Below are 72089 nucleotides of genomic sequence, written 5' to 3'. Positions count from 1 at the left end.
GATCCATCAAATGGACGTCAAGTTGTTGATATTATCCCTCCAGGGCCTGAACTTCTAGGGTGAATCCATCAAATTAGATCAACCATTAACGAGTAATCCCAATGTGGGTGGATTTGGTTAGGGAGATGCAGAAATAGTACTTCAAGATCCATTACGTGTCCAAGTTCTTTTGTTCTTCTTGGCATCTATTATTTTGGCACAAATCTTTTTGGTTCTTAAAAAGAAAGAGTTCGAAAAGGTTCAATTAGCCGAAATGAATTATTAGACTCACAGATTTATCGATATCAGGATCATAAAAAGAACAAAATTCTTCTTGTCAATTATCTATAAAAATAAATTACGAAAAACTTTTATTTACTTGCTCTTTTTTTACGAGCTTGGGGGAATCCGCATTCCTAGTCATATTTGAATAGGTAGATTTTTCTTTCAAGAAGACTATTTTATTTGCTTTATGAGTTTGTCTTTGTTAGGATTCCAATGTCCTAAAATGGATCAATTTTAGGACATTTGAAATCCAATTAAAGTGGGATAGATATCAGCATAAGTAAGCGGGTAATAGAACGAACTACAGATGTTGGGATCAAATAATTCAAAGAGATATTTTTTTGTCTTCGACAGAAGAAAAAGGATTTTATAAACCCCTTGTTCTTGTGTCAAGCAATGATTTTTGGTTCCTAGTCTGGGTTTCGGTTTTCGAGTTGTATCAGAACCTTTGTTCAATTTATTTCGGACAATGACAACAAGAAAATCAAGTGGTGTACAAACAAAAAAAAATAGAACTTATTCCATGAACTTCGAAAAAATCTCTACTTTTCTGATATACTAAATAAATTAAAAAAATATATAGTAAGAGTACAGAAAGTATTTATACGATATTGAATCTAGAGAAATTTATCGAATTTGTGTAATTGAGTGATTTCCTCCTTATTCAAACTTGGAAAGAACGCATACATACTCTCAAGATCAACGAAGAGATGTTCTGAATCAATCAATGAAGTTCATTTTTCAAAAGCATCATCAGAAAAAATGGAATGGAGTTTTGTGAAACAGCAGAAAATGAAACCAACTTTTTCATTTAGACAAAAAGGGACTCTGATTTTTAAGAACCCAATGGGCCCTTTCCCCTCAAATAAGACAAAGAAAGAAGGGAATCCCATTGAGGTCCTACGATTTCATGTCTACAACTCAATCCATCCGATTACTACAGGGATGAACCTAATCCGGAATATGAACCATAAAAGAAATACCTATTAAACCGATCACAAGAATACCAGTTACAATACCTATTATCCAAAGAGGAATCCTTCCAGTAGTATTGGCCATTTCGTCCACTTCCCCCCAATTTCATTAAGTGAGCATGCTAGAGACAGAAACAGACATGGATAATTATGATAGATAAATCAAAAAATTTCAATTGAAATTAGTTGTTCAATTTATATTTTTGTATATCCTCCTATGTAAAAAAAAGGGAAACTCACGTAAATCATTTACAAATCTATGTATAGAAATACCACATTTCAGTTAGCCCCATTTCATGCTTACTATAACTAATTATTTTGGTTTTCTACTAGTAGCTTTAACTATAACTTTAGTTCTATTTTATTGGTCTGAGCAAGATACACACTTATTTAAAATTTCTCTTTGAAACAAAGAATTGAGAAAGGAAATCCTTCTTTGAGATTCCGTATATTCTATATCAAGTCAATTTTCAGTTCTTGGTCATTGAAATTTACACCAATTCTGATTAATATTTAGGGTGTGCCCCCAAACTTGGGGTCGGAGAAACACACCCATATTTAATTCTTTGCATAGTAAAAACTCTAAATTTGAGGCGGCCACCATTTGGCCCGCAAACCTGCAGGTTGTACCTTTGTTTTTTTTGTCTTTTTTTTTAAAAAAAAATAATTAAAATATAATTTAATATTTATTATAATTATAGGGGAAAAAATATATAGAATATATATGTCATTTTATAGAGAATAATTTTTTTTATAATACAAATAATAAAAATTTAAATATATATATATGTTGGGTATAATATAAATTCATAATCAAATCGTACAATATAAATTTTATCAATTAAATTTAATACACATTTATATTATTTTATTCACTATCCATCAAATCAATACATATCAAAACTCTCCAACCCCAACCAAACCTATACACAAAAGAAATAACAAAATTCAAACCCATCCCAAAATTCAAATAAAAACCAAAACCCAAACTCAAATTTCCTCGAACCCTCCTAAAGAAACACACCCTTAGGTATAGATATTTCCTCTTTAAGGTCAATGCTATACAAGCGATTGAATCCACTTCAGTCTAATTTAATTTACCAAGAAAAAATCACGCTATGTAGGATTTGAACCTACTACATCGGGTTTTGGAGACCCACGTTGTACCGAACTGAACTAAGAGCGCTTTCTTATTAGAATTGTAAAGAAAAAAAGATTCTGTTTCCAACCCTAATCTGTTTCATTTTGTATGCATATATTCTATAGTTTTATAAAAAAAAATGATTCCGTGCAATTGGAATCGATCTTAATTGATTCCTTGTTACTGGTTAAAGGGGGCAGTAATTAGGTAGGGATGACAGGATTTGAACCCGTGACATTTTGTACCCAAAACAAACGCGCTACCAAGCTGCGCCACATCCCTTGAATCGTTCTCTACTTTGATTGTAGAGAATTTCTGTCTTGTTTTCTACATGCCTATTTCCTCCATTGAGAAACAACTTTTCGACCCATTTCGTCTTTTTTTTTCTAATTTAATTTATAATAATAAGAAATAGAAAACCTTATGGATCCTTTTTCAATTGGAATTAGGGATTCTGTGTACAACTCTAAGTGGCTCTTAACCACATATGCATTTGATCATATATGCATTATCTTTATGTATTTAAAAAAAAAAATGAGTTTTTTCAATGCGATATCTAAAAACATATCTCTCCATGGCTCCAGTACTAAGTACGCTATGGTTCGGGGCTTTAGCAGGTCTATTGATAAAGATCAATCGTTTTTTTCTGGATGCATTGACATTCCCCTTTTTTTTCATTCTAGTTATTTACATCGGAAGGAATGAACAAGATTAGAGATACAATCAACTATCTATGACTAATTTCTCCTCTCTTATTCTCTTTTTTCCCTCTTTTTGAATTTTTAAAATTAAGGGATGAAAGAGCAAGCATAAAAGTGAATTCAACGTTTGTGAGACTTGGGTCTAGAGCAAGAATACAAGATCTTTAACGAAAATATTGTTCTTCGGGTTGAAATAGAGTTTCAAAAACATTGTCTTACTTATTCTTATTATTTACTGTGGCTTTGCTTTGATTTATTAGAACTTTATTGATTTTTATCTTTTCAAGTTTGATTTAAAATTAGTAACTTCTATTATTTCCTTCTTTTTTTTTTCTTCGTGTCGAATCAAATATAGAAGAGTTGAGTAAATAAAAAATACAAAGGAGATTCATGGCCAAGAAGAAAGATGTGCGAGGAACGGTGATTTTGGAAAATAACGGTTGTATCCGAAACGGTGTTAAGAAGGTGTCAGCAGGCATTTCCAGATATATTACTCAAAAGAACCGACACAACAAGCCTAATCAATTAGAATTGAGAAACTTCTGTCCCTATTGTTACAAACATATGATTCATAGGGAAATAAAGAAATAGATCGAATCTTAGTTTTGAAATCTTAGTCTTGAAAGGGTAAAAATGACATTATATAGAACAACATAGAGCTCGAAATAGAACATATTTTACTAAAAAAAAATCCTATTGTGGGTGAAAATGACAATTAAGAAATAGGATTTTTAGGATAAGAAATAAACTAAACAAACACACCATGGCTAAATCTAAGTGACCTTTTCTGAAATCCAAGCGATCTTTTCGTAGGCGTTTGCCCCCAATTCAATCGGGGAATCCAATTGATTATAGAAACATGAATTTAATTAGTCGATTTATTAGTGAACAAGGAAAGGTATTATCTAGAGGAGTGAATAGATTGACCTTGAAACAACAAAGATTAATTACTATTGCTATAAAGCAAGCTCGTATTTTATCTTTGTTACCTTTTCTCAATAATGAGAAACAATTTGAAAGAACCGAGTCGACCGCTAGAACTACTGGTCTTAGAACTAGAAAAAAATAAGTTTATTCTTTGTTCACTGAATCAGAATTCCAATCCTAACTCAAACATGGATTGGTTTTTTGTTCGACACAAATTTGAGAAGCCAGATTTTATTATTGTGTCTGTCGTAAGAACAAAAAAATAAAATTAAAAAAAGATTTTTTTATTGAACGTGTTCATTCATTTTCACTACTTTAGCCTATTTTTTCATAGTCATTTCGACTCCACCTTCCCGGAGTTCATTCTCCGGGGAACTCCATTTAACTTATTATGGTGTATTCGTTCGAATCTTCTTCTTTTCTGATTTAATTGGAAATCATATAAAGACAATTTCTATTTGATATAGCTATTTGGGCTACTATTTTATGATTAAGAAGAAATTGTCTTTTGTATAGATCATGTACTAATTTACTATAACTATAGGATATTCCTCGTTCTCGAATTACTGCGTTTATTCGAGTGATCCACAAACAATGAAAATTTCTTTTTTGCTTAACCTTGTCCCGATGAGCCCAAACCAAAGCTCTTATTTTTTGTTGAGTAATAGTTCGAGTCAGTCTTGAATGAGCCCCTTGAAAGCTTGAGCCAAATAAACAAATTTTTGTTCTACGTCTCCGGTATAGCTTTTGCCATATTGTATCATCTCATAAATATAAGTCAGAAATATATGGATATATCTATTTCATGTCAAAATAGATTCTTTATTTGTATATTGAGTCCTTTAGCAAGTCGGATTATCCTTATCTTTGTTTATGTCTCGGGTTGGAACAAATTAGTCTAATGCGACCCCGTCTGCGAATTAGTCGACATTTTTCACAAATTTTACGAACAAAAGCTCTTATTTTCATATTTTTTATTCCTTATCTTAATTTGGAATTTAATTTTTGGTAGAAAAGAAGTTTCTTGAAATTTGAACATAGATTGTCTGTCGGGGCCCCATAGTGGCCCGGTCTTTTTATTTTGTTGGGGCCCCATCAACGATCCAACCCTTAGGTGGCAGCGATCCCTTTATCATATTAACGACCCGCCCCTAGGTGGTGATGTATATACCCCCAAGTCGTCTTCGCTTTTTCGGGAGGCCTTGGGTCTATCTAGCAATTTTAAGTCCTTTCATAACGTTCTTCCTAAGTTAGATTAGGTGACTTGTATTTTCTTTCAACCGGAGTTTGCATGAGGCATTTCTCAAAGCAATTATCTAATGTATGTATCATCTATGAGTGTTGGCGAAATGGAGAATAATAATATTATATTAATTACTAAGAATTGAATTCACGATTAAACTATTAAAATAGTAAAATTATAAGTTCTAGAAAGTAAATAGGATAGGTGGCTGAACACACGACTCCTATTACGAATGGTGCTAGCCGCACTGCGAAGCGACTTGAAGCTCTTACATGTTGAGTTCTTCGCATTTCAAAGTTGATGCAATGTGATAAATGAATAGTGGATGATACACATAACTAACACCGACCCCTATTTACAAGCGTTTACAAAGCTTCTAGAAGGTTAATGGTTATTGACAACCAACATTCACATGTTATTTTGATTTCAACTGTCCAATCTAGCAGATGCAAAAATGAAGAGTTGATCTTCCTTCTATATTGGATTATGGTAATTGACCTTTTGTAAGGAGTAGATAATGATCAGAATTAATTACAATTCAAGTACCATTTTTGCTAAACTTGATTGTACTTTCATTAAGAATATAATTTGACTGAAAATCTCTGAGTTCTACTTGAAAACTCACCGGACAAAGGTGTATAAATGTAAAATTTGAATCAAATAGATTGATCCACAACATTGAAATCACTTATTTAATAATTGACACAATCAAGCAACAACATTTCTCCCGTTTTATACAAAATTTCCATACCAACCTCAACGCTTTTCACAAAGTTAGAACACAGAAACATGAAGGTACTTGTGAAATCTTGAATATTTGATGTATGTATCTTAAATCAAATCTAGCACAATATATGTATGCATTCCTTTAAATCCAACAATTGAAGATTATCCCAAACACTTGAAAACCCTAATATGGAAAAGAAATTGAAATTACCAATCAAAACGATTATATTCTCTGTCGAACAATCAACAATAAATTCTTCTTCTTCATTATCATATAGCATCATCGCCATCATCCAGATCGCCTCTTTCATAAGCCCATTTGTTCTCTTTCTTCAAATCCTCTTCCTCTTCAGGTGTGAAATCATTCTTTATCTCAAAAACTTTTCTGACCCATTCTACGCTTTTACTTTTAATCATATCTGCCATCTTTTGGCAAGCCTCGTCAAAAATTACTTGGACACCTAGATAATTTGCAACCAAGCCAAAGTTGAGGACATCGAGGATTTTCCAATTGGCGAAGAAATCATTGTAGAATTTCTTCCTTTCCTTGACCCCGAGGTAGTTGAAGGATTTTTCTGTATGATTATTCATTAACTCAATTAGCTTCTCGAGAGTGGATCCATCAACTTCAGAGACAGGAATCACATCAGTATTGCTCTCTTCTTCCAAATCGAGTAAGTTCATGATGGTTGACGATTGTTGGGCGACAATTCTAAAGATCTTGAGTTCTTTTCCGTCGGAGCTTCTTAAGGTGAGAGGTGGATTTTTACTATGGTCTGCTTTATTGGTGTTTGAAGAAGACGTCGCCATTGAAAGAAACTTGAGTATCGAGAAAATTTAGATGAGGAAAACCATTATATAATGGGTGAAAGTGTGAGTTTTAGGGTTTGTTCACTTAATATTTTATTATTATTATTTAATTCTCATAATTTTTCTATAAAATTATTTTGATTTTTCTTAAATAATATTTTTTTTCAAACTACTGTTTAAATAAATAATTCACTAACCAAATACTCGACTACAAAATACTATATAAATATAGACACTAAAAATATATGTCTAAATTTAATTAAATATCATGTATTTTGGAAGAAAATAAAATTTCAATAAAATAAATATATGATATTTAATTATGCACATATGTTAATTTTTATACAATAAATATCAACTATTAATGCAAAAATCTACTGAAAATGGAAGATATAGTACAAATATTACATGCAAAAATAGAACCATAATAAATTTGAAAGCAAAATAAATAAATTTTGTCAATAAAGGAAGTGTTATAATCAATATCTTCCGAGAAAGGAAATGATATAAAGATCTTGGTGAGAAAGGAAATGATATAAAGATCTTGGCGAGAAAGGAAGACGCACAATCAAATCCTTCGAGAATGGAAAACAACATCTCATGAATAAATAGGACGCGCCACGTGGCACCATTAAAAAATGAAGCCGATGCCACCCCTCCCCTAAATATGAGCCATGACCAGTTCATTTGACACACCAAACTTACATCGAGGATTCAAGCAAAGTGGTCAGTCTCTTCTATCTATGTATTGTTCTTCATGTTTTTCGTGTCCTTCGTAGTGTTCTTCTTCGAAATTCACTGATTTGGACAAATGATGAAATATTGGTAGAAAAATCAATGGTGATAACGTTCTTCATCGTATGTCCAAGCCGGAGGAAGGATCGAAGCTCCCAAAGCCGTTGAAGGATCCATCAAAGCCAAGGAAGAGCCTCACAAGTTCATCCTAAAACTTCAAGGTGTTCGTCGCGCTCTTCGTCAAAAGCATCAACCAGACCCTCTTCGATCCAAAAGTCAAATAGACACGCGCGCCAAAAATATTATGGAGCACCAAATCCACCTCCTCAAATATCAAAGCCGCAGATCATTCAAAGAAGTCATCAAATCCAAAGTCAATGATCAAATCGCCCACATGGAGACCAAAACCCTCCGAAAGCCGAAAAAGTATTGCTTTTGGACTAGGTTCCACTTGCTCTGAACTTCTTCAATTGCCTCTGAACTAGATATATCGCTTACTCCGACTTGTTTCCATCGTACTCCTAGCCGGTCCACGGGGATCTGTCCCCAACAACCTTGAGTTACATGAAATCTTCGATTTTCCCCAAAAAGTACTCCGACTTGTTGGCTTGTTCCATGGAGCTTTTTGAATAAAGTATGAAAGTGCATAGGTCCTCCACTAATGTTCAGTGCGAAATTATTAACCCAGGACCAATGAAGGTAGTTATCATATGATCTGTGGAAGCTTATGCTTTCTATCTTATGGAGGCAACCTTCCTCTGCTTTATGGAAGCACCGCAGTCGAATGGAAGTATTTTTTTTCAACCCAATGGAGACATCAATTTCTGACCTTGTGGAAACATTGTTCCTGGATGGAGGCACCATAGTTCAAGGAGTTGCTGCCCTAAGGTCCACGGAGGCTGCTGCTTTCAGCCCTGTAGAAGCACTACAATCCAATGGAAGTTGTTGCCTTCGTCTCTGTGGAGGCAATAGTCTTTGACTACGAGGCTTGAAGCTCCATTGTTGTTGAGCGGCTCCATATGGCCAAGGAGCTCTGGCTCCACTTTTGTCTTTGAGCCTCCTTCACGATCGGGTGCTTTTAGACCCATGTCCAACACTAAGCAAAAACTTCTACAATCGATTCTAACTAATATTAATCAAAAATCATCATATCTTCATCGTCATTGGGATCGACTCCCTCATAAGCCCAATCATGCATATTCCTTATAGCTTGTTCCTCGTCGGGGGTAAAGTCATTATCTACTCCAAAAACTTTCCTCACCCATGCCACACTTTCATTTTTCATTGTATCAGCTGATCTCTGACAAGACACGTCTAGAACAATCTGAACTCCCATATAATTAGCAGCAAAGGCGAGGGTAAAAAAGTCATGGATCTTACAATTGACGAAGAAATCATCGCAGTGTTTTTTCTTTTATTCAGCGGTGAATCGCTTAAATAATTCTTCTGTATACATATTGAGGAAACCAATTATCTTGTCGAGGGTTAATCCATCAACTTCCGGGAGAGGAATTATGTCAAGAATTATGTTGATTCTGCTTCTAGATCAAGTAAATTTGCAATGAGGCATGACTGTAAAGCGATGGCTTTGGAGATCTTGAATTTTTTTCCGTAAGAGCTTTTTAGGATTTTGAATTCCTCTTTATCCATGGTAGTCAAAGAAGAAGCCGCCATTAGAGAGCTTGAGGGTTAAAATATTATTACTAAACCTCCCTGTACGAATGTATATATATATATATATAGAGAATTAGGAGATGATTTATTAAGTATATATAAAGAGTTAGTTAATATTAGATGATTTCAAATCATATCTTTGTCAAATTAGATTTATTTTTGGATGGATTTAATTTTTTTTTATAAAATAATTTTAAAAAGAAAAATGGTGAGTTTGGATAGGATTTAGATTTTGAGTTTGAGTTTTAACCTTGATATAATTTAAATGAATGTTATATTTGTATACACTTTAAATTTAAAATTAAATTGTAATATAATAAAAATTAAATTAAATTTATATATCTAGTTTGATACTTTTTATTAAAAAATTCATTAATAATATAAATTTTGTAAAAAGCTTCGAACAAGGTAAAAAAATAATTTTAATACAACCAATATTTATAATATTCTATACATAAGCTAAGTATGAACTTTATAATATTTTTATAAAATGTCTCATAATTTCAGATAAAATTAAAAAATAGTAATTTCAACACCTACTTTTATTAGATACGATATATTACAATTCAATTAATATATATTTTGTTTTTAACACATTATCTACACCTTTTGTTCTTGTATCAATTTTATTATTGTTATTCATCTCAAACTAATGTATATATTTTATATTATAATAAAAATAAACACTAATATAAAGGATTAGTTTGCTTTTTTTATTTTAAATAGAAAATTTTATTATTCGGGCCATAATATGATCTCAATAAAAATATATAAATAAATATCAATTTTTCTTAATTAAAATTTTGTAACTAGTGACGAAAAAAAAAACCTTAAAAATTAAAAATCAAACAAACTAAATTCTCCTAATCCTAATGATTGATTCTAACTAATATTAAGAAAACAATCATGCTTATTCCTTATAGTCTATTTCTCTGTGGGCATTAAGCATTCTCTACTGCAAAATATTTTCTCACTCATGCCACATTTTTATTTGTCATTATTACATCGTACGTCAATAATATCTTGGACGCCATTATAGCAACCACATCGAGAAACAAAAGTTTATTTTTGGATATCAATAAATCCATAACAAGTATAGCAAAGATAGGCGATGATAATGGGATTAAAGTAATTGGAAATGGAACTGTTGTTTTTGTAACAAAGTACACAAGCTGTTACACAACCTGGTGTATGTCTTGTATAGGTTTGGCTCAAATTCTTATTAGTAATTGATGCAGTTGGTATATTTAGTCACGTTAAAGGATAATTAAATGCATGATTTACGGAGATGAAAGAAAATGACGGCTAAATAGTATTTGAAAATTGGTAACAGACCTTGCAAAGCTCGTCGGTGAAAATCAATTTTATGAAGCTTGCATTATTGGAAAATTCCACCGAGATAAATTTTCTACAGAAGAGATCTTGGTGAACCACAAAGCTATTAATTTTGTTGTATGTTGAAATTTGCGGACTATTGCAAACACATTCACTAAGGGACAGTGACGAACCAATTAAACTTGATTAAAGAGGGGTTGATTTTTTAAATTAAAAAAATAATATAATCTATTTATAAATATAAAGGAATATATGTTTGTTTGTTGTCAGACAATTTTATTCTTCTAATTCACATATTTTATAAATATTGTAAAATAACGAACTACAACATCAAAAATGGTTATATATTCTAAAAATGTATATTTTTATATTGTTTTAAATCAATAAATATTATTAATTTATTTGATTGTAGTTTGAAATTAATTTGAAATAAAGTGTTGATTCGATTTGTTTGAATAGTATTTTCATATAATGTTTTTGTAGAAGATAAATAATATTGATTTCAATTTTTCAAGAAAATTCATACTTAGAATTTATCATCTTTTGTTTATTATTATTATTATTATACTCCAAGTGACGAGGAGGAAGGTCAGGGATCAAGCGAACAAATAATCGAGATTATCATAGAAGTTGCAACTAACTAAATGACGGTCTAACTCTATACTAGTATAATATTATTCATTCTAGGGCAAGTTCATGTGAATTTTTTTTTAGACTTTCTAAAAAAAAACATCATACTATTTGGAGTTAGATATTATCTTATAACCAATAATATCTTCATTTATCTTTTCGATGTGGAATTTGAATTTGTTCTTTTTCAACAATCATCTCAAACTAAGGACCAGAGAGCTTATGGCTTCGCTTAATGATATTCGATTTGATTTACCAAACATCTTGCTCTGTCTTTATCATCCAAATGACTATACTTTCGATAGAGGGCACCAAACACATATTTCAATTGCCAATCACATGGTCAACAAAGGTTTAGGGCTTCTGATGGATAACATTTGGTATGAATTTAAAAAATATGAATGATCGTGATAGCAAATTAAAAAAAGCATATTCAAACAATAATTTTGTTCTCATATTAATCGGTGAGTGTTGAGTTGATCATAGAAAATTTAATATTGAGGGAGAACTTATGAAGTAATAGTGGAGGGATGAGATGGATCACAAGTTATTAACATTATGGAATTATGATGTGCTGGAGGGATGGATTCCGGTGATGCTTTGCAAATCACGAATGAAGTTCGCGTGTGAAGTGAATTAGTGGTTAGTATAGTGATAAGTAAATACATGATGAAAAATGGGAAAAGTGCGAATGGGCTAAGAGAATGCCCAGAGTTTTGATTTTTTCTTTCGTTTCCTAATTGAAGAAATAATTAGAAAATAAAAATCAAGTACAAAAATAAGTAAGAAGACGCAATTCTTTTGATGAGAAATAAAAAGGAATATCAAAAATTTGAGTAGCTGAAGCTGATGCAGCTACTTTCAAAGTAACAGAAAGAACGTAAATGAGGTGCTCTAGTAACTGAGCTATAGCCCTTAATGCTTGTGATGCGTATTTTATTATGTATATAATTTCTTGTCAAGATGAATATTCTGTGATCCAATATCATATATTTTGGGAATTGCATTGCTTAGGTTATTATTGTTATTAAGAAATAAGCTATTTATAATCCATCGATGGGATGAGTTCCGTTTGGTTTTTTCGGCGAGATGATTTTACCTACTTAACTCAGTGGTTAGAGTATTGTTTTCATACGGCGTGAGTCATTGGTTCAAATCCAATAGTAGGTAGAACTTATTAGAGACCATTGACTCCGGTATCTAATAAACTTTTTGACCCATTCTTTTTCCTTTTTAGTGATTTTGTATTCTTATTGATTTCTATTTCATTTTGGAAATGCGTTATATCAAATTTGGACTCTGTCAAGTGAATCTAATCAAGTAGAATCCAGGGTTTCGAAACCAAACTTCTTTTGATTGCACCAACTGCTTATGAAACCACATTGACAGCCTCTACTCTTGTCCTAGCTCATTGGAGAGCTAGATTTGCTTCAATTTTTTGTCTCTTTCCTTCAGCTTTTCTCAAACTAGCTTATGCTATTTGAAGAGTTTGCTGAACTTCTTGCAGATCAATATCACTACCCTTTTCCGCATCATTCACTAAAATAGTGATTTCATTACTGCGTATTCTAGCAAAATCACCCATCAGAGCCATCGTGAACCATTGGTCCATAAGGAGTATTCTCAAAATTCCTATATCTACAGCTGTACCAATAGGAGCATGATTTGGTAATACACCAATTTGACCGCTATTCGTAGATAAAATGATTTCTTTCACTTCTGAATCCCAAACAATTTGATTAGGGGTCAGTACACAAAGATTTAAGGTCATTTCTTCAAATTGTTCTCCATTTCTAAGTTCATAGCCTTCCCGGCAGCTTTATCAATATTACCTACCAAATAAAAGGCCTGTTCAGGAAGACCATCTAATTCTCCAAAAAGGATCAATTGAAACCCTCTAATGGTTTCTGCTAAACCAATATATTTCCCAGGAGAACCGGTAAATACTTCGGCTACAAAAAAGGGTTGTGATAAGAAACGCTCAATTTTTCGCGCTCTTGCTACGGTTAAACGATCCTCTTCGGATAATTCGTCCAATCCCAGGATGGCTATAATGTCTTGAAGCTCTTTATAATGTTGTAAGGTTTGTTTAACTCTTTGCGCAGTTTCATAATGTTCCTCGCCAACGATCCGAGGTTGAAGCATGGTTGAAATTGAATCTAAAGGATCTACTGCCTGATAGATACCTTTGGCAGCTAATCCTCTTGTTAGTACGGTAGTAGCATCTAAATTTGCAAATGTCGTAGCAGAAGCAAGATCGGTAAAATCGTCTGCAGGTACATAAACTGCTTGAATCGAAGTGATTGAACCTTCTTTGGTAGAAGTAATTCTTTCTTGTAAAGAGCCCATTTCGGTACTCATGGTGGGTTGATAACCGACCGCAGAAGGCATTCTACCTAATAAGGCCGATACTTCGGATCGTGCTTGGACGAAACGGAAGATATTGTCGATAAATAGAAGTACTTCTTGTTCATTAACATCTCCGAAATATTCCACCATCATTAGGGCAGTCAAACCAACTCTCATACGAGCTTCCGGCGGTTCATTCTTCTGACCGTAAACCAGGGCTACTTTTGATTATGCAATATTTTCTTCATTAATAACTCCAAATTCTTTCATTTCTATGTAAAGATCATTTCCTTCACGAGTACGCTCACCCACTCCCCCAAATACGGATACACCCCCACGGGCTTTTGCAATATTGTTAATCAATTCCATAATGAGTACCGTTTTCCCAACCCCAGCTCCCCTAAATAGTCAAATTTTTTTCCCCACGTCGATAAGGGGCTAAAAGATCTACTACCTTAATTCCTGTTTCAAAAATAGCTATTTTGTATCCAATTGAATAAAGGCAGACGCAGATCGATGAATAGGAAATGTTGTACGAGTATCTACAGGACTCAAATTATTAACAGGCTCTCCAAGCACGTTGAAAATGCATCCCAGAGTCGCTCCACTAACCTGAACACTTAGAGGAGCTCCCGTATCAATCACTTCCATTCCTCTCATCAGACCATCTATAGCACTCATAGCTACAGCTCTAACTCGATTATTTCCTAATAATTGTTGTACCTCACAAGTCACATTAATTGGTTGACCAACAGTTTCCCGACCTTTAACTACCAAAGTGTTATAAATATTAGGCATTTTGCCCCGTGGAAAGGCTACATCTAGCACCGGACCGATGATTTGGACGATACATCCCAGGTTTTTTTTTTTCAACCGCGGAAACCCCAGTAGTAGGATTAATTCTCATAATAATAAATATGTGTCAAAGTTTTTGAAAATTATCAAATTTAAAAGAACCATCTAATAGCACGCCGATCAGTTAATTAATTCAATTAGAAAATGGGAGTTAGCACTCGATTTCATTGGTGCGATTCAATCGAATCTACTTTAATTGGTTCCTTATTCAATGAGTGAAGTTGCAAGTCCAACCAAGCTATTTTGAAACGTGAGATCTTCATAAAGGTTTTCATTTGTCTATCATTATAGACAATCCTATTTCGATTTAAAAATATATTCTATGGAAGTTGAACCCGAACTCTATTTACATTAGGATTCATTATTTCTATCTTATTGGCGTTTTTTTATTTCAGCATATTAATTTATGCCTATAGCCTATCTCTTTCATGGATGAATTTCGGCTATTTTCATATCTAAGATTTACATATACAACATATACCGCTGTCGATAGGGAATTTCTTATTAGTTGGGTTAGTTATTTCGATTCAAAAAAGGTAAAAAAATGGGGAGGGGGGGTTTGCGCACTATACACATGAAAGAGTATACAATAATGATGTGTTTGGTAAATCAAATATCATGGTCTAATAATCAATCTGATTAGTTGATAATATTAGTATTAGTTGGAAATTTTCAAAAAATTCCCGTGAATAGTTTCATTAACGCCTATTTCATTCTTGTCGACTAGACCTTGTTGTTGTCAGAATTCTTAATTCATGAGTTGTACGGAGGGATTTACGTCACCACAAACAGAGACTAAAGCAAGTGTTTTTTCAAAGCGGGTGTTAAAGAGTACAAATTGACTTATTATACTCCTGAATAAGAAACCAAAGATACTGATACAAGGGCAGCGGTAGCTGCCGAATCTTCCAATGGTACATGGACAACCGTGTGGACTAATGGACTTACCAGCCTTGATTGTTACAAAGGGCGATGCTACAACATCGAGCCCATTCTTGGCGAAACAAAGCAATATATTTGTTATATAGCTAACCCTTTACACCTTTTTGAAGAATGTTTTGTTACTGACATGTTTACTTCCATTGTAGGAAATGCATTTGGATTCAAAGCCCTGCGTGCTCTACGCCTGAAGGATATACGAATCCCTACTGCTTAGATTAAAACTCCAAGGTCTGCCTCATGGAATCCAAATTGAGAGAGATAAATTGAACAAATATGGTCGTCCTCTGCTAGGATGTACTATTAAACCTAAATTGGGGTTATCCGCTAAAAACTACGGTAGAGCATGTTATGAATGTCTTCGCAGTGGACTTGATTTTAACAAACATGATGAGAACGTGAACTCCCAACCATTTATACGTTGGAGATATAGTTTCTTATTTTGTGCTGAAGCAATTTATAAGGCACAGGCTGAAACAGGTGAAATCAAAGGGCATTACTTGAATGCTACTGCAGGTACATGCGAAGAAATGATCAAAAGAGATGTATTTGCTAGGGAATTGGGAGTTCCTATCATAATGCATGACTACTTAACAGGAGGATTAAGTGCAAATACTAGCTTGGCTCATTATTGCCGAGATTATGGCCTACTTCTTCACATTCACCGTGCAATGCACATAGTTATTGATAGATAGAAGAATCATGGTATGCACTTCCGCGTACTAGCTAAAGCATTACGTCTGTCTGGTGGAGATCATATTCACGCTGGTACCGTAGTAGGTAAACTTGAAGGAGAAAAATACATTACTTTGGGCTTTGTTGATTTACTGCGTGATGATTTTGTTGAAAAAGACCGAATTCACGGTATTTATTTCACTCAAGATTGGGTCTCTTTACCTGGTGTTATTCCCGTGGCTTCAGGGGGTATTCACGTTTGGCATATGCCTGCTCTGACCGAAATCTTTGGGGATAATTCCGTACTACAGTTTGGTGAAGGAACTTTAGGACACACTTGGGGGAATGTGCCAGGTGCCGTAGCTAACCGAGTAGTTCTAGAAGCATGTGTACAAGCTTGTAATGAAGGACGTGATCTTGCTGCTGAGGATAATGTAATTATCTGTGAGGCTAGCAAATGGAGTCCTAAACCAGCTGCCGCTTGTGAGATATGGAAAGAGATTAAATTTGAGTTTGAAGCAATGGAATTTTTGGATCCGACAAAATAATTACTCTTTATTCTCTTAATTGAATTGCAATTAAACTCAGCTTAATCATTTTAGTAAAAGATTGGGCTGAATATAACGATTCTATTGCATGTATTTTGGATAAATACATATATCTCGAGATAGAGAAGATTTCAAATAGAAAATTGAAGACTCAAATGGTTCTATTGTCGTCTTGGATCCAAAATTAAACCTATGGATCCTCAGGATTGGTATATTCTTTATAGATCCTGTGGTTTGGTTGAATCAAGCGAAGTATCATAAATATTTTGACCTATCCTGTATATTGTCTTTTTCGTTCAGTGTTGAAATAGACCCTTAATTTATTACTTCTTACTAGTTAGTTATTAGACGAGATTTTACAAAAAAATTCTATCTAGGTAGAAAAAATATTCCCTTTTTGTTCAACGCGAAGGCGAAGACATAGGAAAAAACACTTTTATTAACTAATTTAATTTCGAATGAAAAGGGATTCTATCATATTCATATATAGTTATAGTAAAATCTTACCTCCGGATTCCCACAAAATAAAAGATAATCGCTTCTTATTACTATTTTAGTATTTAGCAATGATGTAATTTCTATGTTTATTCTGATGGGAATTCAAAGACAAATAAAGAATTGCGGATCAAATGACTATTCATCTAATGTATTTTTATGCAAATAAAATAGGGGACAAGAAAACTCTATGGAAATATGGTGGTTTAATTCGACGGTGTTTAAGAAGTAGTTCGAACACAGGTACGAGATAAAGAAATCAACAGACAATCTTGGTCCTATTGAAAATACTAGTGAAAGTGAAGATTCGAATAAAAAATGTAGGGCTAAAAACATTCATAGTTTGAGGGATGGTGGCAACTCTAGTTACAGTGATGTCGATCATTTATTTTTGGTCAAAGAAATTCGGAATTTCATCTCTGATGATACTTTTTTAGTTAGGGATAGTACTGGAGACAATTATTCGATCCATTTTGATAATGAAAATCAGATTTTTTAGATTGACAACGATTATTCTTTTCTGAGTGAACTCGAAAGTTCTTTTTCGAGTTATCGAAATTCTAGTTATAGGGATAATGGATCTACAAGGGAAGATTTCTTATACAATCGTTCGATGTATAATACTCAATCTAGTTGGAATAATCACATTACTAGTTGCATTGCCGATTATCTTCAATATCAAATTTGTATTGATATGTCCATTGTAAGTGATAGTAGTGACAGGTACATTTCTAGTCGCGTTTTTGATAAACATAGAACTAATAGTGAAATGGGGGATTTAGTATACGAACTCACGAGAAGAGCAGTGATTTAACTTTAGGAGAAAGGTCTAATAATCTCGATGCAATTCAAAACTACAAGCATTTGTGGGTTCAATGCGAAAATTGTTATGGATTAAATTATAAGAGATTTTTTAAATAAAAAATGAATATTTGTGAACAATGTAGATATCATTTGAAAATGAGTAGTTCAGAAAGAATCGAAGTTTCGATCGAACCCGGTACTTGGGATCCTATGGATGAAGCCATAGTCTCTTTGGATCCGATTGGATTTCATTCGGAGGAGGAGCCTTATAAAGATCGTATTGATTCTTATCAAGGAAAGACAGGATTAACTGAGGCTGTTCAAACAGGCATAGGGCAACTAAATGGTGTTCCCATAGCACTTGGGGTTATGGATTTTCAGTTTATGGGGGGTAGTTTGGGATCCATAGTCGGGGAGAAAATCACTCGTTTGATTGAGTATGCTACCAATCGGTTTCTATCTCTTATTATAGTGTGCGCTTCGGGGGGGGGGGGGGGCATGCATGTAAGAAGGAAGTTTGAGCTTGATGAAAATGGCTAAAATATTGTCTGCCCTTATATGATTATTAATCAAATACAAAATTATTTTATGTCTCAATCCTTACATCTCCTACTACTGGTGGGGTAACAGCTAGTTTTAGGATATTGGGAGATATCATTATTTCCGAACCCAAATCCTACATTGCATTTGCGGGTAAAAGAGTAAATGAACAAACATTGTATAAGACAGTCGCCGAGGGTTCACAAGTCTTTGAATATATATTCCAGAAGGGCTTATTCAACCTAATCGTACAACGTAATCTTTTAAAAAGCATCCTAAGTGAGTTATTTAAACTACATGCCTTCTTTCCTTTGAATTGAAATTGTATCAAGTAGTGCGGACTAAGTTTAATTATTTTATTTGTAGCAAACAAGTAGTTAACTTATTGGAATTAAAGTAAATAAGAATGGAGTTTTGTTTGATGACTTAAGATCGAATTGTAGAAAAATCAAAAGTTGTGGATAACTCCTTTTACCGGGATTCCCATTAAGAAGTCTCTATCAACAAGATAAAAGCGAGAGTTCTTCCGTTCGTGAAATTAGACAAACAAAACGAATTTCGTCTTACGTATATAATCAAATTCAAATTAAATATAGAAAAGTTAGATATAATATTTTCTATTTTTCTCCATCTACCGAAAATCCAATTTTCACTAAAAATTTCGGTTGTGTCGCATTCTAACGATCTTTCGATAATTTGTAAAAAAGTCTTTCTTTAGTAAATTTGAAGACAATAACAAACATAACGATATAAAATAAAATAATAAATATTATCATACGTATCTTTCATGTAGAAAGATGAATGAGTCCATTTATTTAGTTCTACATTTTCTACATTCCTTAGATTTCTTCTATATACTAACTTAGATATATATAGATACTTATATTTTATATTTTGTATAAGAATTTTCAAATTGAATTAATTAATAATAACAAATTCCTAATAATCGCAATTCTGAATTATAATTAGTATAAATAGAAAATAAAAAAAAAGTTAATAATAATAAAAGGTACAATATAGTATATCGAGGTACCATTTTATGAAAACTTTCAATCTTCCTTCTATTTTTGTGCCTTTAGCAGGCTTAATATTTCCGGCAATTGCAATGGTTTCTTTATTTCTTCATGTTCAAAAAAACAAAATTGTTTAGGATACAACCTCAACTGTTTTTTTTTTTTTAAACTGTAGCATAACACAAATATTTATTTCGGGAAAATGGAAATATAGTATAACATGTGATTTCCGCCGAATATAAAGGAAAAAGCTCTTATGCCCGCAAAAAATGATCTCTGGATAAATGAATCATAGCTACTGTCAAATAGATCAGCATCGCTGGAGTTGGTGGATCCATATGTATATTGAGGTCCTCTTGTGTCCCATCTCAGCAACTTTTTTTTTTCCACATGGAATTGTGATGTCTTTCTACGGGGTCGCGGGTCTATTTATTATTTCCTATTTGTGGTGCACAATTTCTTGGAATGTAGGTAGTGGTATGATCGATTCGATAGAAATGAGGGAATAGTGTAATTTTTGTTGGAGATTTCCTGGAAAAAATCGTCGTATATTCCTCCGAGTCCTTATAAAGGATATTCAATCCGTTCGAATAGAAGTTAAATAGGATATTTGTGCTTGCCGTGTCCATTATATGGACATCAGAGGCTGGGGGGCTATTTCATTGACCCGTACTGATGAGAATTTGACCCCACTAGGAATTAAACAAAAAACCGCGCAATTAGCCTATTTCTTGCATGTACCTATTGAAGTTTTTTAAAACTGAGGAACAAATGTTTTCTCTGCAGGAAGGAAGACCTCTTGTTTTCTAAATGAAGTTTCGTCAGAATATTCACTCCAGCCAAAGCCGGGGTATATGGAACAACTATAAAACAAAACTTTTCTTTAGTTCTTCTTCAAAGTGATAAGATGCAGATAGAGCATATCTTGTATATTATTTCCTTTTTGTCAACCGATATTTTTTTATCTTTTCGTTTGTGTTCTTTACTAACCAATAATCGATTTTGTTAGAGGGTGAATCCACCAAATTGGATCCATCGGATGGACGTCAAGTTGTTGATATTATTCCTCCAGGGCCCGAACTTCTTGTTTCAGAGGGTGAATCCATCAAATTGGATCAACCATTAACGAGTAATCCCAATGTGGGTGGATTTGGTTAGGGAGATGCAGAAATAGTACTTCAAGATCGATTACGTGTCATAGGTCTTTTTTTTTCTTGGCATTTGTTATTTTGGCACAAATCTTTTTGGTTCTTAAAAAGAAACAGTTCGAAAAAGTTCAATTGGCTGAAATGAATTATTAGACTCGTGGGTTTATCGATATTAGGATCGTAAAAAGAACAAAATTCTTGTTGTCAATTATCTATAAAAATAAATTACGAAAAAATTTTATTTACTTGCTATTTTTTTACGAGCTTGGGAGAATCCGCATTCCTAGTCATATTTGAAAAGGTAGATTTTTCTTTCAAGAAGACTATTTAATTTGACTTTATGACTTTGTGTTTGTTAGGATTTCAATGTCCTAAAATGGATCAATTTTAGGACATTGGAAATCCAATTAAATTGGGATAGATATCAACATAAGTAAGCGGGTAATAGAACGAACTACAAATGTGGGGAACAAATACTTCAAAGAGATATTTTTTTGTCTTTGACAGAAGAAACGGGATTTTATAAACCCCCTTTTCTTTTGTCGAAATTAAAGAGCAATGATTTTGGGTTCCTAGTCTAGCTTTTGGTTTTCTAGATGTATCAGAACCTTTTTTCAATTTATTTCGGACAGTGACAACAAGAACGTCAAGTGGTGTACAAACAAAAAATAGAACTTATTCCATGAACTTCGAAAAAATCTCTACTTTTCTGATATACTAAATAAATGAAAAAGAAATATGGTAAGAGTATAGAAAATATTTATACGATATCGAATCTAGAGAAATATATCGAATCTGTGCAATTGAGTGATTCACTCCTTATTCAAACTTGGAAAAAACCCATACATACTCTCAAGATCAAGGAAGAGATGTTCTGAATCAATCAATGAAGTTCATTTTTCAAAAGCATCATTAGAAAAAATGGAATGGAGTTATGTGAAACAACAAAAAACGAAACCCATTTTGTCATTTAGACAAAAAAAAAAAGACTGATTTTTAAGAACCCAACGGGCCCTTTCCCCTCGAATCAGACAAAGAAAGAAGGGAATCCCATTGAGTTCCTATGCTTTCATGTCTACAACTCAATCCATCCGATTACTACAGGGATGAACTTAATCCGGAATATGAACCATAAAAGAAAATACCTATTAAACTGATCACAAGAATACCAGTTACAGTACCCATTATCCAAAGAGGAATCCTTCCAGTAGTATCGGCCATTTCGTCCACTTCCCCCCAATTTCATTAAGTGGTCATGCTAGAGACATAAACAGTCATGGATAATTATGAGATGAGATCCTTCCGAATGGGCTAAGAGAATGCCTAGAGTTTTGATTTTTTCTTTCGTTTTCCTAATTGAAGAAATAATTAGAAAATAAAACAACAAGTACAAAAATAAATAATAACCCCCATTAAAGATTGGTACGATTCAATTCAAAATTTTGTTCGTTCGGGTTGATTGTGTCATAGCTCTATAAATTCAGAATTAGGTTTATCGTTGGATGAATTGCATTGCTGATATTGACCCCCCCCAAAAAAAAAGACGGTTGGTACAGGTAATCCGTACACAACCAACCATTGTACTGTAAAAATTGGATAGGTTCGATCTATAGTCATAGTCTTAGGACCTCCTAAAATGATCTACTAAATTCATCGAGTTGTTCCAAAGAATCAAAACGTCCAATTATTAATGGAATTCCTTGTCGGCTCTCTGTGAAATATTCGTTTGGCCGAGGGCTTCCATGTACATCGTAAGCTAAACCCGTACTGACGAATAACCAACCCGCAATAAATAGGGAAGGTATCGTAATGCTATGAATGACCCAATATCGAATACTGGTAATAATATCAGCAAAAGAATGTTATCCTGTGCTTCCAGACATGCTCAGCTCCACGTATTTTTGTACAGTCAAAGGGGGATCGATTCCGTAAAAGATGTGATCAGTAAAAGGCAATCACTGAAATTGGATCTTTGTAGGATCGTCAATGTTGTACCGAGGGCATCTTTCGAATATAACGAATCAGCATAACTATCCTTCTTTCGACACAGCAACGCAATTTGAATCAGTATCGAAAAGAAGTGCTAAATTAGTGTATTTCTTCCTTTCCTTTACCTGTTCATGTAAAATGATGTTGTATTTAATAAAAAATTCATACAATGAAAGAGATCATCATCTTTCTACAATTTAAGGAGTTGGTGAATCTTCCAGTAACAAATATTCGTAAATCCTATTCGATGAAAGAAAGCGAAGAAAGAAGAAAAAAAATTGGAATCAATACTTCTAATGAGTTGGATCTCAATCCAAATCTTGATTGCCAAAGCGTATCATCAGATTTGACTACGAAGAAAGGCACTCGAAGTGTTTAATTGCAAGAATACGACTTTTTTAAAATATGAAAATAAAAAATGGAAAATAGTATTCCATAATAACTCAAAAAGAGTTTCAATTTTTAATGATGTTACACAATGCAGTTCGTATTATTGGTTTATGTTCAATGACTCGGTTGATAGGAATTACTAGATGGCTAGATCATAGAAATGATTAATCAGTTTCGTTTTATATGCCTGTCACTTTATCTTTGTTCGTGCCATCTAGAATGATAGATAAATCACAAAATTTCAATTGAAATTAGTTGTTCAATTTATATTTTTGTATATCCTCCTATGTCAAAAAAGGGAAACTCAGGTAAATGCTTTAGAAATCTATGCATAGAAATACCACATTTCAGTTAGCCCCCTTCATGTTTACTAAACTAGTTATTTCGGTTTTCTACTAATAGCTTTAACTATAAGTTTAGTTTTATTTATTGGTCTGAGCAAGATACGACTTATTTAAAATTTCTCTTTGAAAGAAAGAATTCAGAAAGTAAATCCTTCTGTGGGATTTCGTATATTCTATATCAAGTCAATTTTCAATTCTTGGTCGTTGAGATTTACGTCAATTCTGATTAATATTTAGGTATAGATATTTCCTCTCTTTTTTCTCTTTTTCATAAAATTTAAATGATTGAAGTTCTTTTATTTGGAATCGTGTTAGGTCTAATTCCTATTACTTTGGCTGGATTATTCGTAACTGCATATTTACAATACAGGCGCGGTGATCAGTTGGATCTTTGAATAATTACATCGGGTTTTGGAGACCCACGTTCTACCGAACTGAACTAAGAGCGCATTCTTATCAGAACTGTAAAGAAAAAAATATTATGTTTCGAACCCTAATCTATTTGATTTTGTATGCATATATTCTATAGTTTCATTAAACAAACGATTCCGTGCAATTGGAATCGATCTCAATTGATTCCTTGTTACCGGTTAAAGGGGACAATAATTAGGTAGGGATGACAGGATTTGAAGCCGTGACATTTTGTACCCAAAACAAACGCACTACCAAGCTGCACCACATCCCTTGAATCGTTCTATAGTGTGATTGTAGAGAATTCCTGTCTTGTTTTCTACATACCCATTTTCTCCATTGAGAAACACAACTTTTCAACCCATTTCGTCATTTTTGTCTCATTTAATTTATAATAATAAGAATGGAAAACCTTATGAATCCTTTTTCAATTGGAATTAGGGATTATGTGTAGAAATCTAAGTGGATCTTAACCATATATGCATCTGATCATATATGCATTATCTTTATGTATTTAAATGTATTTAAATAAAAAAAGAGGTCTTTCAATGCGATATCTAAAAACATATATCTCCGTGGTTCCAGTACTAAGTACGCTATGGTTCGGGGCTTTAGTAGGTCTATTGATAGAGATCAATCATTTTTTTCCAGATGCATTGGCACTCCCCTTTTTTTCATTCTAGCTATTGACATCGGAATGAATGAACAAGATTAGAGATACAATCAACTATCTGTGACTAATCTCTCCTCCATTTTTCTCTTTTTTCCCTTTTTTTTCAAAATTTTAAAATTAAGGGACGAAAGAGCAAGCATAAAAGTGAATTCAACGTCTGTGAGACTTGAGTTCAAATTCGAATTGAAATTAAATAAATAGTAATAATACACTAATACTAATAGAGACATGTGGATTGAATACGGGTGTAGAGCAAGAATACAAGATCTTTAAGGAAATATTGTTCTTTGAAATAGAGTTTCAAAATCATTTTCTTACTTATTCTTATTATTTACTATGGCTTTGCTTTGATTTATTAGAACTTTATTGATTTTTATCTTTTCAAGTTAGATTTAAAATTAGTAACTTCTAGGTTTTCTTTTTTTTCTTCATTTCAAATCAAATATAGAAGAGCTGAGTAAATAAAAAAATACAAAAGAGATTCATGGCCAAGAAGAAAGATGTGCAAGGAACGGTGATTTTGGAATGTAACGGTTGTATCCGAAACGGTGTTAAGAAGGTATCAACAGGCATTTCCAAATATATTACTCAAAAGAACCAACACAATACACCTAATCAATTATAATTGAGAAAATTCTGTACCTATTGTTACAAATATACGATTCATAGGCAAATAAAGAAATAGATCGAATCTTAGTTTTGAAATCTTAGTCTTGAAGGGTAAAAATGACATTATATAGAACAACATAGAGCTCAAAATAGAACATATTTTACTAAAAGAAATCCTATTGTGGGTGAAAATGACAATTAAGAAATAGGATTTTTAGGATAAGAAATAAACTAAAGAAACAAACCATGGATAAATCTAAGCGACCTTTTCTGAAATCCAAACGATCTTTTCGTATGCGTTTGCCCCCGATTCAATCGGGGGATCAAATTATTTATAGAAACTTGAATTAATTATTCGATTTATTAGTGAACAAGGAAATATATTATCTAGATTAACCTTGAAACAACAACGGTTAATTACTATTGCTATAAAGCAAGCTCGTATTTTATCTTTGTTACCTTTTCTCAATAATGAGAAACAATTTGAAAGAACCGAGTCGACCGCTAGAACTACTGGTCTTAGAACCAGAAAAAAAAATAGGTTTATTTTTTGTTCACTTGAATCAGAATTCCAATCCGAACTCAAACATGGATTGGTTTTTTGTTCGACACAAATTTGAGAAGCCAGATTTTATTATTGTGTCTGTCATAAGAAAAAAAAATGAAAAAAAAAGAGTTTTTTTTTTTATTGAACGTGTTCATTCATTTTCACTACTATAGCCTATTTTTTTATAGTCATTTCAACTCCACTTTCCCGGAGTTCATTCTCCGGGAAACTCCATTTAACTTATTATGGTGTATTCGTTCGAATCTACTTCTTTTCTGATTTCATTGGAAATCATATTATGACAATTTCTATTTGATATAGCTATTTGGGCTAGTATTTTACAATTAAGAAGCAATTGTCATTTGTATAAATCATGTACTAATTTACTATAACTATAGGATATTTCTCGTTCTCAAATTATTGCATTTATTCGAGTGATCCATAAACGATGAAAATTTCTTTTTTTCTTAACCTTGTCCCGATGAAACCAAAGCTCTTATTTTCTATTGAGTAATAGTTCGAGTCAGTGTTGAATGAGCCCCTCGAAAGCTTGAGGCAAATAAACGAATTTTTGTTCTACGTCTTCGGTATAGCTCTTGCCATATTGTATCATCTTATAAATACGAGTCAGAAATATATGGATATATCCATTTCATGTCAAAAGAGATTTTTTATTTGTATATTGAGTCCTTTAGCAAGTCGGATTATCCGTGTCTTTGTTTATGTCTCGGCTTGGAACAAATTAGTCTAATGCGAACCTGTCTGTGAATTAATTGAAATTTTTCACAAAGTTTATGAACAAAAGCTCTTATTTTCATATTTTTTATTCCTTATCTTAATTCGGAATTTAATTTTTGGTAGAAAAGAAGTTTCTTGAAATTTGAACATAGATTGTCCGTCGGGGCCCCATAGTGGCCCGGTCTTTTTATTTTGTTGGGGCCCCATCAACGGTCCAACCCTTAGGTGACAGCGATCCTTTTATCCTATTAACGACCCGCCCCTAGGTGGTGATGTATATACCCCCAAGTCGACTTCACTTTTGTGGGAGGCCTTGGGTCTATCTAGCAGCATGAGGTCCTCTCAGAACGTTCTACCTAAGTTAGATTAGGTGACTTGTATTATCTCATGTATGTATCATCTATGAGTGTTGGAGAAATGGAGAATAATAATATTATATTAATTACTAAGAATTGAATTCACGATTACACTATTAAAATAGTAAAATTATAAGTTCTAGAAAGTAAAGGGGATGGGTGGTTGAACACGCGACTCCTATTACGAATAGTGCTAGCCGCATTGCGAAGCGACTTGAAGCTCTTACATCTTGAGTTCTTCACATTTCAAAGTTGATGGAATGTGATAAATGAATAGTGGATGATACACATGACCAACACCAACCCCTATTTACAAGCAACATTCACATGTTATTTTGATTTCAGCTCTCCAATCTAGCAGATGCAAAAATGAAGAGTCGATCTTCCTTCTATACGGCATTATTGTAATTGACCTTTTCTAAGGAGTAGATAATGATCAGAATAAATTAAAATTCAAGTATCATTTTTGCTAAACTTGATTGTACATTCATTAAGAATATAATTTGACTGAAAATCTCAGAGTTCTATTTAAAAACTCACCGGACAAAGGTGTATAAATGTAATACTTGAATCAAATAGATTGATCCCCAACATTGACATCACTTATTTAATAATTGACACAATCAAGTAACAACATTTCTCCCGTTTCATACAAAATTTCCATACCAACCTCAACCCTTTTCACAAAGTTAGAACACAAAAACATGAAGGTACTTGTGAAATCTTGAATATTGGATGTATGTATCTTACATCAAATCTAGCACAATATATGTATGCATTCATTTAAACCCAACAATTGAAGATTATCCAAAACTCTTGAAAACGCTAATATGGAAAAGAAATTGAAATTACCAATCAAAAAGATTATATTCTCTGTCAAACAATCAACAATAAAATCTTCTTCTTCATTATCATATAGCATCATCGCCATCATCCAGATCGACTCCTTCATAAGCCCATTTGTTCTCTTTTTTCAAGTCCTCTTCCTTTTCAGGTGTGAAATCATTCTTCATCTCAAAAACTTTTCTGACCCATTCCACGCTTTTACTTTTAATCATATATGCCATCTTTTTGCAAGCCTCGTCAAAAATTACTTGGACTCCTAGATAATTTGCAGCCAAGCCAAAGTTGAGGACATCGAGGATTTTCCAATTGGCGAAGAAATCATTGTAGAATTTCTTCCTTTCCTTGACCCCGAGGTAGTTGAAGGATTTTTCTGTATGATTGTTCATCAACTCAATTAGCTTCTCGAGAGTGGATCCATCAACTTCAAAGACAGGAATCACATCAGTATTGCTCTCTTCTTCTAGATCGAGTAAGTTCATGATGGTTGACGATTGTTGGGCGACAATTCTAGAAATCTTGAATTCTTTTCCGTCGGAACTTCTTAAGGTGAGAGGTGGATTTTTACTATGGCCCTCTTTATTGGTGTTTGAAGAAGATGCCGCCATTGGAAGAAACTTGAGTATCGAGAAAATTAAGATGACGAAAACCATTATATAATGGGTGAAAGTGTGACTTTTAGGGTTTGTTCACTTAATATTTTATTATTATTATTTAATTCTCATAATTTTTCTATAAAATTATTATTATTTTCTTAAATAATATTTTTTTCAAACTACTGTTTAAATAAATAATTCACTACCCAAATACTCGACTACAAAATACTATATATATATATATGTAGACACTAAAAATATATGTCTAAATTCAATTAAATATCATGTATTTTGGAAGAAAATAAAATTCTAATAAAATAAATATATGATATTTAATTATGCACATATGTTAATTTTTGTACAATAAATATCAACCATTAATGCAAAAATCTGCTTAAAATGGAATATATCAACCATTAATGCAAATATTACATGTATAAATAGAGTCATAATAAATTTGAAAGCAAAATAAATAAATTTTTTCAATAAAGGAAGTGTTATAATTAATATCTTCCGAGAAAGAAAATGATATAAAGATCTTGGCGAGAAAGGAATGCGCACAATCAAATCCTTAAAGAATGGAAATAAACATCTGTTGAAAAATGAATATTATAAAATCTTTTTATTGACCAATCAGGACGCGCCATGCGGCACCATTAAAAAAGGAAACCGAGGTCACCCCTACCCTATAAATAGGAGCCATGGCTAGTTCATTTGACATACCGAAGTTACATCAAGGATTCAAGCAAAGGGGTCAGTCCCTAGACTCTCTATGTATTGTTCTCCATATTCTTCATGTCCTTCGAAGTGTTCTTCGTCGAAAGTCACTAATTTGGACAAATGATCCAATATTGGTAGAAGAATCAATGGAGTTAATGTTCTTCGTCGTATGTCCAAGCCGGAGGAAGGATCGAAGCTCCCAAAGCCGTTGAAGGATCCATCAAAGCCAAGGAAGTGCCTCACAAGTTCATCCCAAAACTTCAAGGTGTTCGTCGCGTTCTTCGTCAAAAGTATCAACCAAGCTCTTTTCGATCCAAAAGTCAAAGGGACATGCCGCCAAAAGTGTTACATAGCACCAAATCCACCTCCTCAAAGATCAAAGCTGCAGATCGTCCAAAGAAGACATCAAATCCAACGCCGAGGATCAAATCGCCTATATAGAGACCAAAGCCCTACAAAAGCCGGCAAAGTCAAATCAAATATCAAAGCCTCAAATCGTCCAAAGAAGACATCAAGTCCAAAGCCAACGATCATATTGACCCCCACAGAGACCAAAGCACTCCAAAATGCGGCAAAGCCAAAGCAAAAATCAAAGCCTCGGATTGTCTAAAGAAGACATAAAATTCAAAGCCGATGATCAAATCGCCATGTGAAGACCAAAGCTCTCCAAAAGGCGGCAAAGTCAAATAAAATATCAAAGGCTCGGATCGTACAAAGAAGACATCAAATTCAAAGCTGATGATCAAATCGTTCACACGGAGACCAAAGTCTTCCAAAGGCGGCAAAGTCAAACCAAAGATCAAAGTCGCAGATCGTCCGAAGAAGACATCAAATCCAATTTCGATGATCAAATCGCTCATACGGTGACCAAAGCCCTTCGAAAGCCAGAAAAGTCAAACCAAATATCAAAGCCTCAGATCATCCAAAGAAGACATCAAGTCCAAAGCCGATGATCAAATCACCCCCTACGGAGATCAAAGCTCTCCAAAATGTGACAAAGCCAAAGCAAAGATCAAAGTCTCGGATCGTCTAAAGAAGACATCAAATCCAAAGCCGATAATCAAATCGCCCACATGGAGACCAAAGTCTTCCAAAAGCGGCAAAGCCAAACCACATATCAAAGCCGCGGATCGTCTATAGAAGACATCAAATCCAAAGCTGATGATCAAATCGCCCGCACAGAGACCAAAGTCCTCCAAAAGCAGAAAAGACAAAACAAAGATCAAAGCCTCAGATAGTCCAAAGAAGACATCAAATCCAAAGCCGATGATCAAATCGCCAACACGGAGACCAAAGTCCTCCAAAAACAGCAAAGCCAAAGCAAAGATTAAAGTCTCAGATCGTCTAAAGAAGATATCAAATCCAAAGTTGATGATCAAATTGACCACACGGAGACCAAACCTCTCCAAAGTCTGGCAAAGTCAAACCGAAGACCAAATCTCTTCGGATCAAAGAAGCCATTGAAAACCAAGTTGGAAAACAAATTAATCTAGAAAGAGAATCAAATGACCCATTTAAAGAATATGACCCACTTTGAATTCAAATTAAATATAACTTGTGTAAATTTTGTATTTATTAAAAATCACACAATTTCTTGTCCACAATATATATAGAAGGTACGTAGAGGATCCTCGGTCCCTTCATGCTCAATCTCCCAGCCCCTTCAATGGAAGGTTGACATGTGGCATTTTTTTAATTTAATAAATTAAATTTGAAACTGACGAAATTTGCAAAAAAAGGTCCTACCAATTATATTCTTGTTCTATGCTTAATTATCTCTCCATCATTGCCTACTTTGTTAAGAAGGGATTTGGATTTTCAATTTAAAATTCAATTAGTATTAATTTGAACACCGAAACCTTTCTTAACATACCCTACTGATTTTGTCGCCGTTCCCCTCCAGCAAACAACCACGACATAACCGACATTGGTTCAATAAGCAATAGACAAAGTACAAATATAGAATAAAAATAATTAATTAAATACAGAACAAACATAACACTGAAATATCCCTTTGCACATATTCAATAATTTATTTATGTGATATCAAAATTTAAAAATAATTATGCAGAAAATTCAGAGATTATTCATCACCAATGGCAGTCGACACCCAAACCCAAATCCATATAAAATTAAAGAGTGTTTTTTAAAATTTGTAGAATTATAAATCAAGTAAAAAAGATGTATTCTTAATTAATTGTTTCATCAAGTTTAGTTGCAATCATTTTCTTGGACCATAGATTGTGATGTATTCAATCCAATTTGTTTATTTGATTATTTAAAGTTGCCCCAACCTATATCCTAGTTTTGGTTTTCCCCCAATATACATAAGATAAGCCAATCTATCTATAGTCATTTTGTGTGCTGAGTAAAACCGTGAAGTGTAGGGGACATTGAGAGAAATAGTCTAGATGACACGATTTTGGGCTGTATGTTGATAGTTAGGGGAGAAACCAATCATTCGACCTCTAGCACAATCCGTATATTCCAAAGAGGTTCAGAATTATTTTTTTATGTGTGGTGAAGCCCAAGTTGAAGCCAGAGAGGTCTTGTGCATTCAACACTACTTCCGTTGATCGAGTTAAAGTTTTGGCAGTACATATTAGAGCTGGCAAAAATAACACGAATTGAAAATTTGATTCAAATTCGGCACGAAAAAATTGTGTTTGACTTAAAAAATAAGTCCAAAAAATTTAAGGCGATTCCTAGTCTGGCATGAGTATGAACCAGGCCATGCCAGGGTCCATCAAAGACGGGCCGTGCCTAGCCCAACCTGATTTTCAAGCTAGATATAATTTTTAAAAATAATTTTATAAATATATTAACAAATAACATAGGTTAATATATATACATATATATTCCAATGGTTTAGTTTGTGTGTTGTAGGTATGAGTTCATTAGTTTAAATCTTTACCGCTTCAACCGTTCCCAACGTTGTTGTTTGTTTTTTGTTTTTTCACTTTGTATTTTTTATTTCTAATTTCTGCAAGAGGAATCTCACTATTATTATTTCGTATAGTTTAAATTCTTCACTCCTTTTTAGCCTTTCTTCCTGAGCTCTTCCTTGATCAGTAGTTGTGATTATCACGTCATGATCATACACCAGCTGAGGATCTACGCTGAGACATTACGGCCGCTTTTTCCAGGAAATAAATTAAAAAAATAAAAAGAAAAAAAGAAGAGATACAGAGGGAAGAGCAGTTCATTGGTAAAGGTAGCCGAAACAATTCGATCCTAATAGCGTACATACAGATGCCTCTTGTATGTAAACAAAAATATAGAAATCAAAATTTAGAATAAAAAACAAATTTCTCGACATATATTTAAATAATTAAAAATATAATTTTTAAAAATCAAAATTTAGAATAAAAAACAAATTTCTCGACATATATTTAAATAATTAAAAATATAATTTTTAAATAAAATTTTATAACTTGTACCAGAAACAAAAATTGAAAATAAAAAATCAAACTAAGCAAAAACTTTCACAATCGATTCTAACTAATATTAATCAACAATCATCATATCTTCATCGTCATTGGGATCAACAACCTCGTAAGCCCAATCATGCTTATTCCTTATAACTTGTTCCTCGTCGGGCTTAAAGTCATTCTCTACTCCAAAAACTTTCCTCACCCACGTCAAACTTTTATTTTTCATTGCATCGGCTGATCTCTGACAAGCCTCGTCTAGAACAATCTGAAGTCCCATATAATTGATGACATGTAATTAAAATTGTGCATTGGAGTTAATTAAGAGGAATTCTAAAGTCACTTTGAAAAGTTCAAGAGACACTTTAACCGATGAATCAATTAACTCTTATCTTGAATGTATATTGATTATCTATTTAAATTGATGATTGATTATCTATTTAAATGGATATACGTATGAATAATCAGTGTCGTGGTAATAACAAAATTTTCTTATTCCATTTTACACATTTACACTTCTGCTGCTACTTTATTTATCTAACAAAATTGGTATCAGAGCTACAACAACAATGGCTTCTACCGATTCCTTTCAACCGCAGGTGCCCAAGTTAACCAAGAACAACTACCGTATGTGGATTATCCAGATGACTACACAGCAGCATCAACATTGGCGGAGATTACTGCAAAGAAACTGAAGGAGGTGAAGAAAAAGGAAAACAGGGCCTTGTCACAATATATCAAGGAGTTGACGAATCCACCTCCGAGTTAATAGCTACAGTAAAAACATCGAATGAAGCATGAGAGCTATTGAGGAAAGCCCACGATGGAGTTGACAAAGTAAAGAGGATCCGACTTCAAGCCTTGAGAGCACAATTTGAATCAATGCGCCAAAATAACTCAGAGTCTATCTCTGATTATTTTTCTCGAGTCGTATCTATCGTCCAAGAAATGAGACAAAACGGTGAGAAGTTAAGCGATGTTCGAGTGATTGAAAAGATCTTGAGATCCTTGGATTCGAATTACAATTATATAGCCGTTGCCATTGAAGAATCCAAAAATCTTGATACATTGAAGCTGAAGGAGTTGATGGGTTAATTACAAGCTTACGAGCAACGACTCATAAGCCAAGGAGGGGATCGATCTTTGGAGAAAGCTCTTGAAGCTACCCTCACATTCAAAAGAAATAATTTTAGAAGACGATCACAACGTGGCGGATTTCAGCCACGTAGAGAACAAGGAGGCCGAGACCCTACTACAATGACTAGATTCAAGGCACCAAATTTGATGGTGAAAACAGGACGTACGAGGTCGTAGTTTTAATCAAGGCCAAGGAAGATATCGAGGTTGTGGACGTGGAAGAAGTTTCGGACAGAGGTATGACAAATCTGAAATTCAGTGTCATATTTGCAAGAAATTTGGCCATTATGCCAATGAATGTTGGTATAACACTAGCAACATATAGGAAAAGGCAAATCTTGTCGACAAAGAAGAAAAGAAGGATGAAATAGTGTTGTTAATGGCGAGCAATGAATGAGATGAAAAAAATAATTTTATGTGGTTCTTGGATACTGGTGCCTCAAATCACATGTGTGGAAGAAAGGAGTTTTTCGCCAAACTTGATGAAAGAAGACTCGGAAACATTACGTTTGGGGATCTCTCACAAAAGCCAATCGAGGGAAAAGGAGACATAGCTTTTCAGCTTCACGATAGGAGACAACTAAGCATTTCCGATTTTTATTATGTTCCGGATATAAAGAGCAACCTTTTGAGCGTTGGGCAATTGCTGGAGAAAGAATATGTTGTGAAAATGGACGATTTGGCTTTAAGCATTCATGATAAGAATAATTGTCTCATTACCAATGTAAAGATGACGAAGAACAGGATGTACCCATTAAAGTGGAGCATCAATGAAGTAAGCTCTCTCAAAGCAACCAGCATTGACAACACAACACTTTGGCATCTTCGCTACGGGCACTTGAATTTTGAGGCGTTAAAGATTCTTGAGAAAAATAATATGGTGATTCGGTTACCAGAGATGAATCATCCTAGCAAGGTATGTGAAGTGTGTGTCATGGGAAGAAACAAAGGAAGTCATCTCCGAAGTACAAATCAAAGAGGGCTCACCAGACTTGAACTAGTGCACTCTGACGTGTGCGGACCAATTTCTCCTCATTCATTGGTGGTAACAAGTACTTCTTAACCTTCACAGATGATTATAGTGGGAAAACATGGGTTTATATAATGAAGGAGAAAAAAAATTATTTTGAAATTCAAGGAATTTAAAGGACTTGTTGAAAAACAAAGTGGATGTCAAATAAAATGCTTGCGAACCGATCGAGAGGCGAATACACATCGCGGGAGTTTGATATATTTTGTAAAGAGAATGGGATCTCACACCAACTTTCTATGCCACAAACACCACAACAAAATGGTGTTTTAGAGAGAAATAATCGAACGATTCTTAACGTGGTTCGATGTATGCTTAAAGAAAAAAATGTTCTGAAAAAATTTTGGGGTGATGCTGTGGCCTGTTCTTTTTATCTATCAAACATGTTCCCGACTAAAAAAATTGGTGATATCACTCCCGAAGAAGCTTGGAGTTTGTGCAAGCAAAAAATTGATCATCTACGAATTTTCAGAGGCATTGCATATGCTAAAGTGCAAGAAGAGAAAAGAACGAAGCTTGAAGACGAAAGCCAAAAATGTATTTTCTTGGCATATGGCGAAAATTGCAGAGGGTACAAGTTGTACAATCAGATGACTCAAAAGGTGGTGATGTCAAGAGACTTGGAGTTTGATGAAGAGCATGCATGGGATTGGAACCTCCCAAACCAGTCCGTTCAAGTCCCACTCGAAGATAAGCTTGAAATCACCAAGGAGAGACTAGAAGAAGCTGAAGAAATTAAATCTTCATTTTCAGAACACATCCGAGATGGTCCAGAAAGTGATGATTCGAGCAGCAGCCCCGCAAGTGATGATTCCAGCAGCAGTCCTATCCTTCGAACCAAAAGGATCCAAGATATTTATGCTTCTAGCTGGGTAATTGAAGATGAGTTCGTTAATTTTTGTTTCTTTACAGGTCATGATCCTTTAACCTTTGAAGAGGCCTCCAAGGAAATTAAATAGAAGAAAGCTATGGAGGAAATTTGTGTCATAACAAAAAATGACATATGGGAGCTTACACCACTTCCTCACGGGCACCAAGCCATTGGAGTGAAATGGGTGTTCAAGACAAAAAGAAATGAGAAGGGAGAAGTGGAGAAACATAAAGCAAAGTTGGTCGCAAAATGGTACAAACAAGAGTTTGGGATCAACTATGAAGAAGTCTTTGCTCCGGTTGCTCGACTCGAGACTGTACGATTCCTAATTTTTGTTGCAGCCCAGAAAAAAGTGGAAAATATATCAAATTGACGTAAAGTCCGCATTCCAGAATGGAAATCTCGAAGAAGAAGTTTATGTCGAGCAACCACCAGGTTTCATTGTCAAAGGCCAAGAAGGAAAAGTTCTCAAATTGAACAAAGCTCTTTAGAGTTTGAAGCAAGCGTCGCGTTCATGCAACTAGAGAATTGATGAATATTTCTCTCGAGTTGGATTCATCAAATGTCCTTATGAGCATGCTTTATACATGAAGGTAAATGCAAGAAAATATATTTTATTGGTGTGCCTCTACGTTAATGACTTGATCGAACATAAACAATCCATGGAGAAGGAGTATCCATGGAGAAGGAGTTTGAGATGACGGACTTGGGACATATGAAGTTCTTTTTGGGAATTCAAGTACAACAAAAAGCCGACAAAATTCTTGTGTTCCAAGAAAATTATGCCAAGGAGATTCTAAAAAAGTTCTCAATGGAAGAGTGGGATTGTTGATACTCTGGTAGAGTATGGTGCCAAGTTGACCAAAATGGGAGAAGGTAGGCCGGTGAATCCCACTTACTACAAAAGTCTTGTGGGGTGTCTTCGTTAGTTAACATGCACCCGACTAGACATCCTTCATAGAGTTGGGTTGGTAAGCCGATACATGGAAAAATCAATAATATCTCACTTGAAGGCGGCCAAGCGAATTCTCAAATACATCAAACACTACCAAAATAACGTCTATTTGTAGCGGATTCTCATCCGAAACAATTTTTCATTGCAAAAGCTATTTTTTGTACCGAATTTTGTTGTGACAAATAATTTTTTTTGTTTAGTCAACTCTTCTTTCTTTTGTTGCAATATTTTTTTGTAACAATAATAATTATTAGAATATATAGTCTTATTTATATTTGTTACGTCTTTTCAACCGTTATAAAAATAATAAAAATTAATATTTTTAAAATAAAAATTATAATACAAAATTTTTATTGAAAAATATAAAAAATTAAATATTAAAAATGTTCGAATGAAAATATTTTTTGTATTAACTATAAATAAAAAGAAATCTATATAAAATATTTTTAAAATAACAACTAAAAAATATGGTTAATAAATAATATAATAATATTCTTTTTATTAAAACAATATGTCCAAATTTTATTAGAGTGTGAATTTATTATTATTATTTCTTTAGAAAAAAATTCAATAAAAAATTGGTAATCCTATCAAATTTTCCCAATCGAATTCCCCCAACCAGAAATCTCTCATTCCAGAAGCCACAAATTCCATCAATTCCTCGTGAATGCGTACCTCGCCTGCCGCTCCAGCCACACTGCCGCCGTGCCCGACCAGCGGTCCGTGCTCGCCGCAACAGCAGCGCCCGGTCCTTCACGGACGCACCCGACCAACAGCCAGGGCTGTCCCTGGGCTCGGGCGAAAGGGACGACCGCTTAGGCCCAATCTAAATTGAGCCCATTATTTATTTATGTTATATAAAAATTATTTATATATAGAAATTATTTGACATTAAATTTATTATAATTAAGTTAGGTTTTTGGTTCAAACCCAAGTACCTTTAAATTTTAAAAATATTAAAAGAAAATCTGAGTAGATCATTTGTATATATTTAGGGGTCTTTTATTTTTGTTTTAATTATTTTTTTTTTTGCACTAAAAAGATAATATATATTAGACAAAATTATTATTATTATTATTAGGCAAAATTATCAGTAACTCTTTTATAATTTTGAAACTCGGTGTAAATCCTCTATATAGTTTAAAAATGGCATGAACCCCCTTATACTTTAAAAAACGTTTAATTAGACTCATTTTTATATTTTTTTGGTGATGAAAAGATGACTTTTCGTTTATATATTTTGCATGGCGGGATTTCATATAACGTTTGTTAAAATAAAAAAAAACGTTAGACAATTTTTAAAATTTATGCTAGAAAAAATATATATATTTTTTATTTATATTTTATTATAGATAAAAAATATTATATATATATTTAAGGCCGTTTAACTTTTATTTCACCTGTCCCTTAACTTTTATTTCACCTACCTTTGAAAGTCAGGAACGCCCTGCGAGCAGCGCCCCGTCCTCCACGGACGCACCGACCAGCAGTTGCCGTCCAACCATAATCGCCGAATCCCGCCGTTCCTCGTTCCCCACCGGTCCTTCGACCGCCGCCCGCTTCACCGGCGTCTTCCTGTATGAGAGCTATTTAGTTTGATTATATCCTTTTTTTCAGTTTGCCAAATTTTTGGGTTTTACAATGTCATTGAGTTTTTTTTTTTTTTTTTGTCAGTTCATGGTAATGTAGATGATTGTGTTGATTCCCCTCTTTATTGATCCTTTGAATTGATGCGTGTCTGATTCCATTGTCTTATAAATATCTTTCTTTCTATATGATGTATCCCTAAATTTTGTATTTTCAGTTAGCCGGGAGATTACTGAGTAGCAATTGAATAATTTAGTGTGCTTGTATATATGTGATATTTTGTGGAACGCATAAATAGTCATATCTTGAAAGCTAGTTTAGGTGTTATTCATGATAGGATTGTCTGTATTACATGTATATTTGTAGAAATTAATTAGTAATGAAATGGTTATGTAGGTGGAAGCTTTTGAGGGAAATTTTGGTGGACAGGTCATGAGCCGAAAATTGATGATTAGCAAGCATTAAAGGGGAAAAGAAAGGGAAACGAAAAAGAACTTGGTTGTACTGAGCTGACCTCAACTTATAGATTGGAGGATTGCTACTTATGAATAAGAATTAAAATTATAAAAATTGAATACAATTTAAAAAAATTACATGTCCTTTTCTGTTGTGGTCTGCTGCACTGTTTTCTTTCTTTCTTTCTTTCTTTATTTATTTATTTATTTATTATGTGTGTGTTTTGATCATTTGGACATTCGCTTTATGTGTTGATAGTTGTCAGATGATTTTAGTAAAGTGTTCTTACTTCAAGTCTTATATATCATGCAATATTTTCTATATGGATCATACATATAACATATGTGCTACAGTCCAACAGTTGCATCCATCCACCACTAACTTATTGTTGAAGTTGTAGTTTAAGTTCACTATGTGTTTTTATGATTTGGAGCTTTCATCTCAATTCAAAATTTTCACATCGATTCCCTTGTTTTGAGTTTCTGATCTCTGCACTGCAACTTAATTCACTTGCAAACCATTTCATTAATAGGTAAAACTACCTAAGATCAATACCTAGTTGAGTTAGAAAAACAACTCATTGTGTGGCAACTACAAGATTGTCTTCATACATCTTGACATAAAATTTTTTCGGAAGCTAACTATTTCTGATATCACTGAATATGCCAACCTGATCATTAAGTGATCTCTAATATATATTATTTCATTGCATTATTTTACACCCCTACTTGATAGTGGTATAGAGACCTACCCCATATATATATATGTGTGTGTGTGTATTTGTGCCTTGAGATTAATTTAGTTAATTAATTAATTATATTTGTTGTTAATGTTGTGATTCTTCTTTCTTACAAATTCTTGTGTTGGATATATATGTATTTACAGGTAAGGGCATGGGGGTGCATGTTCAATGTGTTACTTCCCACAGATTAGTTCCTAGCGTGAGCTGATGTGCTATTCTGGAATCTCTCTGCTAATTGTTCCTCATTTAATATTTTTAGTTCAATAAGACATTTTATTTTTTCTTTTTGTTTTGATTACTTGACGTTTTTGGTTTGAAGTTAGGTGGTTAGAAGACTTGTTCTTTGGATTACAGGTGTTTAAAAATGGATTACAGGTGGTTAAAAATGTAACATGGTAGTCACGGGAGGTTAAGAAGCTAGTTCACTTGTACTTATTTCATTACACCAAAAAGTATGCCTTCAATACATTCGTGTTTGCAGTTTGATTTGCAGTTTTTCTTGTGATCCAATAGGTTCAAGCTTTATTGTAATGAATATATGTGAAATAACCCTTGTTGATTCTTTTAATGGAGAAACTGACAATGAGTGATATGCTTTCTTATATTATAGGTAGCCAAGCAGGACATTGCTTTCAATATCTTATTTTAAGTAGGATTTGGGGGATCCAAACCTTTTGGTGAGGGCATGGGCACTCCCCACCATGGCAGGGATCCGTCTGCATGCTATTGCACCCTTTAGTTGGTGTTTACAGGATGTTACAAGGAGAAATACCAATAATGCCATCAAAAGAAAGTTTCTGCACAAGACAAGCAAGAAACCATTCACGACGTTGGCTGAAAAAGTCCTTCATTATCTTCTTTGTGTCTTTCCTATCGATATTTGAAGTTATCATTCCTAGTTATGTTTTTCATTCCTTATGTCTAAGTGAACTTGGCTACCGGTTTCTTATTTGGCTAACTCTTAGATAAAGGCAAAAGGGAAAGACCCTTACAATTTGGAAATTTGGATATCGTCTCGCATGCAGGCACGTGTTGGTGATGATGATAGTTTGGTAAGCAAACTTAAAACACTTTGACGCTGCATGAGGCAAAAAGACAATGCATTATTGCACGTAATTCTATGATAATTGACTTGTGTTTGTGGATTGATACTGAGCGAGTTTTTACCGTTGGTTGAACTTGCATTTGTACTGGAATTTGTATGTTTGTTGTTATGCTTTGTTTTCGAATTGTATATATTTAGTTGTTTTCAAAATAGTTATCACTACCAAAAAATTGACTATTTCTAGCAATTTGATGTTTGCTACAAATTGTTCGTGGCAAATTCCTTACAACATTAACTGAAACAACAAGAAGATCATGTGTGAGCTATGGATTTCTTTCAGTGATCATCTGATCTGTCGAATAAACAACTAAGGATGAAACTGTAGCTAACCTTGTGAAAATGCTTGAAAAACTTGCTTTGAATAGTACTTCTAACTTATCTACTTGTACCCAACTTCAATTTTTTTTAACTTGATTGGAAAATGCTTGAAAAACTTGTCTGAGATTCCATCTTGCAAGTAAAAAATTTATTGCTGAATCCTTGTTGCTTGTATCTTATTGTTGAGTGAAATTTGTAGCTATGCTTGCTGCTGTGAAGTGGTACCTATTCCACATTCCAAATCATTTGGTCAATGATTTGTTCATTAATGGCCAATCAGGTATGAAAGAGCTTGAACTATGTTTAACATGAACAAAATTTCGTGTCAGAATTTGATGGAAATTGTTTGAACATTTATCTTCAGCCTGCGGATCTCTACCTCAAAGAAAGTCGAAAATGCCACCCCTTGGTACGCCACCTCTGATCCCATCTTTGACTTTTTTTATTCTGCTTGGAAAATATTTTGGCTGCTACTTCAGTCTTTTGTCTTTTACTTTGTCATCACTGCCTCTAGGACAAGTTCCTTTTGCAATTTAATTTTAGGGGGGACAAAGTACCATTTTAGTTTTTTAAATATATTATTATTTTCAAAAATTAATATTCTAAAGATCCATTATGAGGTTTATAATGTGCAAGTTAATTTATGATCATTAAGTTACCTTTTAATGCATGATGCACATAAAGTAATACTTTGATTAGGATTCATCAAAATTGTATTTTATTTTATTACATCCTATCACAGCCTTTTCATTTTATTTTTATTTTTATTTCTATGAATGTTAGGATATGTTTATCCCTAGGTTGATTGGTGGTTAAGTAGGATGGCTATGGCTATATGAAATATGACACTGAGTAAATAAATTGTAGTTAACATTGGCGGTTAGTTAATATAGATATGTGATGGGGTTTTAATGTAATGTCTAAATTAAGTAAATTAGCATTGTATTTTACTTATACTTTGTTAGCCTATAAGAATGCTCTTGATAGTTGCAATCACTTTCATGTAGATTGAGTCTCGTGTTCTTTTAATGTCCCGAGGCCTTAAAAAACATGTGGGCGGGGGGATCATGTTGTCCGCCCTTAGCCTAGGTTCGCTCGTAATTTTAATATGTAATAGCTATGAAATTTTAAGTATTTTCCCATTGTTCGTGTGTTTGATTTCTACTTGCTCTCTAGGATTGTTTTATTTTTATGTTCGTAACATTTGTTAGTTATCCATTCAGTAACTTGTGTTTAGATATTAAACGTAATTTAGTGTTTCTTGATGTATCCTATATGTAGTGCTTTTGATCATTAAGTTACCTTTTAATGCATGATGCACATAAAGTAATACTTTGATTAGGATTCATCAAAATTGTATTTTATTTTATTACATCCTATCACAGCCTTTTCATTTTATTTTTATTTTTATTTCTATGAATGTTAGGATATGTTTATCCCTAGGTTGATTGGTGGTTAAGTAGGATGGCTATGGCTATATGAAATATGATTCTGAGTAAATAAATTGTAGTTAACATTGGCGGTTAGTTAATATAGATATGTGATGGGGTTTTAATGTAATGTTTAAGTAAATTAGCATTGTATTTTACTTATACTTTGTTAGCCTATAAGAATGCTCTTGATAGTTGCAATCACTTTCATGTAGATTGAGTCTCGTGTTCTTTTAATGTCCCGAGGCCTTAAAAAACATGTGGGTGGGGGGATCATGTTGTCCGCCCTTAGCCTAGGTTCGCTCGTAATTTTAATATGTAATAGCTATGAAATTTTAAGTATTTTCCCATTGTTCGTGTGTTTGATTTCTACTTGCTCTCTAGGATTGTTTTATTTTTATGTTCGTAACATTTGTTAGTTATCCATTCAGTAACTTGTGTTTAGATATTAAACGTAATTTAGTGTTTCTTGATGTATCCTATATGTAGTGCTTTTGATCATTAAGTTACCTTTTAATGCATGATGCACATAAAGTAATACTTTGATTAGGATTCATCAAAATTGTATTTTATTTTATTACATCCTATCACAGCCTTTTCATTTTATTTTTATTTTTATTTCTATGAATGTTAGGATATGTTTATCCCTAGGTTGATTGGTGGTTAAGTAGGATGGCTATGGCTATATGAAATATGATTCTGAGTAAATAAATTGTAGTTAACATTGGCGGTTAGTTAATATAGATATGTGATGGGGTTTCAATGTAATGTTTAAGAAAATTAGCATTGTATTTTACTTATACTTTGTTAGCCTATAAGAATGCTCTTGATAGTTGCAATCACTTTCATGTAGATTGAGTCTCGTGTTCTTTTAATGTCCCGAGGCCTTAAAAAACATGTGGGTGGGGGGATCATGTTGTCCGCCCTTAGCCTAGGTTCGCTCGTAATTTTAACATGTAATAGCTATGAAATTTTAAGTATTTTCCCATTGTTCGTGTGTTTGATTTCTACTTGCTCTCTAGGATTGTTTTATTTTTATGTTCGTAATACTTGTTAGTTATCCATTCAGTAACTTCTGTTTAGATATTAAACGTAATTTAGTGTTTCTTGATGTATCCTATATGTAGTGCTTTTGATTGTTGTTGGGTGGATCTTGGGTGTCATTGATATTGACATGTTTGTGAATGCATGCATTTAAATTGTACATATTCCATAAATGTATTATTATTTTATTATTATATTCTAAAGAGCTGAAACTAAGGTGAATATTTCATTATTATTAGAAATTTTTTTTAAAAAAAAAAACTCAGGGTTGATTAATACGGATGGATAGTGCATGTTATGTTTTGGTTTTGTTGCTTTGTTGATTATATGCATATTTTTAGTAGATACTTTACACATAAATTTGATAGGAAATTTTTGGTGTAGCTTTAAGGTCTATTTGTTTTTCATATTATTGAGATGTGATCCTTGTTAAGTAGAGGAAAACTTTTCTCAATAAAGCCTCAAACAAACACACCCTTATTGTTCCTGATATTATAAAACGTATTTATTTACTCCATGATTTATCCCTAAAATTATTTTTGGTAATAATAGTTTGATCGAAACTTATCAACTGCATATTATATAAGTGATATCCTAGTCATTGTCAATGTATTTGTTATAGCTGTTATGATCCTGGAGACCGCAGTTATTTTTCCAACTAATGGAAGAGCGAATCTTCAGTGAGGTACTTGACGGAGATAACATAGAGTGACTTACAAGGATGTATGCATTTTTTATATTTTGGGAATTAAATTACTTCAATTGATGATAAATTCTTATATATCATTGAAAACTCATTGCAGCCCGCCCCTGATTGCTTCTGCAGTGATTATGCACTCGACGAGCTTGGTAGTTTGAAGTTGTCTTTAATTGCGGTTTGATACCGAAGTTATCTATAAGCTATTACGTATTGGATTTGGGGATCGTATGTTTGAGATTGTTAGTTGGTTGTTATGTTGTACGACATGGTAGTATTTTGTGGTGCTTTAAAGCACTGTTGATGCCTAATATTCTATTTTGAGCATGACTATGAAATTCGTTGGATTGATGTCGTTTTGTAGGTATGAACAAGGATTCTGGATTAGTTATGATAAAATTATGCTTTTAAATTATTTGTCACGCAATTGGATCTGTAACAAATACTACTTTAGACAATTGTATTTTATTTGTAGCTACAAAACTCTTATTTGATACAAAGAGTATTTTTTAGTTACAGATAATGACCAGTACAAATGGTGTTTTACGGTCGCATGACTTTTCTACCAAATTTTTTGTTATGGACAAATTTCGTAACAAATAGTTCTCTGACAGAATTTTAATTATGTAACGCAATTTTTGTTACGGACAGTTTCGTCACAAAATGTTTTATGACAAGATGCCACTTTTGTACCGTGTTTTTCATTCCAGACATATGTCGTAACAAATAGTTTTCTGACAAGATTTTAACTTTTGTGCCGTATTATTTGTTACGAATATATGTCGTTCTAAAAATATGATCGATTATTTTGTTACGTACAAAAAAACGTAACAAATACAATTAAAACATGCTTATTTTGAGGGTTAACCGCCACTTATTTGTTACGGATTTTGTTGCGACAAAGAATTTTTGTACCGCGACTTTTAGAAGCGGTCAAAATCTGTAATAAAGTCGGCACAAAAGACTATTTTGCACGAAAATTGAGTTTTCGTTACAAATTTTTAACCGCTACAAGAAGTCATTTTTTTGGTAGTGATAAAGGAACGATGGATAATGGGTTGTTATATCCAAGTAATGGAGATGCAAAACTTGTTGGATTTAGTGATAGCGATTAGGCTGGAAGCAACGAGGATTGTAAAAGTACAACCAGATTCATGTTCTTCTACAGTGATAGCGCGTTTACTTGGTCCACAAAGAAGCAACTTGTTGTTGACTTGTGTACTTGTGAGGCGGAATATATTGCAGCATCATCTTGTGTTTGTCATGCGGTTTGGTTGAGGAAACTACTTCAAGAATTAAAGTTGCAACTGGAGGATGCGACAAAGATTTATGTGGATAATAAGTCGGAGATTGCACTTGCAAAAAATCCAATTCATCACGAGTGTTCCAAACACATTGACACTCGCTTCCACTTTATCCGAGAAAAAATTAAAGAAGCAGAGGTCAAATTGGTACATGTGAACTCAAGAGAACAAGTCGCGGATATTTTGACAAAGGCATTAAAGGGTGACGTCTTCCAACATTTGAAAAATTTACTTGGAGTTAAAGCTCGATGACGCACAAGTTTAAGATGGGGAAATGATGGCATGTAATTAAACTTGTGCATTTGAGTTAATTAAGAGGAATTCTAAAGTCACATGGGAGAGTTCAAGAGACGGGTTAACCTATGAATCAATTAACTATTATCTTGAATGTATATTGGTTATCTATTTAAATGGATAATTGATTATCTATTTAAATAGACGTACGTAGCAGCAGAGGCGAGGGTAAGAAAGTCGTGGATCTTACCGTTGACGAAGAAATCATTGCAGTGTTTTTCCTTTTCTCCAGTGGTGAATTGCTGGAGATTCTTCTGTATACATATTGAGGAAACCAATTATCTTGTCGAGGGTTAATCCGTCGACTTCAAGGAAAGCAATTATGTAAGGAATTATGTTTGATCCTGCTGTCTTCTTCCTGATCAAGTAAATTTGCAATGTGGGATGATGGTAAGGCAATGGCTTTGGAAATCTTGAATTCTTTTTCGGCGGAGCTTCTTAGGGTTCTGAATTCCTCTTTATCCATGGTAGTCGAAGAAAAAGAAGTTGCCATTAAAGAACTTGAGGGTTAAAAATATTATCACTAAACCTCCCTGTAAGTATGTATATATATATAGAGAGAGAATTAGGACATGATTTATTAGGTATAGATAAAGAGATACTTAACATTATATGATTTCAAATCATATCTTTGTCCAATCAGATTTATTTTTGGATGGATTTAATTTTTTTAATAAAATCATTTTAAAAAGAAAAACGATGAGTTTGGATAGAATTTAGATTTTGAGTTTGAGTTTTAAAGTTGATATAATTTAAATGAATGTTATATTTCTATATACTTTAAATTTAAAATTAAATTTTAATATAATACAAATAAAAATTAAATTTAGATATCTAATTTGATACTTTTTATTAAAAAAATAATTAATTATATAAATTTTGTAAAAGTCTTCGAATAAGGTACACAAAATAATTTTAATATAACCAATATTTATAATATTTTATAAATAAGCTAAGATTGAACTTTATAATATTTTTATAATTCATAATTTCATAATTTCATATAAAATTAAAAAATAATAATTTCAACGCCTAATTTTATTAGATACGAACTATTACAATTCAATTAATATACTCCATCCGTCTCATTGGAACGGTAATATTTGCTTTTTGCACATAGATTTTTGAATATTAGAATTATATTAGATTGTAGTAAAAAAAGACAAAAATAGGTGTAATATAAAAGTAATGACATTTGTGTAATATAATATAAGTTGAAAGGGTATTTATTATGTTAGGTAAGTAGTACAATTACTAAATTAGGAAATTGTAACGTTGTTTTGGAACGGACCAAAATAGAAAATGGTAAAATTTCAATTCAACGGAGGGAATAAATTTATATTTTGTTTTTAACATATTATCTACACTTTTTGTTGTTGTATCATTTTATTAATTTTATTCATCTCAAACTAATGTATATATATTTTATATTATAATAAAAATAAACACTAATATAAAGGATTTGTTTGTTTCTTTATTTTAAGTAAAAAAATTTATTATTCGGGCCATAATACGATCTCAATAAAAATATAATATTTTTTTTCTCTCAAATAAAAAATCAACTTCAAATAAATTTCTCTAAAAAATATGTAAATAAAAATATCAAGTTTTCTTAATTAAAATTTTGTAACTAGTGTAAAAAAAAAAAAAAAAAAAAAAAAAAAAAAAAAACCGGAAACATCCTAAATCCTAGTGACTGATTCTAACTAATATTAATAAAAGAATCATGCTTATTCCTTATAGTCTATTTATCTTTGGGCATTAATCTGCAAAAAATTCTCACTCATGCCATATTTTTATTTTTCATTACATCGGACGTCACTAATATCTTGACCGCAGTTGTAGCAACACATTGGAAAACAAAAGTTTATTTTTGGATATCAATGAGTCCATAACAAGTATAGCAAAGATAGGTGATGATAACCAAATTAAAGAAATTGGAAATGGAACTGTTGTTTTTTTTTTTTTTTTTTGTAACAACGTTTCGGATAGAAGCTGTTATATTACGTGATGTATGTCTTGCATAGGTTTGGCTCAAATTCTTATAAGTAATTGATGAAGTTGGTATATTCAGTCACATTAAAGGATAATTAAATGCATGATTTACGGAGATAAAAGAAAATGACGGCTAAATACTATCTGTATGACAAGTGATAGAATGTTTCCACTTAGTCATCTTATCAAGAAAAAAAGAAAAAAAAAGAAGAGAGGTAACAGACCTTCCAAAGCTCGTCCGTAAAAATCTATTTTATGAAGCTTGCATTATATATTGGAACATTCCACCGAGATAAATTTTCTACAGAAGTGTTCTTGGTGAACCACAGAGCTATTAATTTTAATTGGTTGTATGTTGATTGATATTTGTGGACTATTGCAAACAAATTCACCAAGTTAAAGTGACCGAAACAATTAAACTTGATTAAAGAGGGGTTGGTTTTTCAAATAAAAGAAAAATAATACTCCCTCCGTCCCATTTATTTTTTGCACGTTGATATTTGAATATTAATTATTATATCAAAATGTATTACAAATAAAGAAAATATTGCAAAAATATTTCTATTAGTGTCTTATAATACTAATATAATGACATTTGTATAAAAAATTATGCAAATATAAAGATATTTTTAACGGTTAAGTACAATGACGCAAAAGGTAAATGGATACTTTGTTATGGACGAAGGGAGTATAACCTATTTATAAATATAAAGGAATATATATTTGTTTGTTGTCAGACAATTTTATTCTTCTAATTCACATATTTTATAAATATTATAAAATAACGAACTACAACATCACAAATGGTTATATATTGTAAAAATGTATATTTTTATATTATTTTATATCAATAAATATTATTAGTTTGTTTGATTGTACTTTGAAATTGATTTGAAATAAAAAGTTGATTCGATTTTTTTGAATAGTATTTTGATATAATATTTTGTATAAGATAAATAATATTGATTTCAATTTTTAAAAAATTCATACTTAAAATTTATCATGTTTTGTTTATTTTTATTATTATTTTTATATTATGTATACATATATTTTCAGAAAGAAAAAAAAAAAGGAAATGTTGTGAGAGCAGCTTTCAGGGAGTTTGTCCTATGAGTTTTTGGTCTTTTTTTGTAAGAGTTTTCGATTAGTTTCTCCGATGAGTTTTGGTCTTTTTTTGTAAGAGTTTTCGATTAGTTTCTCCGATGAGTTTTGGTCTTTTTTTTTAAGAGTTTTCGATTAGTTTCTCCGATGAGTTTTGGTCTTTTTTTTGTATGAGTTGTCGATTAGTTTCTCCGATGAGTTTTTGATCTTTTTTTGTAGAAGTTTTTTATTAGTTTCTTTGTGAGTTCTTCGGTTATGTTGTGTCCGGTGGGTATCGAAGCTGTCTATGCTACTCGGAGGAGGACCGCTGCCGAAGATCGATCTGTCATCGGAGGAGACGTAGTCCAGATTTAGTATATTTTAGTTTGCCTTAGGCTTTGATGTATATTTTTTTAATGTTAATTTCAGTTTCGATTTTGATCAATAATACTAAATTGGGAGGTTCATGCTTCCGCTCAGCCGTGCAGAATAGGGAGTGTCCTGATTGTAAAATTTCTGTTTGTTTGGTTTTGTTCGCTGTTTAATTGATCAAATTATTTCCAGTTTTTATTTCTATAAAATTGTAAACCAAAAAAAAAAAAAAAAGTTCAAGTTTATCAAATTATGTAATGGAATGTTAAATTTATTTGCAGTTTCGATTTCGATCAATAATACTATAATGGAATGTGTATATAGATGGCGTAGTCGTGAAGTCCCAAGCGTTTGATCACCACCTACTGGACCTTCAGAAGGCCTTTATGCGGATGAGGCAGCATGACCTCAAGATGAACCCGACAAAGTGTGATTTTGGAGTACAAGAAGGAACTTTCCTAGGTTTTTTTGGTACAACAGAGGGGCATCGAAGTCGACAAAAATAAGGCCAAGGTTGTCCAGGACCTTGCCCCCCCCGGCAACGTTAAAGAACTGCAAAGCTTGACGGGGAATGTCAATTTCCTAAGGAGATTCATCGTCAACGCTGCTGAGAGAATGAAGGCCTTCTCGGTGTTGTTGCGTGGGAGTAAAAGCATTTTCGAATGGGGAACAGCCCAGCAACAGGCCCTAGACCAAGCGTTAGCATCTCCACCGGTGCTAATGTCGCCAATCAGCGGAAGGGGGCTGAAGCTATACATAGCTGCGACCGATGACACGACAGGCTGCCTCCTTGTCCAGGACAATGACGAAGGTCGGGAACAAGCTATTTATTATCTTAGTAAGACCTTAAAGGAAGCAGCAACTTGTTATTTGTGTATTGACGAACTTTGCTTATCATTATATAATGCATGCACAAAATTAGAGTACTATTTGATGCCGGTTGAGACTAAAGTCATATGCAAAGTCAACCTCTTGTGCTGTCTGTTAAAAAGGCCGGTCCTCCGAAGCCGTTTAGTTAAATGAGCTTTAAAATTGGCAACATTCGCGTTGGTATATCAGCTCCTTAAGGCCATCAAAGGACAGGCCGCCATCAAAGGACAGGCCGCCATCAAAGGACAGGCCATTGCAGATTTCCTGGCCGAACATCCGGGGATAGTTCACGTCGTTCCTTTGGGCTACGTAGGATTAGAACCATGGCTGGTGGCTTTTGATGGGTCCAACACCTCGGGAGCAGCCGGAGTAGGCGTGATAATCTCAAGTCCAAAGGGAGAAGTGTGGCGCTTCGCTCACCAACTTCCGCAGGGCGTCACGAATAATCAAGCCGAATACGAGGCATTGTTATTGGCGTTGCGATTCTTGGTTGCAAAGGAGGTCAGAAAGGTCATTATTTGAAGGAATTCTCAGCTTGTTATTCAACAAGCTCTTAGGGTCTGTTTGGTTCAAATGAGGGGAGGGATTTTAATAGAAGAGAGGGGAAAGAATATTAAAATTGTAATAGTGTGTTTGGTTCATATGGAAAGGGAAGGGAGGCGAGGCGAGGGAAAATAGTATTTTTGTGTTTGGTTAAGCAGGAGAGGGAAGAGAAAATATAATAATTTTTCTGTTTTACCCTTTGTGTTATATAAATAAAGGAAAATAAAAGTATTTAATAAAATTCGATTAATTTATTTATAAAATATGATACAAAATTTATTTGTCTAATATAATAAAAACAGTAATTACATTATTACGTCTTGGAAAAATCAGATATCTTACACATTAGTTATTTATTAAATTTACCAATAAAGATAAACAATAGTTTTACGTATAAATAATAACACTATAACAAAAATTATATAAACTAAATATATTATAAAAATATTTTATATTTTATAATTTATAATTTTTTAATATTAATTAAATAATTTAGTTATCTTAATTTTAATTTATAATTATTTTTACTATACAATAACTATTTTTACTACTATACAATAATTATTTTACTACTACACTTCTTAATTACTTACTATTTATATTTTATCTAAATTCTCGTATTTACAATAATATATGCTCATATTACATGGGACAAAAGAAGTAAAATATTAGTATTATATATAATTATATGCTAATTTATAATTTATTAAAAAATTATTATAATTAAACTTGATTAAAAAAATTAATTAAAACTATTTCAAAATATATAATATAATTTTAATATATATTAATATTCATTTATAATTAAAAATAAAATAAATAGTATTAAAATTTTGAAAGATGTTATAAAATTTCTAATAATATATGTAAAGGGCATAATAGGTTATTAAATTATTTTATTTTATTTTATAAAATCCCTCCCCTCCAAATTCCCCAAATTGGAGGAGAAAAAAATTAGAAGAAATTGACTCCCCTCTAAAAATTAGAAGAAATTGAACCAAACACAAAACTTTTTATAATTTCCTCCCTTTCTCTCCCCTCCCCTCCTAAACCCTCAAACCAAACAGGACCTTCTCCGAGAAGCCCACTGCCTCCTTTAGCAGTTCACAGAGGTGACATTGGAGGACATACTTCGGAAATATAATTTACAGGCAAACAACTTGGCGCAATGGGCTTTGGGGTTTAAAAGAAAGGAATACAACTAAGATACGAATGTTTGCAGGCTGCCCAGGACCCAGATTGGTGAACCCCGCTGTTGGAAGGTCTAACAGACCCTGGGAAGGTCGCTTCCAAAGCAGCGCACCATCAACTTCTAAGATACAGTCAAATTGATGGAGAACTCTACCAACGGAGATCCGATGAAACCTTAGCCCGCTGCTTGGGTTACGAGGACGCTATGAAGGTCATGGCCGAAGTCCATGAAGGCATTGAGATGCTCACAATGCTAGACCCGCTATGAAGTGGACAATCCTCAGTTACGGTTATTTTTTGTCACGAATCTAACAAGTCAACGCCATGGACCGCTTCAACGAGTCCCTGTGGAGAAACTTAATTCAATTATCAAACCTTCGCTTGTCCATGGATGGACAGTGGATATCATTGGCAAGATCCACCATTCATCTTTTAAAGGGTATTTTTTTATTCTCGTAGCTACGGACTACTTCACGAAGTGGGTGGAAATTGTTCCGTTGGCCAATATACAAAGACGATAACCACTGATTAGGAACCATATTCACGAGTTCGAAGGTCAAGGCGTTTACAGCCCAGTACGGGATCCAACTACTCCACTTCTCTCCTTATTATCCTCAGGCTAACGGTCAAGCCAAGGAAACAAAAAAGGTCTTTATTTCGATTATCAAGAAGGCGTTGGAGGAAAATCCGAGGGGTTGGCATGATACATTAGAGGAGGCTTTATGGGAGTATAGGAATGCCAAATCCTCATAACCGGCAGCACCCCTTACAGACTGACTTTCGACCATGACGCCGTGCTTCCATTGGAAATTACAGTACCTTCACTTTGAATCTTAAAGGTGAATGGGTTGTCAATGGAAGAACATAATCAAGCCTTGCTCCAGGAGCTTGATTCTTTACTCGAGGAGTGATTACAGTCACTCAAACGCACTCTATTAAAAGAAGAAGGCTAAATTGACCTTCCAGAAGCGCGTAAGGTCCCAGACCTTCCAGTTAGGTGACATGGTCTGGAAGGCCGTCATCTCGGAAGGTTCCAAAGACACGAAGCTTGGGAACTAGTCCTCCACGTGGGAAGCGCCGTTTATCATATCAGCTACGTCACCTAACGGCGCATATAGGTTGATGGAGCTCAAATGAGAGGAGTTGAAGACGTTTATTAATGAAAAACATTTTGAAAGGTTCCATCCTTCGCTTTGGGAGCTGGAAGGAAGACAAGATCAAGCTATAGTTAACGTGACCTTCCAGAAGCAGAAAAAATGGTTGGACTGGCCGAGAAAGCATAGAAACAATCAGGTATTTGACAAAATTATCAGGACCACGAGTTAATTCTTGTCTAAATGATTTTGTGGGGGCCATTTATACACACCTAAAATTATTTGGACTGGCTCAGTGCAAGTGCAACCCAAAAAATGAGGTGACCTTTGGCCTAGAGTCATCCGCGGCCCGACATCCAACTATGGTTGGCCCAGATCGACGAGCGGGCCTGATGACCTGCCTTGCCGATTGGGCAGGAAGACCCAGTTGGAAGTGCAGATAGGCCGTTGGAGGTGAAATTGCACACCCCAATCTCTATAGTTGAAGACCCGGATGTAATGAAGTCGAGCAGAATCAACCCAACATTTGCAGCTGCTAGGAACTCAGAAAATGACCCAGCCCATCCGCAGTCAGAGGCCCAAGGAAGCAACAATCGAGAAGGTGGCCTGCAAACTTATCCAACAAGCAAAATGAAGGTTCTTGAAGTGGTTGGGGAAAAAAGTGACATAAGATTTTATCTAAAAAGAATTCACAAATTAACAATAAAATTTGAGTTCATTACCAATCAGAACGAACGACATTCAAGATCAATCATCTTCTTTTTCTTAATTTTTCCTACATTATTTTCTCTGTATTTTTTCCAGAATTTTTTACAATTTTTAGACATTAATTCCAGTTTAATTTCCAGCTTTCTTTCTTGTTTATCAGGCTATTTCGCTTTCTTTTTACATTAATTATATGTTCATCGCGTGATCACTACAAAAAAATAATATATTTGTAATGGAATTTCATCCCTAAAGTTCACGTAGCTAACGTAATTCTATTCCTAATTCCGTCTCTAATGTCATTAGTAACGGAAAAAGTAGATTTAGAGACAAAAAAGTTTTGTTACAAAAATGATTTTTTCTTGTAGTGGATAGCCTAGATCCTTTCTTGGGGAGGCTTGGGAACCCTTCGAACAAATTAATTCCGACAAGATTTTCCGATCAAGACATCTATGGCAATTTTTTAATGACAACACTTATTTAAGTAAAATTATGGTCCAATGAAGGATTTCAAAATGAAATCATATGCATTGGATCATTAATTTAACTAAAAATAATTCTTAATTATAATTATTGATAAAATAGTTATACACATTAAAAAAAATCTAACATCCAATTTTATTTTAATGTGTAGACAATCAAAATATGTATGTTAATGATTTCTGATAAGGCTAACAACCATATGTAATGCTGCAAGAATTAAAGTAGTCCCGTAAAGGATGACTTGGTGGTGAAGGGAGTAATTTATGACCATGAGGTCATGGGCTCAAACCCTGAGGCCTCCAAGTCCACATGCTATACATGGTTCAAGAAGATAGTTGAATTATAATTTTTTAGACCTATTAAAACAACTCAATGGACTAATTCAAATGCCTAGGCCAACTAAAAATGATCATAATAATTTATTATATTAATTATAAAACATAGTAAATTTTTAATAATTACTATAATACTTTTTAATCTCAAATATAGTTTGGATGTTATACTTTATATTATTCTTTAAGAAAAAATTACTTGTATAATTTTAAAAAATATATATTTAGTGTTTTCATTCACTCATAATAGATAGTAAATTTTAGATACCCACAAAAATAGACACTTTTATTGTGGATGTACAATATTAATAATTAGATATTATATTATTTCATTTAAAGTATCAAAAAATATATATTTCCTATGTTATTATATTAATGCATAATTTTATTATTTATCTACTAAATATAAAATATTATTATTTCTTATCAACGTGTAAATAATAGATATATAATGATTTATGGACCATATATTTGTGATAATAATATTATTATTTTTTAATTTGATGAGTTGTGATAATATTAACAACAATAATGCATTTTTTCAACATAAATTTAAAATTTATATTAATATGCAAATTAGTTTAAATTTCAATACTTTCAATAATTTTTGTAAATTTAAATTATGAAAATCTAAGTATTTAGAAAATTATAATTTTACCATCCAATGAAAATTGATAATATCCAACAAAAATCATGACAATTGCTACACATAAATAAAATTTTCCAAATAAATAAATAAAGGATAAACTGTTTTTTTAAATCCCGTAACTGGACCTCCTTATCATTTTAGTCTCGTAAGTGGAGCTTGTCGCAAATTAGTCCTATAAGTGAAAAATTTTCATTGTTTTAGTCTTCCGATGCCGGAGACGCCCGTGTGGCTCGCCGGAGGTGATGTGTCCGCCAGGTGTCCCGCCAGGTCAGCGACACCTGGCGGACACGTGGATTTATTTATTTTTATTTTTTTAATTTTTTTTAATTTTTTAATTGGATCAAATAAAAAAATACAAATAAAATTAAAAATAAATTAAAAATAAGTTTAAAAAAATTTTAAAAAATGAAATAAAAAATAAAAAATCCACGTGTCCGCCAGGTGTCGTTGACCTGGTAGGACACCTGGCGGACACGTTACCTCCGGCGAGCCACGCGGGCAGTCTCCGGCGCAGGAGGACTAAAACAGCGAAAATTATTCACTTATGGGATTAATTTACGACAGGCTCCACTTACGAGACTAAAATGATAACAGGGTCCAGTTACGGAACTAAAAAAGTAGTTTACCATAAATAAAAGTATACGATCAATAAGAAAATGAAAAGAAACTGTGTAATTATTGCACATATTTTAAAAACAAAAAAAAAAGGTATATTTAAAATACATAATAATGGTTAAGAAAACAATGAAAAAGGTATATTTAAAATACATAATAATGGTTAAGAAAACAATGTTATGTATAGTGGATTTGTTCCCCTCATAATTTTTTAGATGATACACTTTCTTGTAAATATTACTAAAAAGTATAATATATATGCTAACATAATATATATAATATATTTATTAAAAAAATCAATTATTCAATATAAAATATTATTTTTATATTACAGATAAAATATTTTATATTTAACATAAAATATACATTCATCCAAAAATACAAAATGAAAACATTGAATACTACACTAGTAATTTTTCAAGAATCAATAAAAATTTACTGTATTTTTGGACTCTAATTTATTTCAAACATTACTTTTTTATTATTATTGAAATGTAAGTAAAAATACGATTACTTGTTTTTTTAATGATATGATATTTTAAAGCATACTTCTTTTCAAGAAAATTTTAAAATAAGGTAATTGCATTAAATTTCAATTATTATTTTTATTTAAAAATATGTCATTAATTATTTATGCTTACAGAGAATTGACACCGATCTATATAGAGGTCGAATTTTGTTTGTCCTCCTGACATCTATTCACACAAGAACCTATCATGCATATATTCATTATTTGGAATTCATATTTCAAATAATGGATGGCGATAAATCGTTAGTTGCATATTTCCATGCAATGGAATATGTCGAATATATGGTTTGATTTTTATGAGTTATTTCATTTGTTGTGTAAATAATATATACTCATATTTTAAGATTTTTCTCATTTTCCTTATATTTTTATTTATCTATTTAATTTTCCTTTGGGGGTGGGGCGGGCATGTCGAAACTTATCAGAATTTAACCCTAAGCCCAGGATCTATCGTGTTGTAATAATTGAGATAAGAAAATAAAGCTAATAAGGTCTAACCTTATTCCTCAGTATAGTCGGATTCAGATCTACAATTCGATGGAGAGTTTCATGTTCTTCAAGCCTATGGCCCAACCCCTCTTGAGAAAACCGCTAAGGTTTCTGCCGTTACTCCCACGATGAGATAGGAAACATAATGGTTGTTGCGTCTAGACCTGGGATCACAACCCTATTTATATCCCTTATTATTAATTGGCCTCATCACCCAATTAATAATTTACCGGGTTTCTGCACATTGGAGGCCCGCAGTTACTAAATACATTTAAACCCAATAAATTTATAGATCACTTAATATAGACTTAATCTGACTGATAGCCTAAATAGCTACATTTAACCCACAATTGGATTTATAATCCAACAATCTCTCACTTGGGTAAATGTATACTGGATAACCTTATGAGCTCATGAAAAAATTTGCTATCAGATTACCAATCTCATCTATAAATCACGTCAATGCGGATCAAAGCGGCCATCACTGCATTTATCGCAATGGGACCGATCAATGGTCACAACACTAATATAACCTAAAATTCGATCAAGAGTAGATGCATAACATGGAAACTTCATGTAATGTGATCTTAACATTCCTATTTTCAACTGATCCATCTTAACTGTAATTCAGAACAACTGAATACTGAATTAAAAATGAATATTGAACAGTGTATACTGAATACTGCAGTACAAAATAAAGTAACCTTAGTGTATTTGAACATTACTAATTAGCTATCACTAAACTAAAATATATTATATGGTTCCACTCTCATACGAGCAACATGCTCATTATAGAACTTATGTGAAAACCCTTTAGCAATTAAGCGGATCCGCAATCATGGAAGCTACATGAATATGTTCAATAACTAATTCATAATATGAAGTCATACAATTAAGCAAATGATGATTATTATTATAACAAATAAGGTACTATATCTAACGAATTTTGAATTTTGGAATAGACAAAACTTTATATCCGAATGAACAATAATAACTGAATTTGTTCAAAATAGAGATTGAAATTAAATCTTGACTAAAGATGGTACCATAAAAAATGCCTCATCCAAATTTAAATAGTAACGAGTACTCAGTAATAATCTAAAATTGTCAATGACTTTAACTTGAACTTTCTTGTCGTCACCCATATAGATGTATCTTTCAACATCAACTGATTTTCGGCAATAGAAATAATCTTGCATAGAGACACTGATCTCTGTTGTTACACCAAAATCCACCCCCAGGTGTGTCTATGAACTGAAATTAAATTAATTTCAAGAGCAAGACTAATAGGACAAACATGTCCTCCGAAATGTCTAACCTAAGTGCCCTCAATTTAGTAGCAACATTAGACATGTTCAAGATGTACTCCCTTGTGTTATGTTTGTCGTTATACTTTATGGTAATGAGACTCTTAAGAAGAATACTCATTTTCCACCTTATCGCTTTTAGTAAAACGTTTTTAAAATTCGACAAGGAATCCATATCATCATATATTGTACTCCTAAAATTTTTGGAGTGATTTTTTTTTTTAATGATGATTAGACTTAGGCGTTGGACCTATTCCACTTCTCAAACAACTGTCCTTTATGAGCAGTGTTTTTCCTCGTATCAGTGAGTTGGTCTATTATTAATGCCAAGTCATGATTCATGCAACCAAATGACTCATAATGAAGCTCAATAATAATGCATTCTCATCCCAAGACACTAAGTGCAACATCAATGATCAATCTTTGGATCAATAACATTAATTGCTAGCAATCATCTTGATACAATAATCATATACAGACAATAAGTAATGTCTAACAGCAACCAATCTTTAGACTGATTTACTATTCACATAAGTCAAATCCATATAATCATCCCATACATATTATCGCATATGTATATTTCATTCTGTCAATTACCGACCGCCTTTGGGCCGAAGAATAATCACATGAATTAAAATACACATAAACACTTATGTTATCAAGAAAAAAATCTTATATAAGAGAGGTTACTTTGGCAACGTCAAATACTTGATCTTCACCGTCAAAATGCAACATGTATTATTAATGAATTTATAATTTTCTTAAATTAAATTATAATCAGAATCACGTTCAATTTATATGAGTCTGATTCCATAGAAAATAAAGAATGCTTATTAGCAATTGAATGCACATATCTATAAGCTACTGTTTCGTATGTGAATTTATAAAATAAAGTAGCAATTTTACAAGTTATCGAGCAAAATCAACAAATGTTGTTGGACAAATTACTGACTCACTAGTGATAAACTTGTTTTGACAATCGAATGTTAACAATACAATAGTGTGTCAAACAACACCCTATCTTTGGACAAATCTATTATTCACACACAAATAACCAAATTATCATCACCACATTCAACGTCACCAAACATGTATAAAACTAATCAATCGTTGACTTGCCTTTGGGTCAATCGGCAGCTTTATAAGTCACATACACAACCAATTCATAAAATACATTATATTATTTATTGCTAATTAAATTCACCTTACAATTATTATGTATGGCCAATATACATGAAAGCAATAATAATAGCAATTAATTTATGGACTTATTAGAACAATCAAATAGTCCAAGAAAGACTAAATCTAGCGGAATTACACAGACAAAATATATGTCACCCAAAGAGATTATAATTAATATACTAAATAATTATAATCGAATTTGAACAAACGTATATGATCAAAATAACATGCTGATTCACAAACTTAATTGTATCATAAAACGTATCAGAATAAATCCGTAGTTCTGATTATTTATAAAAAATCAGCAATAATGAATAAATAAATAAATTATGTACTTTTGATTATCCACTTGTTACGTACGAAATTTAGAATTAGGTTAAAAGCCCAAGGTAAAACGAGGAATGGGCCTGGCAACAGGGTTGATTGAACTGGCTGAAGGACACCGTGAGGAAATCAAGGAAAATAAATTTATTTATTTATTTCTAAGAAAAATTCAGGACGGAAGGTCTTCAGGTCGGGAGGTCCGCAAGACGGAAAGACCTCAAGTCGGAAGGTCTTCAGGTCGAGAGGTCCGCAAGACGGAAAGACCTCAAGTCGGAAGGTCTTCAGGTCGGGAGGCCCTCAAGATGAAAGACCTCAAGTCGGACGGTCTTCAGGTCGAGAGGTCCGCAAGACGGAAAGACCTCAAGTCGGAAGGTCTTCAGGTCGGGAGGCCCTCAAGATGAAAGACCTCAAGTCGGACGGTCTTCAGGTCGGGAGATCCGCAAGACGGAAAGACCTCAAGTCGGAAGGTCTTCCGGTCGGGAGGTCCGCAAGACGGAAAGACCTCAAGTCGGAAGGTTTTCAGGTCGGGAGGTCCGCAAGACGGAAAGACGATGAGTCGGAAGGTTTTCAAGTCGGGAGGTCCTCGAGACGGAAAGTCGTTGAGATGGGATATCCGCAGGTCGGGTAAACTGTAGGTCGGATAGAAGGAGGAGTCGGACAAACACAGAGGCCTTTGATCAAAGACAGGGGGCGGTTGATATGGAGGTCGGCCCAAGTGGGGTCGGGCGAAGAAGTAGGTCGGACGAAGGACGAAGTCGGGCCAAAAGAGCGGAAGGTCTGTGGTCGGCTCAAGGAGTGAAATATAGGGAATTTTGGTCTGCTGGGGACACGTGTCAGCATAAGAAAGGTTGGAAGACGGTTGAGAAGGAGACGTTGTAACCGTTCGGGTGACGGTTTTCAGTACGGTTTCCCAGGGAATATTTAAGGATTTGGATCATCATTTGGCAAGGGATCTTCAATCAACTTCAACAAAGCAAAGTCAGATTTGGGGATCACCACTTTAAATTTCAGTCTTTTATTTTCCAGTTTATTTTCTGTACCATACAGTGTTTAGAGATTCCTAATCTCAGGCACTAATTAATCAAGTTTAAGGATATTTTCTATATCTTTGAATTTTACTTTATTTTTGTTGAAAAAATACATCAACAAATTGGCGACCACAGTGGGAGCAAGACAAAATTGCTCATTCCAATTCCGGCGATAATTTCATACGTCTTAGATCCGGCCGAATCATCGGAAGGGTCCATATGGCAGGGTCACAACCGCAAGCATCTTCGACACCGGTGGGAGAATCCGTTCCACCACCCATTGTGCCAAATGCCGGGGAAATCCCACAACCACCAACTGATTGGTGGTCTTATGTTCAACAAATGAACAACCAGCATACCTTGGTTATGCAGAATATGTTGCGTGAGCAACAAACGAACATGTTGCGTGAGCAACAGAGTCAGTTGCAGAACATGATAGATCAAGCATTGTCAAGGGTTAGTCTTCAACCCACTCAAACGCCACCAGGAGTGTCACCGTCCAGACCACAGGCAAATTTCGCAGGGCCATCATTCGTGGATAGTACATTCCCAAGTGTCACAAATCCCAACCGAATGGATCGGGGAAAAACTCCTTTGACTTTTCCCAACAATGTTCCACTGGGACCAAGGGTTACCAGTTCGCAGCCGAACAATACAAGGGAGGACAGGCCTGAAGGATATATACATGATCCGATTCATATTCCTGTGCAGGATCCGTTCCAGGTTCCTGATCATCAACGCTTTCATGTAGATCCTGATGAGATTGCACATATATTAAGGGATCAGTATGGATTAACTCCTCAGATGGCTAACCGCCCTGCATATCAAAGACCTTTCCCAGAAAGGATCATTCATGAACACCCTCTCCCAAGGAATTTTCGACCACCCGACTTTCATGCATTCTCAGGGGAGGACGGATCTTCCACCATAGAACATGTTGGTCGGTTCACAGCACAATTAGGAGAGGTTGGCAATAACCCTTTTTATAAGTTACAGCTGTTTGGTTTGTCTCTTACCAGAACGGCGTTTTCATGGTTTGTAAGTCTACCTCCTGGAGAAATTCAGACATGGGAAGGATTGGAGATGGCATTTCACGCTAGATTCTTTAATCCTTTACCAGTTGTTTCTTTAACTGATTTACTTGAATTGAGACAGTATCCAGAAGAAACTGCTTCACAGTTTATAGAAAGGGTGCGATTGATGAAGGGACGATGTCCTACGGTAATCAGTGAGAAAGAGATGACCAATTTAGTGGTCCGGAATATGCATAATCGTTTAAGAAAGGCACTCACTGCCCTGGATGTTGAGGATTTGGCAAATCTTGCATCCAAGGCAGGACGTCTAGAGTCTTTGTTCAGAGAGGAAGATCAGCATAACAGGCGTAATAGAGGCCAACATATGGCGAGTATGGGAACAGAAACATGCGACTTTGATTTTAATCAGTCAGAAGAGATGGCAGCCGAAATCCTTTCTGGAAAACCGTATGTATGTCCTAAATTGAAGCCAGTACCAGGATCTGAAGGAAAGGAGCAACCGACCTTTGATAGTTCGAAAGCTGATGAAATCTTTGATATCCTACTGACTGATGGGCAGATCCGTATTCCAAAGGGCCAAAGACTTGCCACTAAAGAAGAAATCAAAGGGAGACCATATTGTAAGTGGCATAATTCTTTCACACACACTACAAGTCAGTGTACTCATTTTAGGAAGGAAATTCAAAAAGCCATCAAGACAGGTCGGCTCAAATACATCACTTTAGGTGTAGACCAGCAACCATTTCCGAAAGTAACAACTGCAATGGTTGACATCCAACCAAGTTCGGAAACAAGGAAAAGTTCGGTCAATAGTGGACAAACAGGGGAGCAAACTCAGGCAAGTCCCGGAAAAAAGAAAGGGAATCAGCCAAATAGCAGCCGACCGGAAGAACGACTCAAGGTTGTTGAAAGGCCAGTCGCTGAAAAATGGGACCGTCCAGACGGTTCTTTTAACGTGGAAGTGAAGGAAAAGGTTTTAGTGAGAGACCACCCGACCAGAAAAACGGGTTCAGTCGGGAACGATTGGGCTCGAAATAAAAAGCCTTTACCCGTTGATATAGATCCTCGTTTCCCAGGTATGAATCGTACACAGATTCGCAATGCCAAACGCAGGTATGCTGCAAAGTATGGGAAACGAGTTCCTGCAGTGCAACAAAGAACCGACGAACAAAATGCGGCCGACCACTTGACAGGAGATCAGTCCATTAGAGTCTTTACAGAACAAACGACCGACGAGCAGGGAGCGGCCATTCAGTCTCCAATAAGTCGGTCCAGTCGGGTCTGGTCAGGAAAGCAACCGAAGGACGGATTAGGAGCTTCCGACTATACCAAAAGAAGTTCGTCGGGACAGGGGAAAGGTAAAGGAATGGCAGATGAAATAATTAAAGGTTTTAGATGCCAACATTGTGAACGGATCAACATCAATCCATCTCTGGAAGAATTTCGTATTGAATCCTTGACGGTTCAATCTCGAAATGAGACGAAGGAAGAAGTGGTGCCTACAGAGGAAAATTCAAGATCTGTTAAATCTCGTCTGGGACCACGAATCCCTTGTCGAATGACAGAGGTTAACCAGATGAGTGATGAACCGACGTGGGCGAGTCTGGTAGATGATACTATGGACGAACCTTTATGGGCATTCTTGGCAGATGGCGAATTAGAGGAAACAGAGTGGGCAAAGATTACAGATTCTGAGCCTCAGTCGGAAGCACCTTCAATTGTGTTTCCTCCTATTCCAGAGGGTGCGAACTCCCATTTGAAACCCCTGTATGTTAATGCTCACATTTGTGGGAAACCAATCACAAAGGTTTTCGTGGATAATGGAGCAGTCTTTAATGTTATGCCATTGAAGACTCTCAAGAAGCTAGGGAAAGGAATTCATGATCTGTCCCCTGTGGAATTCGAAATGACAAGTTTTACAGGGCAGCCGACCAAGCCTGAAGGTATGATGGTTGCCACAATTGAGGTCGGACCAAAGAAAATTTCCACTGTTTTCTTTATTGTGGACGCAGATACTACATACTCTCTTTTGCTGGGACGAGATTGGATTCATGCCTCTCAATGTGTGCCATCAACCTTGCACCAACAGTTAATGTTCTGGGAAGGAAATCAGGTCTTTAAAATGGAAGCGAATGACAACCCATTCGACGTAACAGAACAAGTGGAAGAGTCAGTGTTTTATTCTAGTCATTTGGCTCCGATGTCTCAGTTGTATATGGCCAGGGAATACCCAAACAAGGGTTATAAAGTCACTGGCCAGAACTCGATGTTCTATTAAAAGAACACCTTTATTGTATGGCTCATGATAAAGCCACACCCATTTCTGTATAAGTTGTTTGTTATGGAAGATACAACTTTAGAAGTATGTAGTTCTCTTATTAATAAGTTCTATTTAAAACAGTTATTACATAAAGTAGAAAATAATAAAGAGATTCTGGATGTTCACCTCCAAGAAGATGAACAATTTCGTTGGCCCGACTTATTAGAAAAAACAGAACCAACAGCTTCATCACAAGACCCGTTATTGGAGTTTAATTTAGGAACCGAATTGGTTCCAAAAGTGATCAGGTTAAGTGGTTATTTGTCTAAAGAGCAACAAACAATGATGCTTGAAGTTATTAGAAACAACATTGATTGTTTAGCGTGGGATTATTCAGAGATGCCTGGTTTGACAAGAAGTCTAATAGAGCATCGATTGCCCATCAAAGAAGGTTGTAAACCTTACAAACAACCTCCAAGGCGAATGAGTCCAGATCTGATGCCTCAAATCAAGGAAGAAATCCAAAAACTTCTCAAAGTGGGTTTCATTCAACCTTGCCGTTATGCGGAGTGGCTGGCTAATATTGTGCCAGTGGTCAAGAAAAATGGTAAGATAAGGATATGCATCGACTTCAGGGATTTGAATCTAGCTACCCCTAAGGACGAATACGTGATGCCTATGGCCGACATGCTGATAGATGCAGCAGCAGGGCATAAAATCCTTAGTCTGATGGATGGCTATGCAGGTTATAACCAAATATTCTTGGCAGAAGAAGACATTCCTAAGACAGCATTCAGATGCCCAGGGGCTTTGGGTATTTATGAATGGACAGTCATGCCATTCGGGTTAAAGAATGCAGGGGCAACTTACCAAAGAGCCATGAATTCAATCTTTCATGATTTAATTGGCAGATCTATGGAAGTGTATATTGATGATGTTATAGTTAAATCTGCCAGTTTTGACGAACATTTGAGAGATCTTGAAGAGGCATTTGAAAGAATGAAGAAGTACAAGTTGAAGATGAATCCAACCAAATGTGCTTTTGGAATATCAGCCGGGAGCTTTCTAGGATTCTTAGTTCATGAGAGAGGAATTGAAATTGATGCCAACAAGGCTAAAGCCATTCTTGATAGTCGGCCACCCAAGACGGTTACAGAAATCCAAAGTCTGTTGGGTAAGGTGAATTATTTGAGGCGTTTCATTTCTAATGCTGCTGGCAAGGTCAGACCCATTACTAAATTGTTGAAAGCTGGAAAAATGCCTTTGAATGGGGTCCCGACCAACAAACGGCTTTAGATGCTATCAAGCAGGCATTGGTTCACCCTCCAGTCTTGATGCCTCCCAAACAAGGTCGGCCACTCAAACTTTATTTGGCAAATACATATGAAGTGGTTAGTTGTTTATTGGCGCAGGATGGTGATGACGGGAAGGAAAGGGCAATTTACTATCTCAGTAAAACCCTTACAGGACCAGAACTGAATTACACTATCCCAGAAAAAATGTGTTATTCATTGGTCTTCGCTTGCACTAAACTCGAGCATTATTTGCTGCCCAGAAGAGTTGAGGTCATATCAAAGGTGGATCTCATCAAATTGATTTTACAGAGACCTACTATGAAGGGCAGACTCATGAAATGGGCCATCAAATTGGCTCCTTTCGATCTTCACCATTCCCCTCTGAGGGCAATTAAGGGACAAGCAGTAGCCGACTTCTTGGCAGAATTCTCACAAGTCGGGTATTCTCTTTGTGATAGTGTCCGACCATTTAGTTGTGCATCATATCTGGATAATCTACAGGTCGGATGTGTGCCTTATATAAGTACCAGAACATGGTTGATGTTCTTTGATGGTTCTACCTCTGGAAACAAATCGGGGGCAGGGGTCTTTTTGCAAGGACCTGATGGTCAAAAGATCAACTTACAACTACGATTGGAATCCATGACCCATAATTCGGCAGAATATGAAGCTTTAATTTTGGGTTTGGAGGCTTTAATTGCCAGGAAGGTCCAGTCTGTAATCATAAGGGGGGATTCTCAATTAGTAGTCAACCAGGTAAACAATCAATATGTGTGCAATTACCCTCATCTTCGCAGATATAGGGACATTGTGAGTCGGTTACTGACAAAAATCTCAGAAGTAATAATTGAGTTCATTCCGAGGGAAGAAAACCAACGTGCTGATGAATTGGCTCAAAGGGCATGTAAAGGAATTCTGGAGGATATGTGGTCGGAGGTCAAGTCGGGCATAGAAGGAAAGACAGACCCGATCTGCAAAGTTACGGTCGGGCAAGAGGATATCGGTCAGGAGTCCGACTGCGAGGTTACGGTCGGGCAAGAGGATATTGGACAGGAGCCCGACTGCGAAGTTACGGTCGGGCAAGAGGATATCGGTCAGGAGTCCGACTGCGAGGTTACGGTCGGGCAAGAGGATATTGGACAGGAGCCCGACTGCGAAGTTATGATCGGGCAGGAGAGTGTCGGACAGGAGCCCGACTGCGAGCCTGTCGGGCAGGAGACGGTCGGTCAGGAGCCCGATTGCGAAGTTTTTATCGGACAGAAGTCCGATGGCGAAACAGTGTCCGATTGGAGAACGGAGCTTATCCTGTATTTACAGAATCCTGGTGCGAGTGTTTCAATTGCGATACGATTGAAGGCTTTACGTTTTCAATTGATAAATGGAATTTTGTACAAGAGATCATTTGAAGGTTTACTTTTGAAATGCTTGGGATCTGAAGAAGCTCTAGAAGTGATGACAGAAGTACATGGTGGGATATGTGGAGCTCATCGGGCAGGTCTCAATATGAGATGGGCCATTCATCGCTTGGGTTTTTTCTGGCCTAAGATTTTTGAGGATTGCATACAATTTGCAAAAGGCTGCCAGGAATGTCAGAGACATGGAAACTTAAATCATTTGCCAGTAACCGAATTACAATTCTTGGCAAAACCATGGCCTTTTAAATCGTGGGCTATGGATATTATTGGTAAGATACATCCTGCTTCATCGAAACATCACTGTTTCATATTGGTCGCGACTGATTACTTTACCAAATGGGTGGAAGCGGTTGCTTTGAAAAATGTGGATCAGAAAGAAGTGATAGACTTCGTTTTGCACCAAATTATTTACAGATATGGTATTCCTCAGTCTATAACAACCGACCAAGGCTTGGTCTTTACAGGGGAAAGGTTCTCTAATTTCTTGGCAGAATTCGGTGTTCGGTTACATCATTCTTCACCTTATTATCCCCAAGCCAATGGACAGGCGGAAGCAGCAAATAAGATTATCATTGGGATTATAAAGAAGATGATTGAAGGGAACCCAAGAAAGTGGCATTTGTTATTGTCTCAGGCTTTATGGGCACATAGAAATACCAGAAATACGGCCACAGGGTTCTCACCGTACCAACTTACGTTTGGCCAAGATGCTGTTTTACCAGCCGAAATTCGAGTATCATCCGGCCGAACAGAATTTACTGATAGTGATCTTACAAAGGAATACCAACAACTTATGTTGCAGCAGTTAGAAGATTTGGATGTTAATCGTCTCCATGCAATAGATCGAAGTGTGAAACAGAGTGAAATCAGAGCAAGGAGTTACGGAAAGAAAGTTCTTCACAGGACATTCCAAAAAGGAGACCTAGTCTGGAAGACCATTCTTCCTACATATAAGAAAACTGATCAATTGGGAAAGTGGTCACCGAATTGGGAAGGACCATACATTGTTCAAAAAGATATTGGAAATGGCGCGTTCATTATTGTAAATCATGAAGGTAGAAGAGTACATGATTGTATTAATGCTAAATATCTGAAGAGGTATTATCCTGCCTTTTCAGATACCAAAACTGCCTGAAACAAAATATTATTCAGAACCCATTTATGGGGTTTGAACCTATTTAAAGGTTCATTTAGTCATCGTGTATTTGTGGGAAGTTTTCTGCCTCTGAATCAGACTTTTCATCCCAGTGAGTGGATATTAGCTCTGGTTCTTCTTCAATAAGATCTTCCAAATCTGGTCGGTACCTTTCCCATTGGCTTTGCAGTTCATCTAAATCTTGATGGGTACGTGCTTGCATGTCTGTTAGGGCTTGATGTTCACGATCAACGATGGTCCGCAATCTTGAAAAGACTTTTCGTTGATTGGAAAATATGTTATCCCAGCCAAGATCTGGAAGTATGGTTGCTGCGTGATTTTCGATCATTTCCATGTGATGATGAAGATCAGGAATGCGGCTAAGGATGTCATGAAGAGGTTCATACCCCTCAATGACTTTTTCCATCAGGCGGATGACGCGATGAATGGTTCTTCTTCCTCGTTGGGAGAATCGGAATTTGAAGTCTAGTTGCTTGAGTATATATAACAAGTCTTCTGCATGGCCTCCAATAGGGTGATTACCTACAAAGAAGGGTTGAAGAACACCCTCTCAGTTGCTTGATGGAACATGAGGTCGGTCATTCGCCATGTTTGTTCACACTTTCAGTGTTTTGATTTTTAAAATATGCCTGGGAATATGTTTCTTAAAATGTGAGAAACAGTGTGCTTTTAAAGAAGGAGTTTGGTTCGTTTCCTATAAAGCTGGGAATTGAAAGGTGATCCTTGTTTTGAGAGAAGAAAGAAAAAATGGATTACTAAGTCAGTTGTTGTTACAAAGGGGGAAATATTACAACAGTGCCCCTAGGGCAGTTTTTATCTGTGTCCATTTGTTTTCATCCCTGGATAGCCTTCTGGTATTGGCAGCCGTCTGATATCTTCTGATGAATTGGGATCGGGCTTGGGTTTTCAGCTCTTGATCCAATTCAGCCTCATTTTTGGTATACTTCTCAAGCAGATGCTGTTCATTGGTAATTTGCTTATCCAGGGTAGACTGTTCTTTCCTCAGCTCCTGCAATTCTGCCTCCTTTTTCTGAATGGCATCATCAACCAGAGCTTTCGTGCTAAGGAGACCACCCAGTCTTCCAGTAGTATGCTGAAGGGATTCTCGAGTCTTGGCCAAAGAATTCTCCAGCGTTGTTTGATCGAAGTCGGGCTGGGGGGTTTCGGCTGACAGAAGGCCAATGACTACCACTTCAGTCTTGAGCTCTGTAAGTCTTTCCATCAGCCGATGCAGAATGGGGACGGCTGGTGATTCCGTTGGAGTGTAAAAAAGAAGGCCACCAACCGTCTGAATGAGTTTGTCCAATAAGTCGGACCTTAGTTCGGACAGGGGATGGTTAATGGCCTCAGTGAACACAGTCTGGGCCTCCGCTGGAACCGGAACAGTCGATAGGACGGCTAAGTCCGAAGGCCCCTGCAAGTCCTACAATGTCAATAAATATTCCAAGGGGGTTGCAAATTTGTTCAAAGAAGATATGTGATACCTCTGGGCGGACTGTTGTCAGTGAGGGGGGTAGCAATGAGGTCGGTCGAGCTGGACAGACAGCTGGTATAACAGCAGCCGACTCGTCGGCTGCTGCGAATGGTCGCTGAGGTGCCGACCTGGGTCCCTATGGAAAGTAGTATTGGAAACAGTTAGTGTTTTTCGAAAGAAAAGTTATGACCTGGATTGGTTTAATCTTACCAAATTAACAGAAGTCTCCGAGTCGGATGAAGACATTTCTTCCATTTCTGGAGGTTGGGCTGCCACAGGTGGTTCTTCTGCCTGCCATTCGATGGCTGGGGGGGCGCCGCTGCTGGTAGGGCGGCTACAGGTTGGACGGCTACATCTAGAGCCACTGCAGCCAGGATCTCTGGGGCACCTTCGATTTCGGGATCAGCAGCATCAGGGATGTCGTTTTGAGGGTCAGCTTCGGCGAGGGCGGCTGGTTCTTCCTTTGACATAGATGAGTCTGATGCCATGTATGGCGGCCGACCCATCTGGGAAGTAGTCCCCTCGCTGTCAGAAGAGACCCCTGCTGCTGATGGGATGGGTGAAGGTGTCTGTGGAAAAATCATGAAGATGTTTGTTGTTAAATATATTAAGGTTGCTCATCCGAATCCTAAGTCTTGCTGATAAAGGAACTTACTGGTTCTATAGGCACTGTTGGTAAAGATTGTTTCCTGGTCGGGGGCCTGGCCCGACCACTCCTCGGTACGGGAGGAGGGGTTTGCCTCCGCGTCGGGTCCTCCGCCCGACTGCTCATTGGCAAATTGGTCTGGACCAAAGGCCCGATTGAATGGTCGGTTGGTGCTGGCGTCGGTTGCTTGGTCGGTGTCACCAAGGTCGGTTCTGGGGAATGAAATGAGTGAAATCAAAGTTATGATATAGTGAATTGGTTCACGGTGTTAAGAAACATTACCAATTCGGGGTCGGGTCCTTGCTGACGTCCTAGTTATTCCAAGGTCTGCTAGTGTTTGCTGGTCGGTCTCCGAGGTCGGGGGTGTTTGCAGCTGGGAAATTTTTCTTTTGCGCGTGGGACCCCCAGATCCGATTCCTGGGGCGGTTGTTTGTTTTTGGGTGCTAGTATGTATCGCCGCCCCTAGAACCAGTCCTTGGGGAGGGAGGAGTACGTTCAGCAACCGACCCTCATCAGGGGATATCAGGGACCATACGACCGACCACCATTCATTGAAAGTATCTACAATCTCAGGGTTGGAGCGGAAAGGAATATAAGAATTGGAAATTATATACGTGGTGAGCTGGGAGATATAAGAAGGGATTGAATTAGGAAGGACTCGTCGGTCGGGACTTTGAAAAATTATTTGGGGACACGCGACGGGTCCAGGGATACCTTGGCAACAGCCGAACTGGCGCGCCATGAATTGAGGTTCATAGTTAAAAGTGTAAAAAGTTTTCTGCCCTTTTTTATCAAGTTTCTTGCTACTAAAAAGAGACCTGGGTTTGAGGGCGACGTCCCAGGCGAAAGGATAGGTGGGATGAGGACAAGGCTCCGGAGTCGGAAGCGGGTTTGGTACTGGAAAGGGCCAAAAATGGTCGGGAGCATAACCCGCATACTTTTTATACATAGAAAATCGAGAGTTACTGCGGGTATCTGTTAAAATGGCAGTTATTATTGGATCGGATGATTGGAGTTTATTGCGTCCTGAGCAGAGTCGGTTGAGGACTAATCCTAAATGTTTTTCAGATGTTGGCATAGTGGGCGGAGATCCTAAGTTAAACGCGTTGGGAAAGTAAAGACGGAACCAAAGTTCTAAAAACCAAAAAGGACCCGACGCGGCAGTGTCTAATTTCCTATTATCGTTATCTGTTAAACGAAGGCTAACCCGGGTGAGTCCTTCAAACAGATTGGCTAAAAATAGGGTACCAAGGGAGAAGAACCGACCTGACGCAATATGAATGGCCAGGTCGAGGTGAGAAGGAAGAACACTTTTGGAAGGAGAAACAATGATGTACCTACAAAGCCAGAACAGAATAAAGGCAGTATGCTCCCGGTCGGTTACAGGAGTCCCTGGAGCCCCTTGCTGGTCGGTTGCGAACTTTGTCCAACCCCATTCCTTCACACCTTGTAAAGACCATCCCGGATGGTCTTCTGATGGCTCCTGCCCATCTAGGGCTCCCATTACAGGGTCTTCACCCACGACTGGGAGATGTGCGATCATGGCCACGTCCATAAGGGTTGGGCCAAAGGGGGCCGAGGGCAAAAGGAAAGTCCCATTTTCCGCATTCCAGAAGGCGGACATGGCCAACAACACCTTCTCATGCAGGTTGATAGGCATGGTAGACAGTAGTATTGCTTGGTCGATCTTTTGGGATCGCCATTGGGTCTGGAAGTGTTCTGCTACTCGTCGATACCAAGCACGATACAGATCTTTTGGGTCTGTGAGATGGGTCTTGATGCTGTCTCGGATGCGAACTGCTTGGTAGTTGGGATTGTTGATAGCCAAGGCGTTGCGAGATTCCAAAACTTCCCTCATCCGATTTGAATCTTCGGGAGTAGTGCAATATGGACGGATCGTCGGAGTTAGTACTTTCGAGGCTGAAAATGGACCTTCTGGAAGGGTTCCGTCGAAAGGAAGGGCAGGAATGTATTGATTCGCCATAGTTAGAATGTTTTGGGATTGTGATTCACACAGGCTTGTATTGCGAAGAAGGAATAAACCAGGAGTGTTGCAGTAACTGGTGTAGTTGCTAAGGGAGTTTCTCGAGAAGGTAGTGCTTTATGAACTTCCAAACATTTATTGGCGTTTGAAAGTCCCTTGGCGGCGGGCAAGTTGTTACGTACGAAATTTAGAATTAGGTTAAAAGCCCAAGGTAAAACGAGGAATGGGCCTGGCAACAGGGTTGATTGAACTGGCTGAAGGACACCGTGAGGAAATCAAGGAAAATAAATTTATTTATTTATTTCTAAGAAAAATTCAGGACGGAAGGTCTTCAGGTCGGGAGGTCCGCAAGACGGAAAGACCTCAAGTCGGAAGGTCTTCAGGTCGAGAGGTCCGCAAGACGGAAAGACCTCAAGTCGGAAGGTCTTCAGGTCGGGAGGCCCTCAAGATGAAAGACCTCAAGTCGGACGGTCTTCAGGTCGAGAGGTCCGCAAGACGGAAAGACCTCAAGTCGGAAGGTCTTCAGGTCGGGAGGCCCTCAAGATGAAAGACCTCAAGTCGGACGGTCTTCAGGTCGGGAGATCCGCAAGACGGAAAGACCTCAAGTCGGAAGGTCTTCCGGTCGGGAGGTCCGCAAGACGGAAAGACCTCAAGTCGGAAGGTTTTCAGGTCGGGAGGTCCGCAAGACGGAAAGACGATGAGTCGGAAGGTTTTCAAGTCGGGAGGTCCTCGAGACGGAAAGTCGTTGAGATGGGATATCCGCAGGTCGGGTAAACTGTAGGTCGGATAGAAGGAGGAGTCGGACAAACACAGAGGCCTTTGATCAAAGACAGGGGGCGGTTGATATGGAGGTCGGCCCAAGTGGGGTCGGGCGAAGAAGTAGGTCGGACGAAG

At 35.2% G+C, this 72089-nt stretch overlaps 3 protein-coding genes, 1 long non-coding RNA gene, 1 other non-coding gene and 2 pseudogenes across 5 annotated transcripts; 3 read left to right on the top strand and 4 right to left on the bottom strand.

Annotated features, from left to right (window-relative positions):
• Positions 1 to 2587: 2587 nt before the first annotated feature.
• Positions 2588 to 2661, bottom strand: TRNAP-UGG (transfer RNA proline (anticodon UGG)). Its single transcript has one exon. It is a non-coding gene; the product is annotated as a tRNA-Pro (tRNA).
• Positions 2662 to 6246: 3585 nt separating this feature from the next.
• LOC127239168 (SKP1-like protein 12) lies at positions 6247 to 6786 on the bottom strand. The gene has a single exon (XM_051257198.1). It carries the CDS (start codon positions 6784 to 6786, stop codon positions 6247 to 6249), a length of 540 nt encoding a protein of 179 aa, XP_051113155.1.
• A 6141-nt stretch (positions 6787 to 12927) lies between these two features.
• On the bottom strand, positions 12928 to 14404 carry LOC127239226 (ATP synthase subunit beta, chloroplastic-like; annotated as a pseudogene).
• Positions 14405 to 15119: 715 nt separating this feature from the next.
• On the top strand, positions 15120 to 17520 carry LOC127239167 (ribulose bisphosphate carboxylase large chain-like; annotated as a pseudogene).
• A 461-nt stretch (positions 17521 to 17981) lies between these two features.
• On the top strand, positions 17982 to 18365 carry LOC127239165 (acetyl-coenzyme A carboxylase carboxyl transferase subunit beta, chloroplastic-like). Its single transcript, XM_051257197.1, has one exon. The coding sequence runs from the start codon at positions 17982 to 17984 to the stop codon at positions 18363 to 18365; it is 384 nt and encodes a 127-aa protein (XP_051113154.1).
• A 9129-nt stretch (positions 18366 to 27494) lies between these two features.
• On the bottom strand, positions 27495 to 28034 carry LOC127239164 (SKP1-like protein 12). The gene has a single exon (XM_051257196.1). The coding sequence runs from the start codon at positions 28032 to 28034 to the stop codon at positions 27495 to 27497; it is 540 nt and encodes a 179-aa protein (XP_051113153.1).
• An 11740-nt stretch (positions 28035 to 39774) lies between these two features.
• Positions 39775 to 43546, top strand: LOC127239398 (uncharacterized). The gene is made up of 4 exons (XR_007836119.1): positions 39775 to 40003; positions 40574 to 40654; positions 40739 to 40783; positions 43471 to 43546. It is a non-coding gene; the product is annotated as an uncharacterized LOC127239398 (long non-coding RNA).
• The last annotated feature ends 28543 nt before the right edge of the window (positions 43547 to 72089 follow it).

Source organism: Andrographis paniculata, unplaced genomic scaffold (assembly GCF_009805555.1).
Source record: "Andrographis paniculata isolate CXL003 unplaced genomic scaffold, ASM980555v1 Contig77END, whole genome shotgun sequence".
Taxonomy (NCBI): domain Eukaryota; kingdom Viridiplantae; phylum Streptophyta; class Magnoliopsida; order Lamiales; family Acanthaceae; genus Andrographis; species Andrographis paniculata.
Note: the sequence above shows the minus strand (reverse complement) of the source record. Positions and strands in the feature narration are given on the sequence as shown.

Bases quoted from the DNA above. Each gene is read 5' to 3' on its own strand.
- LOC127239165 (XM_051257197.1), top strand. From the start codon at position 17,982: ATGAGTAGTTCAGAAAGAATCGAAGTTTCGATCGAACCCGGTACTTGG.
- LOC127239164 (XM_051257196.1), bottom strand. From the start codon at position 28,034: ATGGCGGCATCTTCTTCAAACACCAATAAAGAGGGCCATAGTAAAAAT.
- LOC127239168 (XM_051257198.1), bottom strand. From the start codon at position 6,786: ATGGCGACGTCTTCTTCAAACACCAATAAAGCAGACCATAGTAAAAAT.